This window comes from Micrasema longulum, unplaced genomic scaffold (assembly GCF_059751315.1).
Source record: "Micrasema longulum isolate JH-2025_06_02 unplaced genomic scaffold, ASM5975131v1 h1tg003340l, whole genome shotgun sequence".
NCBI lineage: Eukaryota > Metazoa > Arthropoda > Insecta > Trichoptera > Brachycentridae > Micrasema > Micrasema longulum.
In genome coordinates, this window is record NW_028280416.1 from 813 (window position 1) to 72,901 (window position 72,089).

Here is a 72,089-nt window from a genome sequence, read left to right on the forward strand (position 1 = left end):
TGTAAAATGACATCGTGTTATGGTGACCAAATAAGTAAATGCAACTCGTGTTTTGGTTATTAAAAGAGTCAGTAAGCATCGTCCTTTGGTGAATAAATGCGTTAATAATAACCGTCTTTAGGTGATTAAAAGCGTATATAAACACCGTCTTTTGGTGATTAAAGTTGTCCATAAAAAGCTTCTTTCGGTGAGTTAATGCGTAAATTAACAACGTCTTTCGGTAGGAAAATGCGTAAATAAACACTGTTGTAGGGAGATTAAATGCGTAAATAAACACCGATTTTTGGTGATTAAAGTCGTAATAAACACCGTCTTTCGGTAAATTAATGCATAAACCAACACCGTCTTTTGGTGTATTAACTCGTAAAAAAACGTCAACTTAGGGTGATTAAATTTGTTAAATTACATCGTGTTATGGTGACCAATTAAGTAAATGCAACTCGTGTTTTGGTTATTAAAAGAGTCAGTTTGCATCGTCCTTTGGTGAATAAATGCGTTAATAATAACCGTCTTAAGGTGATTAAATGCGTAAATAAACTCCGTCTTTTGGTGATTAAGGTTGTCAATAAAAACCGACTTCCGGTGAGTTAAAGCGTAAAAATAAACAACGTCTTTCGGTAGCTTAATTCGTAAATAAACACTGTCGTAGGGAGATTAAATGCGTAAATAAACACCAACTTTTGGTGATAAGAGTCGTTATAAAACACCGTTTTTCAGTAAATTAATGCATAAACAAACACCGTCTTTTGGTGTATAAACTCGTAAAAAAACGTCGTCTTAGTGTGATTATATTTGTAAAATAACTTCGTGTTATGGTGACCAAATAAGTAACTGCAACTCGTGTTTTGGTTATTAAAAGATTCAGTAAGCATCGTCCTTTGGTAAATAAATGCGTTAATAATAACCGTCTTTAGGTGATTAGATGCGTAAATAAACACCGTCTTTTGGTGATTAAACTTGTCAATAAAAACCGTCTTTCGGTGAGTTAATGCGTAAATAAACAACGTCTTTCTGAAGGTAAATGCGTAAATTAACACTGTCGTAGGGAGATTAAATGCGTAAATAAACACCGACTTTTGGTGATTAGAGTCGTAATAAAACACCGTCTTTCAGTAAATTAATGCATAAACCAACACCGTCTTTTGGTGTATTAACTCGTAAAAAAACGTCAACTTAGGGTGATTAAATTTGTTAAATTACATCGTGTTATGGTGACCAATTAAGTAAATGCAACTCGTGTTTTGGTTATTAAAAGAGTCAGTTTGCATCGTCCTTTGGTGAATAAATGCGTTAATAATAACCGTCTTAAGGTGATTAAATGCGTAAATAAACACCGTCTTTTGGTGATTAAGGTTGTCAATAAAAACCGTCTTCCGGTGAGTTAAAGCGTAAAAATAAACAACGTCTTTCGGTAGCTTAATTCGTAAATAAACACTGTCGTAGGGAGATTAAATGCGTAAATAAACACCGACTTTTGGTGATAAGAGTCGTTATAAAACACCGTTTTTCAGTAAATTAATGCATAAACAAACACCGTCTTTTGGTGTATAAACTCGTAAAAAAACGTCGTCTTAGTGTGATTATATTTGTAAAATAACTTCGTGTTATGGTGACCAAATAAGTAACTGCAACTCGTGTTTTGGTTATTAAAAGATTCAGTAAGCATCGTCCTTTGGTAAATAAATGCGTTAATAATAACCGTCTTTAGGTGATTAGATGCGTAAATAAACACCGTCTTTTGGTGATTAAACTTGTCAATAAAAACCGTCTTTCGGTGAGTTAATGCGTAAATAAACAACGTCTTTCTGAAGGTAAATGCGTAAATTAACACTGTCGTAGGGAGATTAAATGCGTAAATAAACACCGACTTTTGGTGATTAGAGTCGTAATAAAACACCGTCTTTCAGTAAATTAATGCATAAACAAACACCGTCTTTTGGTGAATAAACTCGTAAAAAACCTCTTCTTAGGGCGATTAAATTTGTTAAATAACATCGTGTTATGGTGATTTAATAAGGAAATGAAACTCCTGTTTTGGTGAGTAAGAGAGATAAAAACATCGTTTTCCCGTGATTTAATGTGTTAAAAAAACGTCGTCTTTGGGTAATTAAATATGTAAAATGACATCGTGTTATGGTGACCAAATAAGTAAATGTAACTCGTGTTTTGGTTATTAAAAGAGTCAGTAAGCATATCGTCCTTTGGTGAATAAATGCGTAAATAATAACCGTCTTTAGGTGATTAAAAGCGTATATAAACACCGTCTTTTGGTGATTAAAGTTGTCAATAAAAAGCTTCTTTCGGTGAGTTAATGCGTAAATTAACAACGTCTTTCGGTTGGTAAATGCGTAAAAAAACACTGTCGTAGGGAGATTTAATGCGTTATAAACAACGACTTTTGGTGATTAAAGTCGTAATAAAACACCGTCTTTCGGTAAATTAATGCATAAACAAACCGTCTTTTGGGGAAAAAACTCGTAAAAAAACGTTGTCTTAAGGCGATTAAATTTGTCAACTAACATCGTGTTATGGTGATTAAAAAAGGAAATGAAACTCCTGTTTTGGTGATTAAGAGAGAAAAAAAACATCGTCTTTCGGTGATTTAGACAGAAAAATAACATCATCTTTAGATGATTAAATGCGGTAAAAAAAGGTCATCATTAGGTGTTAAAATATGTTAAATAACATCGTGTTATGGTGATTAAAAAAGGAAATCAAACTCCTGTTTTGGTGATTAAGAGAGAAAAAAACATCGTCTTCCGGTGATTTAATGTGTTAAAAAAACATCGTCTTTGGGTGATTATATATGTAAAATGACATCGTGTTATGGTGACCAAATAAGTAAATGCAACTCGTGTTTTGGTTATTAAAAGAGTCAGTAAGCATCGTCCTTTGGTGAATAAATGCGTTAATAATAACCGTCTTTAGGTGATTAAATGCGTTAATAAACACCGTCTTTTAGTGATTAAACATGTCAATAAAAACAGTCTTTCGGTGAGTTAATGCGTAAATAAACAACGTCTTTCGGTAGGTAAATGCGTAAAAAAACACTGTCGTAGGGAGATGAAATGCGTAAATAAACACCGACTTTTGGTGATTAAAGTCGTAATACAACACCGTCTTTCGGTAAATTAATGCATTAACAAACACCGTCTTTTGGTGAACAAACTCGTAAGAAAACGTCGTCTAAGGGCGAATAAATTTGTAAAATAACATCGTGTTTTGGTGATTAAATAAGGAAATGAAACCCCTGCTTTGGTGATTAAGAGAGAAAAAAACATCGTTTTTCGGTGATTTAGACGGAAAAATCACATCATCTTTCGATGATTAAATGCGGTTTAAAAAGGTCATCATAAAGTGATTAAAGATGTTAAATAACATCGTGTTATGGTGATTAAATAGGAAATAAAACTCCTGTTTTTGTGATTAAGAGAGAAAAAAACGTCGTCTTTCAGTGATTTAGACAGAATAATTACATCATCTTTCGATGATTAAATGCGGTTAAAAAAGGTCATCATAAGGTGATTAAAGATGTTAAATAACATCGTGTTATGGTGATTAAATAAGGAAATAAAACTCCTGTTTTGGTGATTAAGAGAGAAAAAAACGTCGTCTTTGGGTGATTAAATATGTAAAACAACATCGTTTTATGGTGACTGAATAAGTAAATGCAACTCGTGTTTTGGTTATTAAAAGAGTCAGTCAGCATCGTCCATTGGTGAATAAATGCGTAAATAATAACCGTCTTTAGGTGATTAAATGCGTAAATAATAACCGTCTTCAGGTGATTAGGTGCGTAAATAAACAACGTCTTTTGGTAGATAATTGCCTTAAAAAAACACTGCCGTAGGGAGATTAAATGCGTAAATAAACACCGACTTTTGGTGATTAGAGTCGTAATAAAACACCGTCTTTCAGTAAATTAATGCATAAACAAACACCGTCTTTTGGTGAATAAACTCGTAAAAAACCTCTTCTTAGGGCGATTAAATTTGTTAAATAACATCGTGTTATGGTGATTTAATAAGGAAATGAAACTCCTGTTTTGGTGAGTAAGAGAGATAAAAACATCGTTTTCCCGTGATTTAATGTGTTAAAAAAACGTCGTCTTTGGGTAATTAAATATGTAAAATGACATCGTGTTATGGTGACCAAATAACTAAATGTAACTCGTGTTTTCGTTATTAAAAGAGTCAGTAAGCATATCGTCCTTTGGTGAATAAATGCGTAAATAATAACCGTCTTTAGGTGATTTAAAGCGTATATAAACACCGTCTTTTGGTGATTAAAGTTGTCAATAAAAAGCTTCTTTCGGTGAGTTAATGCGTAAAAAAACACTGTCGTAGGGAGATTTAATGCGTTATAAACAACGTCTTTTGGTGATTAAAGTCGTAATAAAACACCGTCTTTCGGTAAATTAATGCATAAACAAACACCGTCTTTTGGCGAAAAAACTCGTAAAAAAACGTTGTCTTAAGGCGATTAAATTTGTCAACTAACATCGTGTTATGGTGATTAAAAAAGGAAATGAAACTCCTGTTTTGGTGATTAAGAGAGAAAAAAAACATCATCTTTCGATGATTAAATGCGGTTAAAAAAGGTCATCATAAGGTGATTAAAGATGTTAAATAACATCGTGTTATGGTGATTAAATAAGGAAATAAAACTCCTGTTTTGGTGATTAAGAGAGAAAAAAACATCGTCTTTCAGTGATTTAGACAGAAAAATTACATCATCTTTCGATGATTAAATGCGGTTAAAAAAGGTCATCATAAGGTGATTAAAGATGTTAAATAACATCGTGTTATGGTGATTAAAAAAGGAAATAAAACTCCTGTTTTGGTGATTAAGAGAGAAAAAAACGTCGTCTTTGGGTGATTAAATATGTAAAATGACATCGTGTTATGGTGACCAAATAAGTAAATGCAACTCGTGTTTTGGTTATTAAAAGAGTCAGTAAGCATATCGTCCTTTGGTGAATGCATGCGTAAATAATAACCGTTTTTAGGTGATTAAAGTCATAATAAAACACCGTCTTTCGGTAATTTAATGCATAAACAAACACCGTCTGTCTTTTGGCGAAAAAACTCTTAAAAAAAACGTCGTCTAAGGGCGATTAAATTTGTAAAATAACATCGTGGTATGGTGATTAAATAAGGAAATGAATCTCCTGCTTTGGTGATTAAGAGAGAAAATAACATCGTCTTTCGGTGATTTAATGTGTTAAAAAAACGTCGTCTTCGGGTGATTAAATATGTAAAATGACATCGTGTTATGGTGACCAAATAAGTAAATGCAACTCGTGTTTTGGTTATTAAAAGAGTCAGTAAGCATCGTCCTTTGGTGAATTAATGCGTAAATAATAACCGTCTTTAGGTGATTAAATGCGTTAATAAACACCGTCTTTTAGTTATTAAACTTGTCAATAAAAACAGTCTTTCGGTGAGTTAATGCGTAAATAAACAACGTCTTTCGGTAGGTAAATGCGTAAAAAAACACTGTCGTTGGAGATGAAATGCGTAAATAAACACCGACTTTGGGTGATTAACGTCGTAATAAAACACCGTCTTTCGATTAATTAATGCATAAACAAACACCGTCTTTTGGTGAATAAACTCGTAAAAAAACGTCTTCTTAGGGCGATTAAATTTGTTAAATCACATCGTGTTATGGTGATTTAATAAGGAAATGAAACTCCTGTTTTGGTGATTAAGAGAGGAAAAAACGTCGTCTTTGGGTGATTAAAAATGTTAAATAAAATCGTGTTATAGTGACCAAATAAGTAAATGCAACTCGTGTTTTGGTTATTAAAAGAGTCAGTAAGTATCGTCCTTTAGTGAATGAATGCGTCAATAATAACTGTCTTAAGGTGATTAAATGCGTAAATCAACACCGTCTTTTGGTGATTAAAGTTGTCAATAAAAACCGTCTTTTGGTGTGTTTATGCGTAAATGAACACCGACTTTTGGTGATTAAAGTCGTAATGAAACACCGTCTTTCGGTTAATTAATGCATAAACCAACACCCTCTTTTGGTGTATTAACTCGTAAAAAAACGTCAACTTAGGGTGATTAAATTTGTTAAATTACATCGTGTTATGGTGACCAATAAAGTAAATGCAACTCGTGTTTTGGTTATTCAAAGAGTCAGTTAGCATCGTCCTTTGGTGAATAAATGCGTTAATAATAACCGTCTAAAGGTGATTAAATGCGTAAATAAACACCGTCTTTTGGTGATTTAAGTTGTCAATAAAAACCGTCTTTTGGTGTGTTTATGCGTAAATAAACAACGTCTTTCGGAAGGTAAATGCGTTAATAAACACTGTCGTAGGAAGATTAAATGCGTAAACAAACACCGTCTGTTGGTGAATAAACTCGTAAAAAACGTCATCTTTAAGCGATTACATTTGTAAAATAACATCGTGTTATGGTGACCAATTAAGTAAATGTAACTCGTGTTTTGGTTATTGAAAGAGTCAGTCAGCATCGTCCTTTGGTGAATAAATGCGTTAGTAATAACCGTCTAAAGGTGATTAAATGCGTAAATAAACACCTTTTTTTGGTGATTAAAGTTGTCAATAAAACCGTTTTTCGGTGAGTTAAAGCGTAAAAATAAACAACGTCTTTCGGTAGCTTAATTCGTAAATAAACACTGTCGTAGGGAGATTAAATGCGTAAATCAACACCGACTTTTGGTGATTAGAGTCGTTATAAAACACCGTCTTTCAGTTAATTAATGCATAAACAAACACCGTCTTTTGGTGAATATTCTCGTAAAAAAACGTCGTCTTAGGGCGATTAAAATCGTAAAGTATCATCGTGTTATGGTGATTAAATAAGGAAATTAAACTCCTGTTTTGGTGATTAAGAGAGAAAAAAACGTCGTCTTAGGGCGATTAAATTTGTAAAATATCATCGTGTTATGCTGATTAAATAAGGAAATGAAACTCCTGTTTTGGTGATTAAGAGAGGAAAAAACGTCGTCTTTGGGTGATTCAAAATGTAAAATAACATCGTGTTATAGTGACCAAATAAGTAAATGCAACTCGTGTTTTGGTTATTAAAAGAGTCAGTAAGCATATCGTCCTTTGGTGAATGCATGCGTAAATAAAAACCGTTTTTAGGTGATTAAATGCGTAAATAAACACCGTCTTTTGGTGATTAATGTCGTAATAAAACACCGTCTTTCGGTTAATTAATGCATAAACAATCACCGTCTTTTGGCGAAAAAACTCGTAAAAAAAACGTCGTCTTAGGGCGATTAAATTTGAAAAATAACATCGTGGTATGGTGATTAAATAAGGAAATAAATCTCCTGCTTTGGTGATTAAGAGAGAAAATAACATCGTCTTTCGGTGACTTAATGTGTTAAAAAATCGTCGTCTTCGGGTGATTAAAGTTGTAAAATAACATCGTGTTATGGTGATTAAATAAGGAAATGAATCTCCTGCTTTGGTGATTAAGAGAAAAAATAACATCGTCTTTCGGTGATTTAATGTGTTAAAAAAACGTCGTCTTTGGGTGATTAAAAATATAAAATGACATCGTGTTATGGTGACCAAATAAGTAAATGCAACTCGTGTTTTGGTTTTTAAAAGAGTCAGTAAGCATCGTCCTTCGGTGGATAAATATGTAAATAATCACCGTCTTTTGGTGATAAAACTTGTCGATAAAAACCGTCTTTCGGTGAGTTAATGCGTAAATAAACAACGTCTTTCGGTAAGTAAATGCGTAAAAAAACACTGTTGTAGGGAGATGAATTGCGTAAATAAACACCGAATTTTGGTGATTAAAGTCGTAATACAACACCGTCTTTCGATAAATTAATGCATAAACAAACACCGTCTTTTGGTGAATAAACTCGTAAAAAAACGTCGTCTAAGGGCGATTAAATTTGTTAAATAACATCGTGTTATGATGATTAAATAAGGAAATGAAACTCCTGTTTTGGTGATTAAGAGAGAAAAAAACGTCGTCTTTGGGTTATTAAATATGTAAAATAACATCGTTTTATGGTGACCAAATAAGTAAATGCAACTCGTGTTTTGGTTATTAAAAGAGTCAGTAAGCATCGTCCTTCGGCGAATAAATGCGTAAAAAATCACCGTCTTTTGGTGAATTAAGTTGTTAATTAAAACCGTCTTTCGGTGAGTAAATGCGTAAATAAACACTGACGTACGGAGATAAAATGCGCAAATAAACACCGACTTTGGGTGATTAACGTCGTAATATATCACCGTCTTTCGGTTAATTAATGCATAAACAAACACCGTCTTGTGGTGAATAAACTCGTAAAAAGACGTCGTCTTAGGGCGATAATATTTGTAAAATAACATCGTGTTATGGTGATTAAAAAAGGAAATGAGACTCCTGTTTTGGTGATTAAGAGAGAAAAAAACATCGTCTTTCGGTGATTTAATGTGTTGAAAAACTTCGTCTTTGGGTGATTAAATATGTAAAATAACTTCGTCTTATGGTGACCAAAGAAGTAAATGCAACTCGTGTTTTTGTTATTAAAATAGTCTGTAAGCATCGTTTTTCGGCGAATAAATGCGTAATAAATCACCGTCTTTTGGTGAATTAAGTTGTTAATTAAAACCGTCTTTCGGTCAGTAAATGCGTAAATAAACAACGTCTTTCGGTAGGAAAATGCATTTATAAACACTGTCGTTGGGAGATTAAATGCGTTAATAGACTACGACTTTTGGTGATTAAAGTCGTAATACAACACCGTCTTTCGGTGAATAAACTCGTCAAAAAACGTTGTCTTAGGCCGATTAAATTTGAAAAATAACATCGTGTTATGGTGATTAAATAAGGAAATAAAACTCCTGTTTTGGTGATTAAGAGAGAAAAAAACGTCGTCTTTGGGTGATTAAATATGTAAAATGACATCGTGTTATGGTGACCAAATAAGTAAATGCAACTCGTGTTTTGGTTATTAAAAGAGTCAGTAAGCATCGTCCTTTGGTGAATAAATGCGTAAATAATAACCGTCATTAGGTGATTAAATGCGTATATAAACACTGTCTTTTGGTGATTAAAGTTGTCAATAAAAAGCGTCTTTCGGTGAGTTAATGCGTAAATAAACAACGTCTTTCAGTAGGTTAATGCGTAAATAAACACTGTCGTAGGGAGATTTAATGCGTAATTAAACAACGAATTTTGGTGATTAACGTCGTAATAAAACACCGTCTTTCGGTAAACTAATGCATACACAAACACCGTTTTTTGGTGAATAAACTCGTAAAAAAACGTTGTCTTAGGGCGATTAATTTTTTTGAATTACATCGTGTTATGGTGATTAAATAAGGAAATGAAACTCCTGTTTTGGTGATTAAGAGAGAAAAAAACGTCGTCTTTGGGTGATTAAATATGTAAAATACCATCGTGTTATGGTGACCGAATAAGTAAATGCAACTCGTGTTTTGGTTATTAAAAGAGTCAGTTTGCATCGTCCTTTGGTGAATAAATGCGTAAATAATATCCCTCTTTAGGTGAATAAATGCGTATATAAACACCGTCTTTTAGTGATTAAAGTTGTCAATAAAAAGCGTCTTTCGGTGAGTTAATGCGTAAATAAACAACGTCTCTCGGTAGGTTAATGCGTAAATAAACACTGTCGTAGGGAGAACTAAATGCGTTAATAAACACTGACTTTCGGTGATAAAAGTCGTGATCCAACACCTTCTTTCGGTAAATTAATGCATTAACAAACACCCTCTTTTGGTGAATAAACTCGTAAAAAAACGTCGTCTTAGGGCGATTATATTTGTAAAATAACATCGTGTTATGGTGATTAAAATAGGAAATAAAACTCCTGTTTTGGTGATTAAGAGAGAAAAAAACACCGTCTTTCGGTGATTTAATGTGTTAAAAAAACTTCGTCATTGGCTAATTAAATATGTAAAATGACATCGTGTTATGGTGACCAAATAAGTAAATGCCACTCGTGTTTTGGTTATTAAAAGAGTCAGTAAGCATCGTCCTTTGGTGAATAAATGCGTAAATAATAACCGTCATTAGGTGATTAAATGCGTATACAAACACTGTCTTTTGGTGATTAAAGTTGTCAATAAAAAGCGTCTTTCGGTGAGTTAATGCGTAAATAAACAACGTCTTTCAGTAGGTTAATGCGTAAATAAACACTGTCGTAGGGAGAACTAAATGCGTTAATAAACACTGACTTTCGGTGATAAAAGTCGTGATCCAACACCTTCTTTCGGTAAATTAATGCATTAACAAACACCCTCTTTTGGTGAATAAACTCGTAAAAAAACGTCGTCTTAGGGCGATTATATTTGTAAAATAACATCGTGTTATGGTGATTAAAATAGGAAATAAAACTCCTGTTTTGGTGATTAAGAGAGAAAAAAACACCGTCTTTCGGTGATTTAATGTGTTAAAAAAACTTCGTCATTGGCTAATTAAATATGTAAAATGACATCGTGTTATGGTGACCAAATAAGTAAATGCAACTCGTGTTTTGGTTATTAAAAGAGTCAGTAAGCATCATCCTTTGGTGAATAAATGCGTAAATAATAACCGTCTTTTGGTGATTAAAGTTGTTAATTAAAACCGTCTTTCGGTGAGTAAATGCGTAAATAGACAACGTCTTTCGGTAGGAAAATGCATAAATAAACACTGTCGTAGAGAGATTAAATGCGTAAATAGACACCGACTTTTGGTGATTAAAGTCGTAATACAACACCGTCTTCCGGTAGATTAATGCATAAACAAACACCGTCGTTTGGTGAATAAACTCGTAAAAAAACGTCGTCTTAGGCCGATTAAATTTGTAAAATAACATCGTGTTATGGTGATTAAATAAGGAAATGAAACTCCTGTTTTGGTTATTAAATGAGTCAGTTAGCATCGTTCTTTGGTGAATAAATGCGTAAATAATAACCGTCTTTAGGTGATTAGATGCGTAAATAAACACGAACATAAAAATGTATACGGTCTTAGCCTATTATAACTGTTATTTCGACGGTAAAAAGGCTTAATGATTGGTTCGCCGCAAAGGGAATTTTACAGGAGAGTCCAAGTGTTTTTCGTTTTAAAACAATTTCAAAACTACATAGTTTTGAAATTAAGTACATAGATATATAGTTAATATATAACATAACTACATAGTTAAGAATATCATTATTTTATTTTTTATGTACCTTAATGTTTTTTCATTATATGTTCTTTTATTTGTTGAACTAATTGACCTAATAGATGCTGCTAGTTCAGACCTAAGACCCTCAATGAATATGAGCAAAACTAAGCTTGTGATCATTGATCGAGCTAATAAAGTAGCGCCATTATCCTTACTGCGCAACTTAGAAAGAGTCTACATTTTCATTTATCTAGGTTCTCTCATCAGCGATGGTGGTGGGTGTGAAGGTGAAATACGGCGACGTGTTGGTATTGCCAAAAGTGCTATGAGTCGGCTGGTGAAAATTTGGAAGAATCGCAGTATAACCATTAACACCAAAAAAGAGACTGGTGAAGGCCTTGGTTTTCTCAGCGTTCATGTACGGTGTGGAGTGTTGAACACGAAAAAGGAAGATTTTTTTAATATGTAGATTACTTGTTGATACTTTAGTTTCTAATTAGGTGATTCAGCAAATTCACCTCAAAATATTACATGGATTAATTGCTGATACGCCACTAACAATTTCATCTCAATGTGATGAAAACTTCTTAAGCACCATGGTTATTGTTACGGTGTGTGAAACAAAAAGATTTCATTCTTCGGAATGAATTCGTTTCATTTCTTTTAATTTCATTCTTCACTGTTGGCAGTGCTTTGTACAATTTGAAGATAATTTGGTTGAAGCCAAATGGTGCGTTCAATATTTTCGAGGATAATTGCCTCAAAATCCAGTCGGTATATTCACCTAGCCGGACCGAAGGGGGAATTCGAATCGCCCGCAGACCGATTTGTTCAATTTCACTTAATGTACATAAGCATTCAGCAAACTAACAAAACTGAATAAAATACGCGAATAAATAAAATATGTGAACGCGAAAACTGTTAATAAAACTGAAAAAATGAATAAATTATTGCTCGGTCTTATGAGGTCTGTTTATACACTTCCAACGTTTTATTCTCCTGACGCCATATACAAGTAGGCGCTGGGGTCGTTTGGTACCCCAGTTCGGATCATGTGTAATTATTGTATGCTTTGTGAGGGAAAGGTTAAAAAAATATATTTTGGAACATTTTTATTTAATGTATTCATGTTTTCAAAATAATCATTATTTTTTATATTATTAATATTTTAAGCATAAACTTTACGGTCAAACATTTTACTCAATGTTATTAAATATTTGTATGTAACCAATTACAAATAATACCGCAAAACCGTCCAATTTCGCCCACTTTTTTGTAATTATGTTAATTTCCTCCAAAAAAATGTAAATTATGCTTTACTTTTTAATTACGAAGAATGACCTTGGTAATCATTGAATTGGGTTACAATTGTAAATTCAGTCATATTTAAATGCGATTTCGAGCAATTAAATTTTTTTATGCCGGGCGAAATTCCCTGCATGTTCCTCCATATTTGCCCGCAACCATTATTTGTTGAACTGTAGCTCATATGGCGTTCTTCTCTAAGAACTACTTTATTGAATTATTTATTCAAGGGCAAAATTGTCGTTTGAGCATATTTTCAATGGCTAACTAATAAAATATTCGTCTAAAAACATTTGGGCAAATTTACCCGCCAAACCTTATTTGTTTTTATACAAGCAATTTATAGGCCTTAGGGTTGTCAAAATCTGGTTGATAACTTAAGAAAAATTAATAAATCTTGTTTATTTAAAGAAATGTTTTATTTTAGTACACATACCATAATCCTAGTCTTAATTACCTAAATGTCAATTTTCAATATCAGGTAGGTACACACATTTTTCGAAATGGCAGATAGTTATACCTATGTTGTGAGAAATAATAACTGTTTTAGGAATATAGTTAACGAAAAACTAAGAAGGTTAAAACTAGACGACATCAATTTTAAAAATTAATATAAATTAATTCGGATTCTACGCTACTATGTTTTATAGTTCCTGGACTGGAACCTGAAGCGTAAAAACTGCCCATCTTGCCTTCATATGTATTATAATTAATCGCTGGTACGTTTCGACTAGAGCACCGGTGCGGTGCCTTATGTGCCACAAGCGCGGATTAGAAAATGGTGGCGGAAAAGTTAAATAGAGTTTACGAATATATGTCAAAAGTTTAAATAACAGGAGCGCGCACGAAAGAAGATGTATGAATTTCGAAAAAGCGAAGTTTGTATGTAATTAAAAAAAAAGGAATTAATTTTTGGTTTTCATTTAGTTATTTTTATTTATATCGGTAAGTTCTTAAAATACAAACATTATTTATTGGCCATTAGTTTACTAATTATTATTAAAAGGGTTATTTTTTCCCCAGCGGAAAACATGGAATATTTTATTATTAAAGTTATTATTTTCAATAGAAAGGGTTTTGAAATTCTAAATTATTTGCCCCTCGGTCATTTGAATTCAACCCAAGGTATCGAATCCTAAATGACATTAACAACAGACGGAATATTATTTTAAGTATTTAGTAACGGCTCAGCTAAATATGATTAAAATTGATTTATTTTTAGGCGGTAATTAAAATGGCGTTCATTTCAGAATTGGCCAGCATGAACTAAAAGGTCATTATTGTCAAAGTGCATTATTGTTTGAGAAACCCTAGAATAGAAAACAAAAGAATATACTTGAAGTTTATATAAATTTGTAAAGAAATATTTTTAAATATCGCCACGTATGTTCCCCACATAAACAAATGTTGATTTTATGGTGAATCATGAATACTTGCTTATTTGATGGAAAAAAAAGTTATAATGCATAAACATTATAGACAGGTACCTACCTATGTAAAGCTCGTATACTTTTGACATAATCCTACCACCAACAATAATGCAATATACTTTAAAATTTTATCGCCGTTGAATGCTTATACTTTTAGGTAGGTACTGTTTTAATTTTATACTCTATGGTGTATCATTTTATTGACCACACTAAATGGAAAGGAATAATAATTTTTCATAGAAAATTCCGATAGACATCAATCTATATTAGCAGCGCGGTCCGTATATCGAGGATACCAAATTCATACATTACAATATAATTTGACGATTGAACTAAGTGCTTGCATACAAAAGTAAGTAAAAATGCCACTATGTAAAGCAGAACAACACATATCGCTTTCCTTTCACGCGTGGGCCCCGCTCGGTATGACGGGTGACAGCTAATCCGACTTATTGGGTTTCTTTCTTGTTCGATGGCTTCCTAAAGCAGCCGCGATGGTTGGCCAATAACAAATTATATGATTTGGCTTTCCGGACACATCTCTTGGGCAAAGGTGTATCCGACCGTCATTATTTTATCGGCAGGCGTATTTTGCGGCTATACTGTTGCGTGGAGGTAATGCTGAATATGACAGATGACGGTTGCCTTAACCGTATACAACCATTACAGTTGCATTTTTATTTATCTCCCTTTTTATTCAGGAGTAAAGCTATTGAATAAAGCAATGTGATGGTTGACATAATAATATGTATAGAATAAAAAAAGTATATCAATGACAAAATACATCGTTTTATATTACCCGTTTAATTACGTATTACATTTCATTACATATTTCATTCATACAAAATATTCCCTATCAGCAAAAGTGCTGGTATGAGGGGATAACGGTGGGCCAATTTAAAAAAAATATGAAATACAGTGGTGCCTCACACAACGAACTTAATTCGTTCCAGGAGCAAGTTCGTTATGCGAAAAGTTCGTTATGTGAAACGCGTTTTCCATAACAATACATGTTAAAAAAAATAATTCGTTCTGTAGCATAAAATATGGTAAGATGACATAAAAAAAAGATAAATTTTTTGTTATTATTTTTATTTAGATACATCTAAAAACATAATGAAAAAAACACACATTTTTTAATTTTAAGAAATAATCGAATCTTGCACATCTTCATCCATTTTCCGCTTTTTGGCCGATGGTGCAGTGAAAAACCTGTCCAAAGTCGTTTGTTTCTCTCTTTTCTTCAACATCTGCCGGAAATAACGGACAAGAGTATCGGAGTACAGGTCGTTGATCCTGTTTGCTTCAGCGGAATCCGGATAGTGGGCATTGGTAAACTCCTGAACTGCTTTCCATTTGACCAGGATGTTCTTGATGTCAGCAGTTGGAATTGGTTGATTGTTTGATTGTTGCTCCTCGTTATCAGATGACGCTTCCCTTTGAGCATTGTCCTGTTGTTGGGCCAGAAGTGTTTGGAGCTCTTCAGTTGTCAGCTCTTCTTTGTGTTCCTCAATAAGCTCCTCTACATCCTCTTCCTCTACCTCTAATTCCAACCTTTGGGCCACTGTGATGATGTCCTTCACCACTTCTGTGTCATCAACTACTGCTTCTTCCTGAATCCACGAAGGCACAAGCATCTTCCAAGGAGAAATGAGGGTCCTTTGTGACACTTCTTCCCAGGCCTTCTGTATAAGTCGTATTGCCAAAAGGCTAGGCGGCCTCCGTGGTGTAGTGGTCAAGACGCTTGACTCACACACGGAAGGTTCCGGGTTCGATTCCCGGTGAGAACACAAAAATTAAAAATTGTGGTTTTTCTTAAGCCTGGGTGTTCTGTGATGTAATTCACCACTGTAATTGGGCTTCCTGGCCTGTTGTGGTGCAAAAAAAAAAAATACAAATATCAAATTTCTCCTTCCAAAACATTCGGATAGTCATATTGTCTCCACCAAACTCGCATTCTTCAAACACTTTATTAAAGAGGGCTCTAGTGTAGAGTTTTTTGGCTACTTTGGCTGATTTTATTGCATCCTTGTTTGTCAAAATGGTGAAAATGGTGGTCTTGTTGAGGCCAAACTCTTTGACGAGGTCACACTGTTTTACCCCACATTCACTCCTTCTAATTATTTCCTGTTTCATTTCAAGAGAAATCACCTTCCTGCTTTTTTTAGAACCCATCATATAAAAAAAAATTTGAGTTTATCTTAAAAGGACGACTGCCGTGATACGTGTGCGATTTAATTCGTAATGAAGAACGATTGCTGCGATACGTGCGTAAGTTAAGCGTACTACGCAGTGACTAACGAGTCTAACGACTGCCTGCGGGAGGATGCAATTAATCGGCAGTGATCGTAGAAGATCGGGCGACTTCGTTGTAATGATGAACGATTGCTGCGACACGTGCGTAAGTTAAGCGTACTGCTCAGTGACTAACGACTGCCTGCGCGGAAGGATGCAATAAATCGGCAGTGATCGTGTGAAGTGGGCGACTTCGTTGTGTGAAGCGAAGTTCGTTGTGTGAAGCGAAGTTCGTTGTATGAATCGTGAAATGAACGAAAAGGAAGTTCGTTGTGTGCAGCGTTCGCTGTGCGAGGCGTTCGTTATGCGAGGCACCACTGTAATAGTTTATGTTTGTAAGTGAAAATTTTTGATCGAAGTTCATTGTTATTTATTATATAAATTTCAATTTATAAAATACATTTTTTTACTATTTTTGTCATTTTTTGACTTTTTGATTTTGAATAAAATACATAGTTTTGTATAAATACATTGAACTTCTTAATTAAGATACCAGTCTCGAAGATGTCGCGAAAGCGATGAAACCGGTCACTAGATATTCCAAATTTGTGGATTAAAGTATCACTCGTCTTTTATTTATTTATAAAAATAAATAATAGTTTAGTAATTGAGTAAAATTTTACAGTTTCATATTATTCTGAGGCTTATCAATAGAAAGCCAGCCGGGTAACAAATAAGACTACCCTGGCAATACTTACAAAATGTCCGCTTGTTTATTCAACTGTCTGACAGTCGGTAAAATAATCGAATTCTTAAATAATATTCTTTGTGAATTCGCTACTTACACATGAAATTTGATTCCATCCTATTCCCATTTAATCCCAGCGGTAATTTGACTCCTAAAAACGATACGGCGTAGTTGAATTTAAATCGACAGTTGCGTACTAAGCGACGTCTGATTGCAGAAAATAGTAGGCAATACACGATTTCTTTTCATTTGACGTACCGCCGAAAAACCTCGATATCGATTGACTACATCGAATTTATATTGAATATTTTATTACATTGTGCGTGTTCATTTTAAGGAGTTTGCAATACGATTAATAAAATTTAATCGACAATAATATTAAAGCTGGCATTTAGTGTTAATGGGTAAGAATTTTTGCAACCTTCTAAGTATGCGTAGTCTGAAAAATATATCGCGGCTTAATTTATTAGTACGTGCTCCCCAGCATAGATGTTCATCCATAAGTACTCCTAGACTTTTTATGGATTTCCTGTATTGGATATCGGCACCACTGACATTAAGAGGATTAAGAGAAGATGCGTCTAACTTACTAAGCAATCTTTGACGCCCGCTAACATTATTTGTGTTTTAGATGGGTTTATAAGTAAACCATACTCCTTTGTCCACGATGACACGCTATTTAGTGTAGACATCGATTTTATTGCTTCACTGGTGCATTCAGGTCTGCAATGAAGATAACGTTCTAAATCACCTTCATAGATATGATATGAACGATTGAGGCATTCTGCTAGCGAATTGATGAACAGGGAAAATAGTAATTGTGATAAAACTCCGGTTGATGACCATTGCGTTGTTGTCTAGCTCGTTTTTATAACCGGTTGTGTCATATTAGTGTTTTGAGCCTACTAACAAATATCAAAATTGACAAGAGTTGAAAGCGCTGCTGAATTCATGTAATTTTATGAAGGTTAGAATTTTGTTCTTCATTGAAGACCTGAATGCGTGAAGCAAAAATCTATGTCATCTGTAACTTTTTGCGTAAATATTTGCTATATTTCCATATTATGGATAGTTTTGGTAGCATTTTTGAGTGACAGATTCTTCTTAATTACAAATAGATTGCTTCGAAATAAAATGAGGCCCAAAGGGTCGATATTTGTAGATGCTCGAAATCCTACTAGTTTTTTTATCAATTAATTTTCATGATATTTACTTTGAGATTATACAAATATTTACTTGTTATTTCTCTTAGGATAAACAATGGAAATAGCTTCGGTGAATATCAAGGCTGAACCGGGGACTGGCGATGCAGAAGGAGATATTCTCCGTACTGGGGAAGGTGTGCCATATCCCCACAGAAACCAGAAGCCAGGTATTGCTACCGTGAAGGTTGAGCCGGAGACTAACGATGTAAAAGGAGATATTCTTTATGCTGAGGAAGGGGCACCTTGTTCCCACAGAAGTGAGGAGCCAGGTGTTGCTACAGTAAAAGCTGAGCCACAGACTTGTGATGTAAAAGGAGATAATCTTTATCCTGAGGAAGGGGCGCCATGTTCTCACGGAAGCGAGGAGCCAGGTGTCGCTACCGTGAAGGCTGACTTGGGGACCAGTACTGACCAGCCTAGGATAACCAGTGATATAATTATCTTTACGGAGATGGATATAGATTATCCTGACATCAAACAAGAATGTTTGGAATCTTCTCGCAGAAAAGAAATCACCTCAAGTAAGTAAAAATGCGGTGGTTCGGCTTCGTAATAAGTGAACAAACACAGCACGCTCCGATGACTACTGTCATCGAGCGGAGGCGATACCGATGACTGGAGCATATACTGCGGATGCCTCCAGAGAGCCTTAACCACGTTTGCCTACTTTACAGGGCATTAGTTTTTCGACGTTCTTGAGAGACGCACAGGAGCTGGCAGCCGAGGCTCTTAGTAGATACCATATGCTCCAACTAGGGAGCGGACATGGAATGATGATGATTTCAGTTTTAGTGCTCCAGAACAGCGTTTATTTTATATTTTAAAATACATGTTACAATATGTTACCCACTAAGTCTGAAGACTTTTCGGTGGGACTCACTTTTTTTATGGCAGGTTTATTTTACATAATTTTATTTATACTATACAAATTTATTTATTAACAGGCACTATAAAGTATTGATTAGATTTTCCTTCAGTCCTTTTTTCTCGTTCGAAAACCCTTCCTGTTTATAATGGTTTGTCGGAGATCATTGAACAACCTCGGAATAACGCAATGTAATGTTCGTTCTCCGAAGTATTTTGTAATTCGCGGAACGACAAGGGAGCCCTTAGTTTTTAATCTAGTGTTGTTTGTGTGCAAAACTCTTTTTTTATATTCCGGATCAACAAAGTGATCTACAGCCAATGTGTAGTCACAAAGTTGTTTTACCGGCAGGACATTACAGAATTAAAAAAAAAAAAAAAAATTAAAAAAATTACACCTTCGCCCATATGTTCCGCCTCACGGATGACGCTATCTGGTACAATCCCCTTTAACAGTCTCACCTGAATATCATAAATTTTACCCAGATGAGACTGGAAGGTGAGACCCCAGACACGAACTCCGTAAGATATAATCGATTCAATAAGCGAGGCATTATTATATCTTAACGTTTTGAAAAGTAGTATGCTTTTGATTCCATAAATGACTTTAAGCCACTATCTTAATCTGTCCCAGATTCCATCAATATGAACACCCCTACTAAATTTATGATTAATAATTAATCCTAAATATTTTTGATAATTTACAAAATCTATAATAGGACATTAACAATTATCTGATTCTATATTTGAATTTGAATGAAGACAAAAAATTATGTGAGTTCGTATTTTTCTTTCGAATTCACATTTAGCAATATATGGTGAGGATACATAAACAATTTTAGTTTTTTTAGAATTTATTACCAAGCCAACTTTAACTTAAAATTTATTTCTTGGTCTAGTTCTTCCATCGTGAATGGTATACAATTTTTATCTAGTTGCATTTTGGTGGAATTTCTGAAGAATTATGGTTTTAACATATTTATAATGTTTTCTGATTGGATTCGAAATATGTTTTTGTCATTTTCATTTTTTCTGGCGAGTATTTTACCTCCACGAAACCATACAAATTTAAAGGTAGGTAGTTTATTTTTCTTCTTTTAGAGTAAATCCTCAAAGAATGGAGTCATATGTTCCTTTATGAAGATAGGATCTGCGTTTTTATTTAATATCTCATTTGCGGTTTTCTTCTGATTTATGAGCTTATCTTGCACTTTGTTATGTTTATATTTCACACTTCAGATTTCATAAGAATTATTATTCAAATCTTCCCGCAATTGACCAACAGCGCCACTTACGACAATTTCTATAACTAAAAATCAGTCATACCAAAACAAAATAACTTAATTTCCAGAACAGTAAACTTAACAAATACCTCTTTAAGGACTCAAAGATCCTGAAACCATTTTGGGGACAGTTCCGGGACAGTCTTGATAGGAGAAAGACGTTCTCCCACTGCCCGTGAACTCCGCGGCCTCCGAAACCATACTAGCGGAACCGCGTTAAACGATAACATCGCGCCATCTCCATTCTTCAACGTGCGTTATAAAGTAACAAAGTTTGATATATACCGCGTCGTGTATCACGAGTCGAGCATAGCCTTTTCTAACTAGAACACCGGCCGGAAGATGTAGCCATATTCCACGCCCACTTGATCGCGCGACGACGCACGGGCCGCGCTGGTCAGCATCTTTCCTAATCCGCCCCATCCGTGTCCCCAAGGGCTGCTCGGCAAATTCTGGCTTCATCACGGGATTTCTAGCACCTTATGGGCTGTTTTCCCTTGTCCGCGCGACGCGTGGCCATCATACCCGTCCATCGCACGTTATCGGACCCATCCGGGGCCAGGGAAGGCGTATCAGCAACCCCAATAGCTCCTGGGGGACCTCGATGAGCTCCAGGAAGGGATATTTTCCGAACCAGCCACTTCCCACCTGTTGCAGTCTCGATAACATCTCTTGCAACCCACGTGCTTAGCACGAGGCCGCTCTCCAGCTTCCCTACAAGCAGGCGAGGTCGCCTTGGTCATCAGGATTCCTCGGGCATCATATCACGGTGAAATCGTTCCATAATTCCGAGCTAGCTGATCCTTCTAGATCCGAAATACGCGTGTATGTGGTACCCCCTCCATTTCCCTCCCCCCTCACATGTAATCAACGGAGAGAATTGTAGATCCGTATTTATGTTATTTTACAATATTAAATTGGCTCACGGGCCTTAAACATCAAAGCTGTTTTTACTTATTGTGGTTCCTCGTGGCTTCGGGAGTTGATGAAGGAAGGTTCAAAGTCATCGAACCCTTACGTTATATCCCGAGACGGAATCTCATGTTCTCCACCGACTGGCCGGGCAAAAGGTAATTACTGAATCTCCGTCTTAGGGTAGAAAGCATTATCTCTCTTTCATTGCCTAGATTACATGTATTTCTCCCCGCGTAACAACGTTTCTATCACTAAATTGATTCATTATTTATTATTCCTTTTTTGGATTTTCGGATTTGTTACGGTAAATATAATTACTAACGTTAATATCAAGACTATTGCAGACTTTTTCTAGGATTTTCTGAGCTGGTAGCTCAGATTCCGAAACTTTAACGCCATAAATTTCCACATTTTTAGAACGGTTATCTTGCTGGATTGTCGCGATTTTAAGGTTCAATTTGTCGATCACCTCATCTTTTTCGTTGCACTTTTTTTTCAGGTCAGTGATAATCTTTTGATTTTCTTTCAACACTTTGGTATGTTCTTCAAGTTTCGCACACATACTGATCACTTATAAGGTGAGACAGCCTTACTTTCGGAAGCTTGAAATGGTCTCATTTTCGTGTTTGCTGGTCGGAAAAGTCTTATTGTATTAATTCAGTACGTTTTTGTTCATTCACTTGGAAAAAGTCTTATTTATATGGTCTTGTTGTTGTTTCAGGTTTACAGGTGAAGCGGAAAGATGTTCATTCTTCAACAACTAGCAAGTTGAGTCATACTGGTGAGAAACCATTCTCATGCTCAGAGTGCCAGTATAAATGTTCACAAATACGTAATTTAAATAGACACATGTTGACTCATACTGGTGATAAACCATTCTCTTGCTCAGAGTGCCAGTATAAATGTTCACAAATAAGTCATTTAAATAAACACTTGCTGACTCACACTCGTGAGAAACCATTCTCATGCTTAGAGTGCCAGTATAAATGTTCACAAATAAGTAATTTAAATCGACACATGTTGACTCATACTGGTGAGAAACCATTCTCTTGCTCAGAGTGCCAGTATAAATGTTCACAAATAAGTCATTTAAATAGACACTTGCTGACTCACACTGGTGAAAATCGTGAGAAACCATTCTTATGTTCAAAGTGCCAATATAAATGTTCACAAAGAAGAAGTTTGAAATTACACATGTTAACTCATACTGGTGAGAAACCATTCTCGTGCACAGAGTGTCAGTATAAATTTTCACAAATGAGTCATTTAAATAGACACTTGTTGACTCATACTGGTGAAAAACCATTATTTTGCTCAGAGTGCCAATATAAATGTTCACAAAGAAGCAGTTTGAAATCACACATGTTGACTCATACCGGTGAGAAACCATTCTCATGCTCAGAGTGCCAGTATAAGTTTTCACAAAGAAGTAGTTTGAAAATACACATGTTGATTCATTCTGGTGAGAAACCATTGTCATGCTCAGAGTGCCAGTATAAATGTTCACATATAAGTGATTTAAATAGACACTCGTTGACTCATACCGGTGAGAAACCATTCTCATGTTCAGAGTGCCAGTACAAATGTTCACGAATAAGTAATTTAAATCAACACATGTTGATTCATACCGGAGAAAAACCATTTTCGTGTTCAGAATGTCAATACAAATGTTCACGTAAAGATTTATTAAAACTGCACATCTTGTCTCATACTGGTGAGAAACCGTTCTCGTGCTCAGAGTGCCAGTATAAATGTTCACAAATAAGTAATTTGAAAAGACACTCGTTGACTCATACTGGTAAGAAACCATTCTCATGCTGCGATTGTGAATACAGCTTTTCCAAAAGACGTGATTTAATTCACCATTCATTAAATCACATTGGTGAGAAAGTGGTAACTGTTAAATTGCTAAAAATCATGCACAATAGTCAGTAAAAAAAATTGCGTAGCTTCATTTTTTAAAAAGACCAATTAAGTTTTCATAAATTATGCAAAACATTAAATGTGACAAAAAAATAAATTAATAAGAATTTCAAGTGAGAAAAGAATAATTGTTAACATTTGCGTTTTCCATGGAGGTAATAAATTAAAATAAATAAAGATACTAATGTACACTTCGAGCCATCCACGCACACACATGAACGCACATATAAAACATACATAGACATATACATTACACGCGGCACATATACACAGCATAAACCACTCAAGATGCACATTCAGCAACTATTCCAAATAATCGACCCATGAAGAAATTTTCTGTTCAAATGCAACGTGCAGTTAAAAATGTCCACATCAATACTGAGTCCATTATGATTTCTACAGCTACGTCCAATGAATGAATTCGAGGTATAATTGTTTTTACAAGTCGGAACATAAAAATGTATACGGTCTTAGCCTATAACAACTGTTATTTCGACGGTAAAAAGGCTTAATGATTGGTTCGCCGCAAAGGGAATTATACAGGAGAGTCCAAGTGTTTTTTTTAGGAAATGTGAGCATAACTTTTTCGTTTTAAAACAATTTCAAAACTACATTGTTTTGAAATTAAGTACATAGATATATAGTTAATATATAACATAACTACATAGTTAAGAATATCATTATTTTATTTTTTATGTACCTTAATGTTTTTTCATTATATGTTATTTTATTTGTTGAACTGATTGACCGAATAGATGCTGCTAGTTCAGACCTAAGACTCTCAATGAATATGAGCAAAACTAAGCTTGTGATCATTGATCGAGCTTATAAAGTAGCGCCATTATCCTTACTGCGCAACTTAGAAAGAGTCTACATTTTAATTTATCTAGGTTCTCTAATCAGCGATGGTGGTGGGTGTGAAGGTGAAATACGGCGACGTGTTGGTATTGCCAAAAGTGCTATGAGTCGGCTGGTGAAAATTTGGAAGAATCGCAGTATAACCATTAACACCAAAAAAGAGACTGGTGAAGGCCTTGGTTTTCTCAGCGTTCATGTACGGTGTGGAGTGTTGAACACGAAAAAGGAAGATTTTTTTAATATGTAGATTACTTGTTGATACTTTAGTTTCTAATTAGGTGATTCAGCAAATTCACCTCAAAATATTACATGGATTAATTGCTGATACGCCACTAACAATTTCATCTCAATGTGATGAAAACTTCTTAAGCACCATGGTTATTGTTACGGTGTGTGAAACAAAAAGATTTCATTCTTCGGAATGAATTCGTTTCATTTCTTTTAATTTCATTCTTCACTGTTGACAGTGCTTTGTACAATTTGAAGATAATTTGGTTGAAGCCAAATGGTGCGTTCAATATTTTCGAGGATAATTGCCTCAAAATTCAGTCGGTATATTCACCTAGCCGGACCGAAGGGGGGATTCGAATCGCCCGCAGACCGATTTGTTCAATTTCACTTTATGTACACAAGCATTCGGCAAACTAACAAAACTGAATAAAATACGCGAATAAATAAAATATGTGTACGCGAAAAATGTTAATGAAACTGAAAAAAATGAATAAATTATTGCACTGTCTTATGAGGTCTGTTTATACACTTCCAACGTTTTATTCTCCTGACGCCATATACAAGTAGGCGCTGGGGTCGTTTGGTACCCCAGTTCGGATCATGTGTAATTATTGTATGCTTTGTGAGGGAAAGGTTAAAAAAATATATTTTGGAACATTTTTATTTAATGTATTCATGTTTTCAAAATAATCATTATTTTTTATATTATTAATATTTTAAGCATAAACTTTACGGTCAAACATTTTACTCAATGTTATTAAATATTTGTATGTAACCAATTACAAATAATACCGCGAAACCGTCCAATTTCGCCCACTTTTTTGTAATTATGTTAATTTCCTCCAAAAAAATGTAAATTATGCTTTACTTTTTAATTACGAAGAATGACCTTGGTAATCATTGAATTGGGTTACAATTGTAAATTCAGTCATATTTAAATGCGATTTCGAGCAATTAAATTTTTTTATGCCGGGCGAAATTCCCTGCATGTTCCTCCATATTTGCCCGCAACCATTATTTGTTGAACTGTAGCTCATATGGCGTTCTTCTCTAAGAACTACTTTATTGAATTATTTATTCAAGGGCAAAATTGTCGTTTGAGCATATTTTCAATGGCTAACTAATAAAATATTCGTCTAAAAACATTTGGGCAAATTTACCCGCCAAACCTTATTTGTTTTTATACAAGCAATTTATAGGCCTTAGGGTTGTCAAAATCTGGTTGATAACTTAAGAAAAATTAATAAATCTTGTTTATTTAAAGAAATGTTTTATTTTAGTACACATACCATAATCCTAGTCTTAATTACCTAAATGTCAATTTTCAATATCAGGTAGGTACACACATTTTTCGAAATGGCAGATAGTTATACCTATGTTGTGAGAAATAATAACTGTTTTAGGAATATAGTTAACGAAAAACTAAGAAGGTTAAAACTAGACGACATCAATTTTAAAAATTAATATAAATTAATTCGGATTCTACGCTACTATGTTTTATAGTTCCTGGACTGGAACCTGAAGCGTAAAAACTGCCCATCTTGCCTTCATATGTATTATAATTAATCGCTGGTACGTTTCGACTAGAGCACCGGTGCGGTGCCTTATGTGCCACAAGCGCGGATTAGAAAATGGTGGCGGAAAAGTTAAATAGAGTTTATGAATATATGTCAAAAGTTTAAATAACAGGAGCGCGCACGAAAGAAGATGTATGAATTTCGAAAAAGCGAAGTTTGTATGTAATTAAAAAAAAAGGAATTAATTTTTGGTTTTCATTTAGTTATTTTTATTTATATCGGTAAGTTCTTAAAATACAAACATTATTTATTGGCCATTAGTTTACTAATTATTATTAAAAGGGTTATTTTTTCCCCAGCGGAAAACATGGAATATTTTATTATTAAAGTTATTATTTTCAATAGAAAGGGTTTTGAAATTCTAAATTATTTGCCCCTCGGTCATTTGAATTCAACCCAAGGTATCGAATCCTAAATGACATTAACAACAGACGGAATATTATTTTAAGTATTTAGTAACGGCTCAGCTAAATATGATTAAAATTGATTTATTTTTAGGCGGTAATTAAAATGGCGTTCATTTCAGAATTGGCCAGCATGAACTAAAAGGTCATTATTGTCAAAGTGCATTATTGTTTGAGAAACCCTAGAATAGAAAACAAAAGAATATACTTGAAGTTTATATAAATTTGTAAAGAAATATTTTTAAATATCGCCACGTATGTTCCCCACATAAACAAATGTTGATTTTATGGTGAATCATGAATACTTGCTTATTTGATGGAAAAAAAAGTTATAATGCATAAACATTATAGACAGGTACCTACCTATGTAAAGCTCGTATACTTTTGACATAATCCTACCACCAACAATAATGCAATATACTTTAAAATTTTATCGCCGTTGAATGCTTATACTTTTAGGTAGGTACTGTTTTAATTTTATACTCTATGGTGTATCATTTTATTGACCACACTAAATGGAAAGGAATAATAATTTTTCATAGAAAATTCCGATAGACATCAATCTATATTAGCAGCGCGGTCCGTATATCGAGGATACCAAATTCATACATTACAATATAATTTGACGATTGAACTAAGTGCTTGCATACAAAAGTAAGTAAAAATGCCACTATGTAAAGCAGAACAACACATATCGCTTTCCTTTCACGCGTGGGCCCCGCTCGGTATGACGGGTGACAGCTAATCCGACTTATTGGGTTTCTTTCTTGTTCGATGGCTTCCTAAAGCAGCCGCGATGGTTGGCCAATAACAAATTATATGATTTGGCTTTCCGGACACATCTCTTGGGCAAAGGTGTATCCGACCGTCATTATTTTATCGGCAGGCGTATTTTGCGGCTATACTGTTGCGTGGAGGTAATGCTGAATATGACAGATGACGGTTGCCTTAACCGTATACAACCATTACAGTTGCATTTTTATTTATCTCCCTTTTTATTCAGGAGTAAAGCTATTGAATAAAGCAATGTGATGGTTGACATAATAATATGTATAGAATAAAAAAAGTATATCAATGACAAAATACATCGTTTTATATTACCCGTTTAATTACGTATTACATTTCATTACATATTTCATTCATACAAAATATTCCCTATCAGCAAAAGTGCTGGTATGAGGGGATAACGGTGGGCCAATTTAAAAAAAATATGAAATACAGTGGTGCCTCACACAACGAACTTAATTCGTTCCAGGAGCAAGTTCGTTATGCGAAAAGTTCGTTATGTGAAACGCGTTTTCCATAACAATACATGTTAAAAAAAATAATTCGTTCTGTAGCATAAAATATGGTAAGATGACATAAAAAAAAGATAAATTTTTTGTTATTATTTTTATTTAGATACATCTAAAAACATAATGAAAAAAACACACATTTTTTAATTTTAAGAAATAATCGAATCTTGCACATCTTCATCCATTTTCCGCTTTTTGGCCGATGGTGCAGTGAAAAACCTGTCCAAAGTCGTTTGTTTCTCTCTTTTCTTCAACATCTGCCGGAAATAACGGACAAGAGTATCGGAGTACAGGTCGTTGATCCTGTTTGCTTCAGCGGAATCCGGATAGTGGGCATTGGTAAACTCCTGAACTGCTTTCCATTTGACCAGGATGTTCTTGATGTCAGCAGTTGGAATTGGTTGATTGTTTGATTGTTGCTCCTCGTTATCAGATGACGCTTCCCTTTGAGCATTGTCCTGTTGTTGGGCCAGAAGTGTTTGGAGCTCTTCAGTTGTCAGCTCTTCTTTGTGTTCCTCAATAAGCTCCTCTACATCCTCTTCCTCTACCTCTAATTCCAACCTTTGGGCCACTGTGATGATGTCCTTCACCACTTCTGTGTCATCAACTACTGCTTCTTCCTGAATCCACGAAGGCACAAGCATCTTCCAAGCAGAAATGAGGGTCCTTTGTGACACTTCTTCCCAGGCCTTCTGTATAAGTCGTATTGCCAAAAGGCTAGGCGGCCTCCGTGGTGTAGTGGTCAAGACGCTTGACTCACACACGGAAGGTTCCGGGTTCGATTCCCGGTGAGAACACAAAAATTAAAAATTGTGGTTTTTCTTAAGCCTGGGTGTTCTGTGATGTAATTCACCACTGTAATTGGGCTTCCTGGCCTGTTGTGGTGCAAAAAAAAAAATACAAATATCAAATTTCTCCTTCCAAAACATTCGGATAGTCATATTGTCTCCACCAAACTCGCATTCTTCAAACACTTTATTAAAGAGGGCTCTAGTGTAGAGTTTTTTGGCTACTTTGGCTGATTTTATTGCATCCTTGTTTGTCAAAATGGTGAAAATGGTGGTCTTGTTGAGGCCAAACTCTTTGACGAGGTCACACTGTTTTACCCCACATTCACTCCTTCTAATTATTTCCTGTTTCATTTCAAGAGAAATCACCTTCCTGCTTTTTTTAGAACCCATCATATAAAAAAAATTTTGAGTTTATCTTAAAAGGACGACTGCCGTGATACGTGTGCGATTTAATTCGTAATGAAGAACGATTGCTGCGATACGTGCGTAAGTTAAGCGTACTACGCAGTGACTAACGAGTCTAACGACTGCCTGCGGGAGGATGCAATTAATCGGCAGTGATCGTAGAAGATCGGGCGACTTCGTTGTAATGATGAACGATTGCTGCGACACGTGCGTAAGTTAAGCGTACTGCTCAGTGACTAACGACTGCCTGCGCGGAAGGATGCAATAAATCGGCAGTGATCGTGTGAAGTGGGCGACTTCGTTGTGTGAAGCGAAGTTCGTTGTGTGAAGCGAAGTTCGTTGTATGAATCGTGAAATGAACGAAAAGGAAGTTCGTTGTGTGCAGCGTTCGCTGTGCGAGGCGTTCGTTATGCGAGGCACCACTGTAATAGTTTATGTTTGTAAGTGAAAATTTTTGATCGAAGTTCATTGTTATTTATTATATAAATTTCAATTTATAAAACACATTTTTTTACTATTTTTGTCATTTTTTGACTTTTTGATTTTGAATAAAATACATAGTTTTGTATAAATACATTGAACTTCTTAATTAAGATACCAGTCTCGAAGATGTCGCGAAAGCGATGAAACCGGTCACTAGATTTTCCAAATTTGTGGATTAAAGTATCACTCGTCTTTTATTTATTTATAAAAATAAATAATAGTTTAGTAATTGAGTAAAATTTTACAGTTTCATATTATTCTGAGGCTTATCAATAGAAAGCCAGCCGGGTAACAAATAAGACTACCCTGGCAATACTTACAAAATGTCCGCTTGTTTATTCAACTGTCTGACAGTCGGTAAAATAATCGAATTCTTAAATAATATTCTTTGTGAATTCGCTACTTACACATGAAATTTGATTCCATCCTATTCCCATTTAATCCCAGCGGTAATAGGGAAATATCACGTTTTTTTTTTTTACAATTATGAATTAATAAGGATAAATGAAATACTTTAAAGTCAAAAAAAAAAATTTTTTGCACTTATTAGTAGTATAAAAAACATTTTTAAATTCATCATTTTGAATTCCCGCGAAAACACTTCATTTCATAGGCCACGCCCGTCATACGTCACAAGCCGCATTTGAGTTTGACGTTCTGTCATTTTTGTATTCAGAAACTGTTGTGTATTATTTCATCTGAGTTTTTTTTTACATATATTAGTGATTTTACAACTATTTTTTCTGCATTATATCTGGAATAAAGGGTTTTTAATACTGTATAGTACCCAAATGCAGGATTACTTTGAAGACAACGCCAGAAAAAATGTTTTTAAATGTGCCCAAAGATGCATCAATACGAAGAAAATAGTGCTTCGCTATGAAGAGATATAAAGAAAAATAGGATGTTTACTTTCAAATCCGTTATCTATTGTTGTGAAGATCGCTTTAATGTAAGTATTATTTAAAGTATTCGTTTGTTTTTATGCGTATTTAGTTTGTCATTGATCACGGAAATTCTGACATTTCGTATAACCTAAAATTTATTTTGTCGCTACGCTATCGATATATTATACTTTTCCACGTTCATAGCGAGTATTTTTATTTATCCAATGAGTCTCGGATCATATCGGTATTGTAACGATATTTATTAAAGTGTATAAATAATATATTGCTATTCATTTAAGGGTTTCTATTTATTACAGTTGGAAAAGTATTTGGAGAATAACATGAGTTTGCCAAAAGTCCTAGATGATGAAGAAAAAGTGAAGTGTGCAAATTTCCCAGGAAATCCGAAACTGTGTCCAAGAAAACCCAAATTTCCTTGACAATGTGATAACCAGTGACAACCCGGAGACCAAACACCAGAGCACCGAGTGGCACACCAACAACTCCCCGCGTCCAAAGAAAGCCAGAATGAGCAAGTCAAGGGTCAAATCCATGCTAATCTCCTTTTTTGACCGTCGCGGTATTGCTCACAAGGAGTTCGTATCCCCTGGATAGACTGTGAATGCCATTTTTTACATTGACGTGCTTGACAGGTTGCACAAACACGTCTTCCCCATGAGGCCAGACATCGCCGATTCTTGAAAGATTCACCACGATAGCGCGCCATGCCACACCACGCTGTTGGTGAGGGAGTTTCTGACCAAGCACAGGGTTGCCTCACCCTCCCTACAGTCCAGATCTAGCACTGCTGGACTTCTTCCTCGTATGTTTTTTTGTAAATGCCCCTTGGGCGTAAAAAAAAAACAGTACTTAATACATATTATGACCGTATCATATTCTTGAAATAAAAAAATGATATCCAAACTGAATCTTTTACTCCACGTTGACCATTACAGCAAACTTTACTTAGCATTTGTTGCTATGGAGTTCAACTTAATGGACCACGCTCAGATATTTTAAGAGGTAACAACCGTCATCGCAGCCGATTGTGATTGATTGCAAGTAAAAGAGAAATGAAATAAGTAGTTAAAAAATCAATTCACTTTCAATGCTGACAAAACCAGCTTTTATTTGTTATGTAAAAAAGGTACAATATTACAAACAATCAGAATATATAAAAAAGAAGAAACAGGGTACGTTGACAATATTTTTTTAATTAAATTTATTTGGGAAACAGAACAGTTCTACGTAAGTATTTATAGTTCATAACATCATATTATTTATTGCATGGATGACTTTTGACATGTCTATCTTCAAGTATTTGTTGAATTTAATCATGCCATGTCTTTCTCGGTCTTCCTTTATTTCTGCATCCATCAACATTCACATTATAAATATTTTTATCCGTTCTTTCGCTGTCCATTCGCTCTACATATCCAAACCAACGCACATCTCCTTTCTTAATGTTGTCGATAATGCCTACCACAGCATTACATAATGTACGGATATCGACATTCGTGCATCTATCGTACATAGTTTCAGTACACATTCGCCTGAGAGATCACATTTCAGCCTACTCTACACTCCCATACATCAGAGTCGGGGCCAGGACTCCATTGTGAACTGATAATTTTGCCTCTTGTGGCAAACATTTATTTGCCGAGGTTAATTTAAGTTCACAGTTCACTCTGTTCCCGGCACTCACCCTCCTGTTCCTGGTTCCTTACTTCGACGATGAAGCCATGACAAAAGAACAACAGCGTGCTTGCAATCTCCTGAAAATAAATGAGTATTTTTACTGACTTTTATATAACTGGTCAAACCATCTTAATATGATGCTGGAGTTCAATTCTATGGATTTGTTTCATATGGGAGTTGCATTATTTTTTACTTTGCTTATAATATACAAGGTATATATTTCAAAAAGAGGATTTTTCTGATATTATCTTACTTTATTTTAGCTAAACTGTTGAAATTCTATGGATTAAAAATATTTTAACTCCTTTTTAAAAGCTGGTATGCAATTTAAAAACTGTAAAAGGCGTCAAATACTGTTGTTTTCAATATAGAACTATTTGCACCCATTTTACACCTTTCTTTTCTTCATATTATAAAATATTAATCTGGGATATTATATTAAATAAGTTAATATGATGGACAAAATACTTGTTTATACCGAAAAGTTTTAGTTGCCCATTAAAAATATATTAGATATTTCTGAATACTTATTATGACAGGTCAAAAATAATTACAATAAAACAGTTATATTCTTGCTTTCTCAAAACAAAGTACAAGTCAGATGATGAACATTTTGTTACATTGCTACTAACCTTGAGCCGCTGGACAATCTTCACATATACAAGACTCCACTATTTCCTCTCTTTCATTTCATATCAAAGTAACAGAATTTGGCGTACTTTGTGCTCCGGTGTGACATGTGCTTTTACTGATCCAATTCGTTGAACGTGCATGTATCCAATTGCATTATTGCCATAATTTTCCCAGGACGACCTGTGTAAAAAAATATATAATCGTCAGTATCTATCAATCTAGTGATTAAAATAAAATATTATAAACATTCATGTCTTGAATATAACATTTATCTGATGCCAAGTACATTATTGCTAATAATAAGTATGGATTTAAAAAGCAAATCATACATTTTAGGAAGAACACGGATTATAAATGTACACATACAATAGCATAAACTTCGTTCTTAACCATCGGGAACAAAAATTAGGTTATGACTTGTCAAGTAATATTTTAATTAATATTTTACATAATAATTGATACACATCGATATTATTTTATATTAAATATTTACATGCCTTCGTTTTTTTAAGTTTAGGGTGTTTAATATATCAACAATTTATAATGCCAACTGGTTTTCTAACACAAAACGAGGTTAGAATGACACTTGTATTCGGGGAATGTTTAAGATACTATTTAAATGATTCATGTCAAACATCAACACATATAATTGATAAATACATTAAATCTATAAATATTTATAACAATTACTTACTTTGCAGCCTTGATTCCTTGAATTTTCGCACTATTATACTGCATATTTGTAGCAAAAAAGACGCTAAAATAATCGCATCATCATTCGGCAAATTATCCAATTGGGCTTTTGAAATTCCGTCTTCCATTATTTTGAATGATTTCTTTATCACTGTAGAGTAATTATAATTTACATTTATAACTTAATACATAATTCACAACGTCAAAATCCTTTATAAAACGCACGCGACATTGACAACCCGTACAAACAGTATGCAAAAATAACAGGCATTGAAGACGAACGCGGCTTGTGACGTCACGACCAATCATATGGCGTTTTTGTAAAGGCGTATTTTTCAACATTTTTATTTTAAAAATTAAGAATGAAAACATATTTCTACAATATCCATATTGATTATGTAAATATAATTATTTTTTCTAAATCCATTTCACATATTTTTATCGGTATTCGTAGTATGTGATATTTCCCTATTTGACTCCTAAAAACGATACGGCGTAGTTGAATTTAAATCGACAGTTGCGTACTAAGCGACGTCTGATTGCAGAAAATAGTAGGCAATACACGATTTCTTTTCATTTGACGTACCGCCGAAAAACCTCGATATCGATTGACTACATCGAATTTATATTGAATATTTTATTACATTGTGCGTGTTCATTTTAAGGAGTTTGCAATACGATTAATAAAATTTAATCGACAATAATATTAAAGCTGGCATTTAGTGTTAATGGGTAAGAATTTTTGCAACCTTCTAAGTATGTGTAGTCTGAAAAATATATCGCGGCTTAATTTATTAGTACGTGCTCCCCAGCATAGATGTTCATCCATAAGTACTCCTAGACTTTTTATGGATTTCCTGTATTGGATATCGGCACCACTGACATTAAGAGGATTAAGAGAAGATGCGTCTAACTTACTAAGCAATCTTTGACGCCCGCTAACATTATTTGTGTTTTAGATGGGTTTATAAGTAAACCATACTCCTTTGTCCACGATGACACGCTATTTAGTGTAGACATCGATTTTATTGCTTCACTGGTGCATTCAGGTCTGCAATGAAGATAACGTTCTAAATCACCTTCATAGATATGATATGAACGATTGAGGCATTCTGCTAGCGAATTGATGAACGGGGAAAATAGTAATGGTGATAAAACTCCGGTTGATGACCATTGCGTTGTTGTCTAGCTCGTAAATACGATCAAAACCATTTTATAACCGGTTGTGTCATATTTAGTGTTTTGAGCCTAGCTAACAAAATATCAAAATTGACAAGAGTTGAAAGCGCTGCTGAATTCAAGTAATGTTATCAAGGTTAGCATTTTGTTATTCATTGCGTATCTTATGTCATCTGTAACTTTTTGCGTAAATATTTGCTATATTTCCATATTATGGATAGTTTTGGTAGCATTTTTGAGTGACAGATTCTTCTTAATTACAAATAGATTGCTTCGAAATAAAATGAGGCCCAAAGGGTCGATATTTGTAGATGCTCGAAATCCTACTAGTTTTTTTATCAATTAATTTTCATGATATTTACTTTGAGATTATACAAATATTTACTTGTTATTTCTCTTAGGATAAACAATGGAAATAGCTTCGGTGAATATCAAGGCTGAACCGGGGACTGGCGATGCAGAAGGAGATATTCTCCGTACTGGGGAAGGTGTGCCATATCCCCACAGAAACCAGAAGCCAGGTATTGCTACCGTGAAGGTTGAGCCGGAGACTAACGATGTAAAAGGAGATATTCTTTATGCTGAGGAAGGGGCACCTTGTTCCCACAGAAGTGAGGAGCCAGGTGTTGCTACAGTAAAAGCTGAGCCACAGACTTGTGATGTAAAAGGAGATAATCTTTATCCTGAGGAAGGGGCGCCATGTTCTCACGGAAGCGAGGAGCCAGGTGTCGCTACCGTGAAGGCTGACTTGGGGACCAGTACTGACCAGCCTAGGATAACCAGTGATATAATTATCTTTACGGAGATGGATATAGGTTATCCTGACATCAAACAAGAATGTTTGGAATCTTCTCGCAGAAAAGAAATCACCTCAAGTAAGTAAAAATGCGGTGGTTCGGCTTCGTAATAAGTGAACAAACACAGCACGCTCCGATGACTACTGTCATCGAGCGGAGGCGATACCGATGACTGGAGCATATACTGCGGATGCCTCCAGAGAGCCTTAACCACGCTTGCCTACTTTACAGGGCATTAGTTTTTCGACGTTCTTGAGAGACGCACAGGAGCTGGCAGCCGAGGCTCTTAGTAGATACCATATGCTCCAACTAGGGAGCGGACATGGAATGATGATGATTTCAGTTTTAGTGCTACAGAACAGCGTTTATTTTATATTTTAAAATACATGTTACAATATGTTACCCACTAAGTCTGAAGACTTTTCGGTGGGACTCACTTTTTTTATGGCAGGTTTATTTTACATAATTTTATTTATACCATACAAATTTATTTATTAACAGGCACTATAAAGTATTGATTAGATTTTCCTTCAGTCCTTTTTTCTCGTTCGAAAACCCTTCCTGTTTATAATGGTTTGTCGGAGATCATTGAACAACCTCGGAATAACGCAATGTAATGTTCGTTCTCCGAAGTATTTTGTAATTCGCGGAACGACAAGGGAGCCCTTAGTTTTTAATCTAGTGTTGTTTGTGTGCAAAACTCTTTTTTTATATTCCGGATCAACAAAGTGATCTACAGCCAATGTGTAGTCACAAAGTTGTTTTACCGGCAGGACATTACAGAATTTAATAAAAAAAAAAAAAATATATAAATAAAATTAAAATTACACCTTCGCCCATATGTTCCGCCTCACGGATGACGCTATCTGGTACAATCCCCTTTAACAGTCTCACCTGAATATCATAAATTTTACCCAGATGAGACTGGAAGGTGAGACCCCAGACACGAACTCCGTAAGATATAATCGATTCAATAAGCGAGGCATTATTATATCTTAACGTTTTGAAAAGTAGTATGCTTTTGATTCCATAAATGACTTTAAGCCACTATCTTAATCTGTCCCAGATTCCATCAATATGAACACCCCTACTAAATTTATGATTAATAATTAATCCTAAATATTTTTGATAATTTACAAAATCTATAATAGGACATTAACAATTATCTGATTCTATATTTGAATTTGAATGAAGACAAAAAATTATGTGAGTTCGTATTTTTCTTTCGAATTCACATTTAGCAATATATGGTGAGGATACATAAACAATTTTAGTTTTTTTAGAATTTATTACCAAGCCAACTTTAACTTAAAATTTATTTCTTGGTCTAGTTCTTCCATCGTGAATGGTATACAATTTTTATCTAGTTGCATTTTGGTGGAATTTCTGAAGAATTATGGTTTTAACATATTTATAATGTTTTCTGATTGGATTCGAAATATGTTTTTGTCATTTTCATTTTTTCTGGCGAGTATTTTACCTCCACGAAACCATACAAATTTAAAGGTAGGTAGTTTATTTTTCTTCTTTTAGAGTAAATCCTCAAAGAATGGAGTCATATGTTCCTTTATGAAGATAGGATCTGCGTTTTTATTTAATATCTCATTTGCGGTTTTCTTCTGATTTATGAGCTTATCTTGCACTTTGTTATGTTTATATTTCACACTTCAGATTTCATAAGAATTATTATTCAAATCTTCCCGCAATTGACCAACAGCGCCACTTACGACAATTTCTATAACTAAAAATCAGTCATACCAAAACAAAATAACTTAATTTCCACAACAGTAAACTTAACGAATACCTCTTTAAGGACTCAAAGATCCTGAAACCATTTTGGGGACAGTTCCGGGACAGTCTTGATAGGAGAAAGACGTTCTCCCACTGCCCGTGAACTCCCCGGCCTCCGAAACCATACTAGCGGAACCGCGTTAAACGATAACATCGCGCCATCTCCATTCTTCAACGTGCGTTATAAAGTAACAAAGTTTGATATATACCGCGTCGTGTATCACGAGTCGAGCATAGCCTTTTCTAACTAGAGCACCGGCCGGAAGATGTAGCCATATTCCACGCCCACTTGATCGCCCGACGACGCACGGGCCGCGCTGGTCAGCATCTTTCGTAATCCGCCCCATCCGTGTCCCCAAGGGCTCCTCGGCAAATTCTGGCTTCATCACGGGATTTCTAGCACCTTATGGGCTGTTTTCCCTTGTCCGCGCGACGCGTGGCCATCATACCCGTCCATCGCACGTTATCGGACCCATCCGGGGCCCGGTAGGCGTATCAGCAACCCCAATAGCTCCTGGGGGACCTCGATGAGCTCCAGGAAGGGATATTTTCCGAACCAGCCACTTCCCACCTGTTGCAGTCTCGATAACATCTCTTGCAACCCACGTGCTTAGCACGAGGCCGCTCTCCAGCTTCCCTACAAGCAGGCGAGGTCGCCTTGGTCATCAGGATTCCTCGGGCATCATATCACGGTGAAATCGTTCCATAATTCCGAGCTAGCTGATCCTTCTAGATCCGAGATACGCGTGTATTTGGTACCCCCTCCATTTCCCTCCCCCCTCACATGTTATCAACGGAGAGAATTGTAGATCCGTATTTATGTTATTTTACAATATTAAATTGGCTCACGGGCCTTGAACATCAAAGCTGTTTTTACTTATTGTGGTTCCTCGTGGCTTCGGGAGTTGATGAAGGAAGGTTCAAAGTCATCGAACCCTTACGTTATATCCCGAGACGGAATCTCATGTTCTCCACCGACTAGCCGGGCAAAAGGTAATTACTGAATCTTCGTCTTAGTGTAGAAAGCATTATCTCTCTTTCATTGCCTAGATTACATGTATTTCCCCCCGCGTAACAACGTTTCTATCACTAAATTGATTCATTATTTATTATTCCTTTTTTGGATTTTCGGATTTGTTACGGTAAATATAATTACTAACGTTAATATCAAGACTATTGCAGACTTTTTCTAGGATTTTCTGAGCTGGTAGCTCAGATTCCGAAACTTTAACGCCATAAATTTCCACATTTTTAGAACGGTTATCTTGCTGGATTGTCGCGATTTTAAGGTTCAATTTGTCGATCACCTCATCTTTTTCGTTGCACTTTTTTTTCAGGTCAGTGATAATCTTTTGATTTTCTTTCAACACTTTGGTATATTCTTCAAGTTTCGCACACATACTGATCACTTATAAGGTGAGACAGCCTTACTTTCGGAAGCTTGAAATTGTCTCATTTTCGTGTTTGCTGGTCGGAAAAGTCTTATTGCATTAATTCAGTACTTTTTTGTTCATTCACTTGGAAAAAGTCTTATTTATATGGTCTTGTTGTTGTTTCAGGTTTACAGGTGAAGCGGAAAGATGTTCATTCTTCAACAACTAGCAAGTTGAGTCATACTGGTGAGAAACCATTCTCATGCTCAGAGTGCCAGTATAAATGTTCACAAATACGTAATTTAAATAGACACATGTTAACTCATACTGGTGAGAAACCATTCTCTTGCTCAGAGTGCCAGTATAAATGTTCACAAATAAGTCATTTAAATAAACACTTGCTGACTCACACTCGTGAGAAACCATTCTCATGCTCAGAGTGCCAGTATAAATGTTCAAAAATAAGTAATTTAAATCGACACATGTTGACTCATACTGGTGAGAAACCATTCTCTTGCTCAGAGTGCCAGTATAAATGTTCACAAATAAGTCATTTAAATAGACACTTGCTGACTCACACTGGTGAAAATCGTGAGAAACCATTCTTATGTTCAAAGTGCCAATATAAATGTTCACAAAGAAGAAGTTTGAAATTACACATGTTAACTCATACTGGTGAGAAACCATTCTCGTGCACAGAGTGTCAGTATAAATTTTCACAAATGAGTCATTTAAATAGACACTTGTTGACTCATACTGGTGAAAAACCATTCTTTTGCTCAGAGTGCCAATATAAATGTTCACAAAGAAGCAGATTGAAATCACACATGTTGACTCATACCGGTGAGAAACCATTGTCATGCTCAGAGTGCCAGTATAAATGTTCACATATAAGTGATTTAAATAGAAACTTGTTGACTCATACCGGTGAGAAACCATTCTCATGTTCAGAGTGCCAGTACGAATGTTCACGAATAAGTAATTTAAATCAACACATGTTGATTCATACCGGAGAGAAACCATTTTCGTGTTCAGAATGTCAATACAAATGTTCACGTAAAGATTTATTAAAACTGCACATCTTGTCTCATACTGGTGAGAAACCGTTCTCGTGCTCAGAGTGCCAGTATAAATGTTCACAAATAAGTAATTTGAAAAGACACTCGTTGACTCATACTGGTAAGAAACCATTCTCATGCTGCTTTTGTGAATACAGCTTTTCCAAAAGACGTGATTTAATTCACCATTCATTAAATCACATTGGTGAGAAAGTGGTAACTGTTATATTGCTAAAAATCATGCACAATAGTCAGTAAAAAAAATTGCAAAGCTTCATTTTTTAAAAAGACCAATTAAGTTTTCATAAATTATGCAAAACATTAAATGTGACAAAAAAATAAATTAATAAGAATTTCAAGTGAGAAAAGAATAATTGTTAACATTTGCGTTTTCCATGGAGGTAATAAATTAAAATAAATAAAGATACGAATGTACACTTCGAGCCATCCACGCACACACATGAACGCACATATAAAACATACACAGACATATACATTACCCGCGGCACATATACACAGCATAAACCACTCAAGATGCACATTCAGCAACTATTCCAAATAATCGACCCATGAAGAAATTTTCTGTTCAAATGCAACGTGCAGTTAAAAATGTCCACATCAATACTGAGTCCATTATGATTTCTACAGCTACGTCCAATGAATGAATTCGAGGTATAATTGTTTTTACAAGTTGGAACATAAAAATGTATACGGTCTTAGCCTATTACAACTGTTATTTCGACGGTAAAAAGGCTTAATGATTGGTCCGCCGCAAAGGGAATTTTACAGGAGAGTCCAAGTGTTTTTTTTAGGAAATGTGAGCATAACTTTTTCGTTTTAAAACAATTTCAAAACTACATTGTTTTGAAATTAAGTACATAGGTATATAGTTAATATATAACATAACTACATAGTTAAGAATATCATTATTTTATTTTTTATGTACCTTAATGTTTTTTCATTATATGTTCTTTTATTTGTTGAACTAATTGACCGAATAGATGCTGCTAGTTCAGACCTAAGACTCTCAATGAATATGAGCAAAACTAAGCTTGTGATCATTGATCGAGCTTATAAAGTAGCGCCATTATCCTTACTGCGCAACTTAGAAAGAGTCTACATTTTCATTTATCTAGGTTCTCTCATCAGCGATGGTGGTGGGTGTGAAGGTGAAATGCGGCGAAAAAATGTAAGTTATGCTTTACTTTTTAATTACGAAGAATGACCTTGGTAATCATTGAATTGGGTTACAATTGTAAATTCAGTCATATTTAAATGCGATTTCGAGCAATTAAATTTTTTTATGCCGGGCGAAATTCCCTGCATGTTCCTCCATATTTGCCCGCAACCATTATTTGTTGAACTGTAGCTCATATGGCGTTCTTCTCTAAGAACTACTTTATTGAATTATTTATTCAAGGGCAAAATTGTCGTTCGAGCATATTTTCAATGGCTAACTAATAAAATATTCGTCTAAAAACATTTGGGCAAATTTACCCGCCAAACCTTATTTATTTTTATACAAGCAATTTATAGGCCTTAGGGTTGTCAAAATCTGGTTGATAACTTAAGAAAAATTAATAAATCTTGTTTATTTTAAAAAATGTTTTATTTAAGTACACATACCATAATCCTAGTCTTAATTACCTAAATGTCAATTTTCAATATCAGGTAGGTACACACATTTTTCGAAATGGCAAATACTTATATATAACAAACATAAAAATATAACAACGACTTTTGGTGATTTAAGTCGTAATAAAACACCGTCTTTCGGTAAATTAATGCATAAACAAACACCTTTTTTTGGTGAATAAACTCGTAAAAAAACGTCGTCTTAGGGTGATTAAATTTGTAAAATAACATCGTGTTATGGTGATTAAATAAGGAAATGAAACTCCTGTTTTGGTGATTAAGAGAGAAAAAAACGTCGTCTTTGGGTGAATCAATATGTAAAATAACATCGTGTTATGGTGACCAAATAAGTAAATGCAACTCGTGTTTTGGTTATTAAAAGAGTCATTAAGCATCGTCCTTTGGGAAATAAATGCGTAAATAATAACCGTCTTAAGGTGATTAAATGCGTAAATAATCACCGTCTTTTGGTGATTAAAATTGTCAATAAAAACCGTCTTTCGGTGAGTTAATGCGTAAATAAACAACGTCTTTCGGTAGGTAAATGCGTAAATAAACACTGTCGTAGGGAGATTAAATGCGTAAATAAACACCGTCTTTTGGTGATTAAAGTTGTTAATAAAAACCGTCTTTCGGTGAGTTAATGCGTAAATAAACAACGTCTTTCGGTAGGTAAATGCGTAAATAAACACGGTCGTAGGGAGATTTAATGCGTAAATAAACACCGACTTTTGGTGATTAAAGTCGTAATAAAACACCGTCTTTCAGTAAATAAATGCATAAACAACCACCGTCTTTTGGTGAATAAACTCGTCAAAAAACGTCGTCTTAGGGCGATTAAATTTGTAAAATAACATCGTGTTATGGTGACCAAATAAGTAAATGCAACCCGTGTTTTGGTTATTAAAAAAGTCAGTTAGCATCGTCCTTTGGTGAATGAATGCGTTAGTAAACACCGTATTTTGGTGATAAAAATTGTTAATAAAAACCGTCTTTCGGTGAGTAAACGCGTAAATAAACAACGTCTTTCGGAAGGTAAATGCGTTAATAAACACTGTCGTAGGGATATTAAATGCGTAAATAAACACCGTCTTTTGGTGATTAAAGTTGTTAATAAAAACCGTCTTTCGGTGAGTTAATGCGTAAATAAACAACGTCTTTCGGTAGGTAAATGCGTAAATAAACACTGTCGTAGGGAGATTTAATGCGTAAATAAACACCGACTTTTGGTGATTAAAGTCGTAATAAAACACCGTCTTTCAGTAAATAAATGCATAAACAAACACCGTCTTTTAGTGAATAAACTCTTCAAAAAACGTCGTCTTAGGGCGATATAATTTGTTAAATAACATCGTGTTATGGTGATTAAATAAGGAAATGAAACTCCTGTTTTGGTGATTAAGAGAGAAAAAAACGTCGTCTTTGGGTGATTAAATATGTAAAATAACATCGTGTTATGGTGACCAAATAAGTAAATGCAACTCGTGTTTTGGTTATTAAAAGAGTCAGTAAGCATCTTCCTTTTGTGAGTAAATAAGTAAATAATATCCGTCTAAAGGTGATTAAATGCGTAAATAAACACCGACTTTTAATGATTAAAGTCGTAATAAAACACCGTCTTTCGGTATTTTAATGCATTAACAAACTCCGTCTTTTGGTGAATAAACTCATAAAAAAACGTCGTCTAAGGGTGATTAAATTTGTTAAATAACTTCGTATTATGGTGACCAAATAAGTAATTGCAACTCGTATTTTGGTTATTAAAAGAGTCAGTAAGTATCGTCCTTAGGTGAATAAACTCGTAAAAAAACGTCGTCTTAGGGTGATTAAATTTGTAAAATAACATCATGTTATGGTGATTAAATAAGGAAATGAAACTCCTGTTTTGGTGATTAAGAGAGAAAAAAACATCGTCTTTAGGTTAATGAATGCATTAACAAACACCGTCTTTTGGTGTATAAACTCTTAAAAAAACGTCGTCTTAGTGTGATTATATTTGTAAAATAATATCGTGTTATGGTGACCAAATAAGTAAATGCAACTCGTGTTTTAATTATCAAAAGAGTCAGTAAGCATCGTCCTTTGGTGAATAAATAAGTAAATAATAACCGTCTTAAGGTGATTAAATGCGGCAATAAACACCGTCTTTTGGTGATTAAAGTTGTCAATAAAAACCGTCTTTTGGTGAGTAAAGGCGTAAATAAACAACGTCTTTCGGTAGCTTAATTCGTAAACAAACACTGTCGTAGGGAGATTGAATGCGTAAATAAACACCGACTTTTGGTGATTAAAGTCGTAATAAAACACCGTCTTTCGGTAAATTAATGCATAAACCAACACCGTCTTTTGGTGTATAAAGTCGTTAATAAACGTCAACTTTAGGTGATTAAATTTGTAAAATAACATCGTGTTATGGTGACCAAAAAAGTAAATGCGACTCGTGTTTTGGTCATTAAAAGAGTCAGTTAGAATCGTCCTTTGGTGAATGAATGCGTAAATAAACACCGTCTTTTGGTGATTAAAGTTGTCAATGAAAACCGTCTTTCGGTGAGTAAATGCGTAAATAAACAACGTCTTTCGGTAGGTAAATGCGTAAATAAACACTGTCGTAGGGAGATTAAATGCGTAAATAAACACCAACTTTTGGTGATCAAAGTCGTAATAAAACACCGTCTTTTGGTGTATAAACTCGTTAAAAACGTCGTCCAAGGGTGATTTAATTTGTTAAATAACTTCGTGTTATGGTGACCAAATAAGTAATTGCAACTTGTGTTTTGGTTATTAAAAGAGCTAGTAAGTATCGTCCTAAGGTGAATAAATGCGTCAATAATAACCGTCTGAAGGTGATTAAATGCGTAAATAAACACCGTCTTTTGGTGATTAAAGTCGAAATAAAACACCGTCTTTCGGTATTTTAATGCATTAACAAACACCGTCGTAGTGAGATTTAACGCATTAATAAACACCGACTTTTGGTGATTAAAGTCGTAATAAAACACCGTCTTTCAGTAAATAAATGCATAAACAAACACAGTCTTTTGGTGAATAAACTCATCAAAAATCGTCGTCTTAGGGCGATATAATTTGTAAAATAACATCGTGTTATGGTGATTAAATAAGGAAATGAAACTCCTGTTTTGGTGATTAAGAGAGAAAAAAACGTCGTCTTTGGGTGATTAAAAATGTAAAATAACATCGTGTTATAGTGACCAAATAAGTAAATGCAACTCGTGTTTTGGTTATTAAAAGAGTCAGTAAGTATCGTCCTTTAGTGAATGAATGCGTCAATAATAATTGTCTTAAGGTGATTAAATGCGTAAATAAACACCGTCTTTTGGTGATAAAAGTTGTCAATAAAAAGCGTCTTTCGGTGAGTTAATGTGCAAATAAACAACGTCTGTCGGTAGGTAAATGCGTAAATAAACACTGTCGTAGGGAGATTAAATGCGTAATTCAACAACGACTTTCGGTGATTTACGTCGTAATACAACACCGTCTTTCGGTAAATTAATGCATAAACAAACACCGTATTTTTGTGAATAAACTCGTAAAAAAACGTCGTCTTAGGGTGATTAAATTCGTAAAATAACATCATGTTATGGTGATTAAATAAGGAAATGAAACTCCTGTTCTGGTGATTAAGAGAGAAAAAAACATCGTCTTTCGGTAATTTAATGTGTTAAAAAATCGTCGCCTTTGGGTGATTAAATATGTAAAATAACATCGTTTTATGGTGACCAAATAAGTTAATGCAACTCGTGTTTTGGTTATTAAAAGAGTCAGTAAGTATCGTCCTTTAGTGAATAAATGCGTCAATAATAACCGTCTTAAGGTGATTAAATGCGTAAGTAAACACCGTCTTTTGGTGATTAAAGTTGTCAATAAAAACCGTCTTTTGGTTAGTTCATGTTTAAATAAACAACGTCTTTCGGAAGGTTAATGCGTTAATAAACACTGTCGTAGGGAGATTAAATGCGTAAATAAACACCGACTTTTGGTGATTAGAGTCGTTATAAAACACCGTCTTTCAGTAAATTAATGCATAAACAAACACCGTCTGTTGGTGAATAAACTCGTAAAAAACGTCATCTTTAAGCGATTAAATTTGTAAAAATAACATCGTGTTATAGTGACCAATTAAGTAAATGCAACTCGTGTTTTGGTTTTTGAAAGAGTCAATCAGCACTGTCCTTTGGTGAATAAATGCGTTAGTAATAACCGTCTAAAGGTGATTAAAGGCGTAAATAAACACCGTCTTTTAGTGATTAAAGTTGTCAATAAAAACCGTCTTTCGGTGAGTTAATGCGTAAATAAACAACGTCTTTCGGTAGCTTAATTCGTTGATAAACACTGTCGTAGGGAGATTAAATGCGTAAATAAACACCGACTTTTGGTGATTAGAGTCGTTATAAAACACCGTCTTTCAGTAAATTAATGCATAAACAAACACCGCCTTTTGGTGAATAATCTCGTAAAAAAACGTCGTCTAAGGGCGATTAAATTTGTAAAATATCATCGTGTTATGGTGATTAAATAAGGAAATGAAACTCCTGTTTTGGTGATTAAGAGAGAAAAAAACGTCGTCTTAGGGTGATTAAAAATGTAAAATAACATCGTGTTATGGTGACCAAATAAGTAAATGCAACTCGTGTTTTGGTTATTAAAAGAGTTAGTAAGCATCGTCCTTTGGTGAATAAATAAGTAAATAATAACCGTCTAAAGGTGATTAAATGCTTAAATAAACACCGACTTTTAATGATTAAAGTCGTAATAAAACACCGTCTTTCGGTATTTTAATGCATTAACAAACACCGTCTTTTGGTGAATAAACTCGTCAAAAAACGTCGTCTAAGGGTGATTAAATTTGTTAAATAACTTCGTATTATGGTGACCAAATAAGTAATTGCAACTCGTGTTTTGATTATTTAAAGAGTCAGTAAGTATCGTCCTGAGGTGAATAAACTCGTAAAAAACGTCGTCTTAAGGTGATTAAATTCGTAAAATAACATCATGTTATGGTGATTAAATAAGGAAATGAAACTCCTGTTTTGGTGATTAAGAGAGAAAAAAACATCGTCTTTCGGTGATTTAGACAGAAACAAAACATCATCTTTCGATGATTAAATGCGCTAAAAAAAGGTCATCTTGAGGTGTTTAAATATGTAAAATAACACCGTGTTATGGTGATTAAATAAGGAAATGAAACTCCTGTTTTGGTGATTAAGAGAGAAAAAAACATCGTCTTTCGGTAATTTAATGTGTAAAAAAATCGTCGTCTTTAGGTGATTAAATATGTAAAATTACATCGTTTTATGGTGACCAAATAAGTTAATGCAACTCGTGTTTTGGTTATTAAAAGAGTCAGTAAGTATGGTCCTTTAGTGAATAAATGCGTCAATAATAACCGTCTTAAGGTGATTAAATGCGTAAATAAACACCGTCTTTAAGTGATTAAAGTTGTCAATAAAAACCGTCTTTTGGTGAGTTTATGTTAAAATAAACAACGTCTTTTGGAAGGTAAATGCGTTAATAAACACTGTCGTAGGGAGATTAAATGCGTAAGTAAACACCGTCTTTCGGTAAACTTATGCGTAAACAAACACCGTCTTTTGGTGAATAATCTCGTAAAAAAACGTCGTCTTAGGGCGATTAAATTTGTAAAATATCATCGTGTTATGCTGATTAAATAAGGAAATGAAACTCCTGTTTTGGTGATTAAGAGAGGAAAAAACGTCGTCTTTGGGTGATTCAAAATGTAAAATAACATCGTGTTATAGTGACCAAATAAGTAAATGCAACTCGTGTTTTGGTTATTAAAAGAGTCAGTAAGTATCGTCCTTTAGTGAATGAATGCGTCAATAATAACTGTCTTAAGGTGATTAAATGCGTAAATAAACACCGTCTTTTGGTGATTAAAGTTGTCAATAAAAACCGTCTTTTGGTGTGTTTATGCGTAAATGAACACCGACTTTTGGTGATTAAAGTCGTAATGAAACACCGTCTTTCGGTAAATTAATGCATAAACCAACACCCTCTTTTGGTGTATTAACTCGTAAAAACACGTCAACTTAGGGTGATTAAATTTGTTAAATTACATCGTGTTATGGTGACCAATAAAGTAAATGCAACTCGTGTTTTGGTTATTCAAAGAGTCAGTTAGCATCGTCCTTTGGTGAATAAATTCGTTAATAATAACCGTCTAAAGGTGATTAAACGCGTAAATCAACACCGTCTTTCGGTGATTTAAGTTGTCAATAAAAACCGTCTTTCGGTGAGTTAAAGCGTAAAAATAAACAACGTCTTTCGGTAGCTTAATTCGTTAATAAACACTGTCGTAGGGAGATTAAATGCGTAAATCAACACCGACTTTTGGTGATTAGAGTCGTTATAAAACACCGTCTTTCAGTAAATAAATGCATAAACAAACACCGTCTTTTGGTGAATAATCTCGTAAAAAACGTCGTCTAAGGGCGATTAAATTTGTAAAATATCATCGTGTTATGGTGATTAAATAAGGAAATGAAACTACTGTTTTGGTGATTAAGAGAGAAAAAAACGTCGTCTTTGGGTGATTAAAAATGTAAAATAACATCGTGTTATAGTGACCAAATAAATAAATGCAACTCGTGTTTTGGTTATTAAAAGAGTCAGTAAGTATCGTCCTTTAGTGAATGAATGCGTCAATAATAACTGTCTGAAGGTGAATTAATGCGTTAATAAACACCGTCTTTTGGTGATTAAAGTTGTCAATGAAAACCGTCTTTTGGTGTGTTTATGCGTAAATAAACAACGTCTTTCGGAAGGTAAATGCGTTAATAAACACTGTCGTAGGGAGATTAAATGCGTAAAGAAACACCGACTTTTGGTGATTAAAGACGTAATTAAATACCGTCTTTCGGTAAATTAATGCATAAACAAACACCGTCTGTTGGTGAATAAACTCGTAAAAAACGTCATCTTTAAGCGATTAAATTTGTAAAATAACATCGTGTTATGGAGACCAATTAAGTAAATGTAACTCGTGTTTTGGTTTTTGAAAGAGTCAGTCAGCATCGTCCTTTGGTGAATAAATGCGTTAGTAATAACCGTCTCAAGGTGATTAAAGGCGTAAATAAACACCGTCTTTTAGTGATTAAAGTTGTCAATAAAAACCGTCTTTCGGTGAGTTAATGCGTAAATAAACAACGTCTTTCGGTAGGAAAATGCGTAGATAAACACTGCTGTAGGGAGATTAAATGCGTAAATAAACACCGTCTTTTGGTGATTAAAGTTGTCAATAAAAACCGTCTTTTGGTGTGTTTATGCGTAAATAAACAACGTCTTTCGGAAGGTAAATGCGTTAATAAACACTGTCGTAGGGAGATTAAATGCGTAAAGAAACACCGACTTTTGGTGATTAAAGTCGTAATTAAACACCGTCTTTCGGTTAATTAATGCATAAACAAACACCGTCTGTTGGTGAATAAACTCGTAAAAAACGTCATCTTTAAGCGATTACATTTGTAAAATAACATCGTGTTATGGTGACCAATTAAGTAAATGTAACTCGTGTTTTGGTTATTGAAAGAGTCAGTCAGCATCGTCCTTTGGTGAATAAATGCGTTAGTAATAACCGTCTAAAGGTGATTAAAGGCGTAAATAAACACCGTCTTTCGGTAGGAAAATGCGTAAATAAACATTGTTGTAGGGAGATTAAATGCGTAAATGAACACCGACTTTTGGTGATTAAAGTCGTAATGAAACACCGTCTTTCGGTTAATTAATGCATAAACCAACACCCTCTTTTGGTGTATTAACTCGTAATAAAACGTCAACTTAGGGTGAATAAATTTGTTAAATTACATCGTGTTATGGTGACCAATAAAGTAAATGCAACTCGTGTTTTGGTTATTAAAAGAGTCAGTTAGCATCGTCCTTTGGTGAATAAATGCGTTCATAATAACCGTCTAAAGGTGATTAAATGCGTAAATAAACACCTTTTTTTGCTGATTAAAGTTGTCAATAAAAACCGTCTTTCGGTGAGTTAAAGCGTAAAAATAAACAACGTCTTTCGGTAGCTTAATTCGTAAATAAACACTGTCGTAGGGAGATTAAATGCGTAAATCAACACCGACTTTTGGTGATTAGAGTCGTTATAAAACACCGTCTTTCAGTAAATTAATGCATAAACAAACACCGTCTTTTGGTGAATATTCTCGTAAAAAAACGTCGTCTTAGGGCGATTAAAATTGTAAAATATCATCGTGTTATGGTGATTAAATAAGGAAATTAAACTCCTGTTTTGGTGATTAAGAGAGAAAAAAACGTCGTCTTTGGGTGATTAAAAATGTAAAATAACATCGGGTTATGGTGACCAAATAAGTTAATGCAACTCGTGTTTTGGTTATTAAAAGAGTTAGTAAGCATCGTCCTTTGGTGAATAAATAAGTAAATAATAACCGTCTTAAGGTGATTAAATGCGTAAATAAACACCGACTTTTAATGATTAAAGTCGTAATAAAACACCGTCTTTCGGTATTTTAATGCATTAACAAACACCGTCTTTTGGTGAATAAACTCGTCAAAAAACGTCGTCTAAGGGTGATTAAATTTGTTAAATAACTTCGTATTATGGTGACCAAATAAGTAATTGCAACTCGTGTTTTGATTATTTAAAGAGTCAGTAAGTATCGTCCTGAGGTAAATAAACTCGTAAAAAACGTCGTCTTAGGGTGATTAAATTCGTAAAATAACATCATGTTATGGTGATTAAATAAGGAAATGAAACTCCTGTTTTGGTGATTAAGAGAGAAAAAAACATCGTCTTTCGGTGATTTAGACAGAAACAAAATATCATCTTTCGATGATTAAATGCGCTAAAAAAAGGTCATCTTGAGGTGTTTAAATATGTAAAATAACACCGTGTTATGGTGATTAAATAAGGAAATGAAACTCCTGTTTTGGTGATTAAGAGAGGAAAAAACGTCGTCTTTAGGTGATTCAAAATGTAAAATAACATCGTGTTATAGTGACCAAATAAGTAAATGCAACTCGTGTTTTGGTTATTTAAAGAGTCAGTAAGTATCGTCCTTTAGTGAATGAATGCGTCAATAATAACTGTCTTAAGGTGATTAAATGCGTAAATAAACACCGTCTTTTGGTGATTAAAGTTGTCAATAAAAATCGTCTTTTGGTGTGTTTATGCGTAAATGAACACCGACTTTTGGTGATTAAAGTCGTAATGAAACACCGTCTTTCGGTTAATTAATGCATAAACCAACACCCTCTTTTGTTGTATTAACTCGTAAAAACACGTCAACTTAGGGTGATTAAATTTGTTAAATTACATCGTGTTATGGTTACCAATAAAGTAAATGCAACTCGTGTTTTGGTTATTCAAAGAGTCAGTTAGCATCGTCCTTTGGTGAATAAATTCGTTAATAATAACCGTCTAAAGGTGATTAAATGCGTAAATCAACACCGTCTTTCGGTGATTTAAGTTGTCAATAAAAACCGTCTTTCGGTGAGTTAAAGCGTAAAAATAAACAACGTCTTTCGGTAGCTTAATTCGTAAATAAACACTGTCGTAGGGAGATTAAATGCGTAAATCAACACCGACTTTTGGTGATTAAAGTTGTCAATAAAAACCGTCTTTTGGTGTGTTTATGCGTAAATAAACAACGTCTTTCGGAAGGTAAATGTGTTAATAAACACTGTCGTAGGGAGATTAAATGCTTTAAGAAACACCGACTTTTGGTGATTAAAGTCGTAATTAAACACCGTCTTTCGGTTAATTAATGCATAAACCAACACCCTCTTTTGGTGTATTAACTCGTAAAAAAACGTCAACTTAGGGTGATTATATTTGTTAAATTACATCGTGTTATGGTGACCAATAAAGTAAATGCAACTCGTGTTTTGGTTATTAAAAGAGTCAGTTAGCATCGTCCTTTGGTGAATAAATGCGTTCATAATAACCGTCTAAAGGTGATTAAATGCGTAAATAAACACCTTTTTTTGGTGATTAAAGTTGTCAATAAAAACCGTCTTTCGGTGAGTTAAAGCGTAAAAATAAACAACGTCTTTCGGTAGCTTAATTCGTAAATAAACACTGTCGTAGGGAGATTAAATGCGTCAATCAACACCGACTTTTGGTGATTAGAGTCGTTATAAAACACCGTCTTTCAGTAAATTAATGCCTAAACAAACACCGTCTTTTGGTGTATATTCTCGTAAAAAAACGTCGTCTTAGGGCGATTAAAATTGTAAAATATCATCGTGTTATGGTGATTAAATAAAGAAATTAAACTCCTGTTTTGGTGATTAAGAGAGAAAAAAACGTCGTCTTTGGGTGATTAAAAATGTAAAATAACATCGTGTTATGGTGACCAAATAAGTAAATGCAACTCGTGTTTTGGTTATTAAAAGAGTTAGTAAGCATCGTCCTTTGGTGAATAAATAAGTAAATAATAACCGTCTAAAGGTGATTAAATGCGTAAATAAACACCGACTTTTAATGATTAAAGTCGTAATAAAACACCGTCTTTCGGTATTTTAATGCATTAACAAACACCGTCTTTTGGTGAATAAACTCGTCAAAAAACGTCGTCTAAGGGTGATTAAATTTGTTAAATAACTTCGTATTATGGTGACCAAATAAGTAATTGCAACTCGTGTTTTGATTATTTAAAGAGTCAGTAAGTATCGTCCTGAGGTGAATAAACTCGTAAAAAACGTCGTCTTAAGGTGATTAAATTCGTAAAATAACATCATGTTATGGTGATTAAATAAGGAAATGAAACTCCTGTTTTGGTGATTAAGAGAGAAAAAAACATCGTCTTTCGGTAATTTAATGTGTTAAAAAATCGTCGTCTTTAGGTGATTAAATATGTAAAATTACATCGTTTTATGGTGACCAAATAAGTTAATGCAACTCGTGTTTTGGTTATAAAAAGAGTCAGTAAGTATCGTCCTTTAGTGAATAAATGCGTCAATAATAACCGTCTTAAGGTGATTAAATGCGTAAATAAACACCGTCTTTTAGTGATTAAAGTTGTCAATAAAAACCGTCTTTTGGTGAGTTTATGTTAAAATAAACAACGTCTTTTGGAAGGTAAATGCGTTAATAAACACTGTCGTAGGGAGATTAAATGCGTAAATAAACAACGACTTTTGGTGATTAAAGTCGTAATTAAACACCGTCTTTCGGTAAATTTATGCGTAAACAAACACCGTCTTTTGGTGAATAATCTCGTAAAAAAACGTCGTCTTAGGGCGATTAAATTTGTAAAATATCATCGTGTTATGCTGATTAAATAAGGAAATGAAACTCCTGTTTAAGTGATTAAGAGAGAAAAAAACGTCGTCTTTGGGTGATTCAAAATAGAAAATAACATCGTGTTATAGTGACCAAATAAGTAAATGCAACTCGTGTTTTGGTTATTAAAAGAGTCAGTAAGTATCGTCCTTTAGTGAATGAATGCGTCAATAATAACTGTCTTAAGGTGATTAAATGCGTAAATAAACACCGTCTTTTGGTGATTAAAGTTGTCAATAAAAATCGTCTTTTGGTGTGTTTATGCGTAAATGAACACCGACTTTTGGTGATTAAAGTCGTAATGAAACACCGTCTTTCGGTTAATTAATGCATAAACCAACACCCTCTTTTGGTGTATTAACTCGTAAAAACACGTCAACTTAGGGTGATTAAATTTGTTAAATTACATCGTGTTATGGTGACCAATAAAGTAAATGCAACTCGTGTTTTGGTTATTCAAAGAGTCAGTTAGCATCGTCCTTTGGTGAATAAATTCGTTAATAATAACCGTCTAAAGGTGATTAAATGCGTAAATCAACACCGTCTTTCGGTGATTTAAGTTGTCAATAAAAACCGTCTTTCGGTGAGTTAAAGCGTAAAAATAAACAACGTCTTTCGGTAGCTTAATTCGTAAATAAACACTGTCGTAGGGAGATTAAATGCGTAAATCAACACCGACTTTTGGTGATTAGAGTCGTTATAAAACACCGTCTTTCAGTAAATTAATGCATAAACAAACACCGTCTTTTGGTGAATAATCTCGTAAAAAACGTCGTCTTAGGGCGATTAAATTTGTAAAATATCATCGTGTTATGGTGATTAAATAAGGAAATGAAACTACTGTTTTGGTGATTAAGAGAGAAAAAAACGTCGTCTTTGGGTGATTAAAAATGTAAAATAACATCGTGTTATAGTGACCAAATAAGTAAATGCAACTCGTGTTTTGGTTATTAAAAGAGTCAGTAAGTATCGTCCTTTAGTGAATGAATGCGTCAATAATAACTGTCTGAAGGTGAATAAATGCGTAAATAAACACCGTCTTTTGGTGATTAAGTTGTCAATCAAAACCGTCTTTTGGTGTGTTTATGCGTAAATAAACAACGTCTTTCGGAAGGTAAATGCGTTAATAAACACTGTCGTAGGGAGATTAAATCCGTAAAGAAACACCGACTTTTGGTGATTAAAGTCGTAATTAAACACCGTCTTTCGGTTAATTAATGCATAAACAAACACCGTCTGTTGGTGAATAAACTCGTAAAAAACGTCATTTTTAAGCGATTACATTTGTAAAATAACATCGTGTTATGGTGACCAATTAAGTAAATGTAACTCGTGTTTTGGTTATTGAAAGAGTCAGTCAGCATCGTCCTTTGGTGAATAAATGCGTTAGTAATAACCGTCTAAAGGTGATTAAAGGCGTAAATAAACACCGTCTTTGAGTGATTAAAGTTGTCAATAAAAACCGTCTTTCGGTGAGTTCATGCGTAAATAAACAACGTCTTTCGGTAGGAAAATGCGTAAATAAACATTGTTGTAGGGAGATTAAATGCGTAAATGAACACCGACTTTTGGTGATTAAAGTCGTAATGAAACACCGTCTTTCGGTTAATTAATGCATAAACCAACACCCTCTTTTGGTGTATTAACTCGTAATAAAACGTCAACTTAGGGTGAATAAATTTGTTAAATTACATCGTGTTATGGTGACCAATAAAGTAAATGCAACTTGTGTTTTGGTTATTAAAAGAGTCAGTTAGCATCGTCCTTTGGTGAATAAATGCGTTCATAATAACCGTCTAAAGGTGATTAAATGCGTAAATAAACACCTTTTTTTGCTGATTAAACTTCTTAGATTTTCACGGCCGTTAAGATGCACAATAAGTTTTTCTGGGTTATTATGCCGTGTGTCGTTCGTACTCTCTACCGACGTTTCGGATCGCGTTACAGCGTCCATCATCAGGGTTGATGTTATTTGTGTATGAATATGTGTTACGTTAGGTACTTAGAATTTTTACCGTGTCGTAGTCGTTTTTGTGTGATGTTATGTATTTGGGACTTGTACCGTGTCGTAGTCGTTTAGATTAATGTGTACCATTATGTACTTAGGATCTATACCGTATCACAAATCTGAGTTACATTGCAATCTTTATGCGATTTCTTTATGACTGGGTACCAGGATGTTTTTAATCGCATCCCATCATCTCTGTTTATGTTGTCGGGATGTTTGTAAATCTCAATTGCTTCTTTTACTAGTCGTGTTTGGTGGTTCTTTGGCCTCCCTAAGATTATCGGCTCAAAGGAAAACTTATGCCCCGTTTCTATGTGGTGCTCGGCCAAGGCCGATTTTTCGGGGTAGCCGAGCCTGCATGCACTCATGTGCTCCTTTACTCTCTTTGTTATATTTCTGGCAGTCTGCCCGATGTAAACCTTAGGGCAGTTTTTACAATCCAGTTTGTAAATGCCGTCGGTTTCGAGAGGATCCCGGTCCTTTGCTGATTTAGGAAAATCTCTTATTTTTGCCGACGTGCCGAACACAGTTTTAATCTGGTGTTTTTTAAGGATTTTGGAAATTCTATCCGTAATATTCTTTACATATGGCAAACAAGCTATCCCTTTATAGTCATCGTTATTGCTGTCATACGTCTTGTTTGTGTTTGATATAGAAGCTATTCTAGCCAAAATCTCTTTCTTTTTGTATCCGTTTCCTTCCAGCGCGTTTGTTAATATGTTCAATTCAGTTTCTAAACTTGTTTCTTCACAAATACGAGTCGCCCTTCTGGCAAGTGTATTTATGAGACCCAGTTTTTGGGACGGATGATGGTGAGAGGTAGCATGAAGATATCGATTAGTATGAGTCGGCTTTCTATACACTTTATAGCCCAGGCTCCCGTCTTGTTTTCTCATAATTTCGACATCAAGGAATGGAAGGACCCGTTTTTGTTCTTTTTCCATTGTAAACTGTATAGAAGGATGCAGGCTATTCAGGTGTTCTAGGAACGCTTTGAGTTTATCTGATCCATGATCCCATATCACAAAAACATCATCAACGTAACGCCGCCAGACTTTGGGGACGAAGGGAGCAGTATCCAAAGCGGTAATTTCAAAGCTCTCCATGAAAAAATTCGCTATTACGGGTGAAAGTGGATTACCCATAGCTACTCCTTCTATCTGTTTATAAATTTCCTTTTCAAAAGAGAAATATCCATTTGTCAAACAGTATTCAAATAAGGCACACAAGTCCTTATCAAAAATCTCTATTAAAAGGGCCATTGAATCAGTTATTGGGACATTAGTAAACAATGATACTACATCGAAACTGACAAGGATGTCTCCTTCTGAGACATTTAATTCTTTTATTATGCTTACAAAGTGCGGTGAGTCCTTTATAAAGGACGACGTCTTTCCTGTGTGCACTTGTAAAAGGCCCGCTAGATATTGTGAAAGCTTATATGTCGGCGCGCCTATCGCGCTTACTATTGGCCTCAGCGGAGTGCCTTCTTTATGTACTTTAGGTAATCCGTAGAGCGCCGGAGTTTTGGAGGCTTGCATAAACAATTTCCAATGGTCCTCCTTAGGAATGCTTGATTGTTTTACCAATTCTCTCATTTTTCTGTCAATTTTATCTGTTGGATTCTTCTTTAATTTTTCGTAGGTGTCACTTTTCAATAAATCGTGTATTTTATTCGAGTATGCTTGTTGGTCCAATATTACCGTCGCGTTTCCTTTGTCCGCCGGTAGTATGAGAATATCCTTATTCTCTCGTAATTCTCTTAGAGCTGCTCTTTCTGATTTTGTAATATTCGATGGCGGTAATTTCGCTTTTCTTAATATCTGGCACGTGTCTTGTCGGATTTCTTCCGCTATTGCTGTAGGGGTCTTTTTAAGTGCCGTTTCCACTCCACATATAATATCGTCTACTGGGACGGTTTTTGGCGTTATGGCGAAATTAAGTCCTTTGCTGAGTACCGATATTGCGTCTTTGTTAAGAAAAAATTAAAGAAGAATCCAACAGATAAAATTGACAGAAAAATGAGAGAATTGGTAAAACAATCAAGCATTCCTAAGGAGGACCATTGGAAATTGTTTATGCAAGCCTCCAAAACTCCGGCGCTCTACGGATTACCTAAAGTACATAAAGAAGGCACTCCGCTGAGGCCAATAGTAAGCGCGATAGGCGCGCCGACATATAAGCTTTCACAATATCTAGCGGGCCTTTTACAAGTGCACACAGGAAAGACGTCGTCCTTTATAAAGGACTCACCGCACTTTGTAAGCATAATAAAAGAATTAAATGTCTCAGAAGGAGACATCCTTGTCAGTTTCGATGTAGTATCATTGTTTACTAATGTCCCAATAACTGATTCAATGGCCCTTTTAATAGAGATTTTTGATAAGGACTTGTGTGCCTTATTTGAATACTGTTTGACAAATGGATATTTCTCTTTTGAAAAGGAAATTTATAAACAGATAGAAGGAGTAGCTATGGGTAATCCACTTTCACCCGTAATAGCGAATTTTTTCATGGAGAGCTTTGAAATTACCGCTTTGGATACTGCTCCCTTCGTCCCCAAAGTCTGGCGGCGTTACGTTGATGATGTTTTTGTGATATGGGATCATGGATCAGATAAACTCAAAGCGTTCCTAGAACACCTGAATAGCCTGCATCCTTCTATACAGTTTACAATGGAAAAAGAACAAAAACGGGTCCTTCCATTCCTTGATGTCGAAATTATGAGAAAACAAGACGGGAGCCTGGGCTATAAAGTGTATAGAAAGCCGACTCATACTAATCGATATCTTCATGCTACCTCTCACCATCATCCGTCCCAAAAACTGGGTCTCATAAATACACTTGCCAGAAGGGCGACTCGTATTTGTGAAGAAACAAGTTTAGAAACTGAATTGAACATATTAACAAACGCGCTGGAAGGAAACGGATACAAAAAGAAAGAGATTTTGGCTAGAATAGCTTCTATATCAAACACAAACAAGACGTATGACAGCAATAACGATGACTATAAAGGGATAGCTTGTTTGCCATATGTAAAGAATATTACGGATAGAATTTCCAAAATCCTTAAAAAACACCAGATTAAAACTGTGTTCGGCACGTCGGCAAAAATAAGAGATTTTCTTAAATCAGCAAAGGACCGGGATCCTCTCGAAACCGACGGCATTTACAAACTGGATTGTAAAAACTGCCCTAAGGTTTACATCGGGCAGACTGCCAGAAATATAACAAAGAGAGTAAAGGAGCACATGAGTGCATGCAGGCTCGGCTACCCCGAAAAATCGGCCTTGGCCGAGCACCACATAGAAACGGGGCATAAGTTTTCCTTTGAGCCGATAATCTTAGGGAGGCCAAAGAACCACCAAACACGACTAGTAAAAGAAGCAATTGAGATTTACAAACATCCCGACAACATAAACAGAGATGATGGGATGCGATTAAAAACATCCTGGTACCCAGTCATAAAGAAATCGCATAAAGATTGCAATGTAACTCAGATTTGTGATACGGTATAGATCCTAAGTACATAATGGTACACATTAATCTAAACGACTACGACACGGTACAAGTCCCAAATACATAACATCACACAAAAACGACTACGACACGGTAAAAATTCTAAGTACCTAACGTAACACATATTCATACACAAATAACATCAACCCTGATGATGGACGCTGTAACGCGATCCGAAACGTCGGTAGAGAGTACGAACGACACACGGCATAATAACCCAGAAAAACTTATTGTGCACCTTTTTTTGCTGATTAAAGTTGTCAATAAAAACCGTCTTTTGGTGAGTTAAAGCGTAAAAATAAACAACGTCTTTCGGTAGCTTAATTCGTAAATAAACACTGTCGTAGGGAGATTAAATGCGTAAATCAACACCGACTTTTGGTGATTAGAGTCGTTATAAAACACCGTCTTTCAGTAAATTAATGCATAAACAAACACCGTCTTTTGGTGAATATTCTCGTAAAAAAACGTCGTCTTAGGGCGATTAAAATTGTAAAATATCATCGTGTTATGGTGATTAAATAAGGAAATTAAACTCCTGTTTTGGTGATTAAGAGAGAAAAAAACATCGTCTTTCGGTAATTTAATGTGTTAAAAAATCGTCGTCTTTAGGTGATTAAATATGTAAAATTACATCGTTTTATGGTGACCAAATAAGTTAATGCAACTCGTGTTTTGGTTATTAAAAGAGTCAGTAAGTATCGTCCTTTAGTGAATAAATGCGTCAATAATAACCGTCTTAAGGTGATTAAATGCGTAAATAAACACCGTCTTTTAGTGATTAAAGTTGTCAATAAAAACCGTCTTTTGGTGAGTTTATGTTAAAATAAACAACGTCTTTTGGAAGGTTAATGCGTTAATAAACACTGTCGTAGGGAGATTAAATGCGTAAATAAACACCGACTTTTGGTGATTAAAGTCGTAATTAAACACCGTCTTTCGGTAAATTTATGCGTAAACAAACACCGTCTTTTGGTGAATAATCTCGTAAAAAAACGTCGTCTTAGGGCGATTAAATTTGTAAAATATCATCGTGTTATGGTGATTAAATAAGGAAATGAAACTACTGTTTTGGTGATTAAGAGAGAAAAAAACGTCGTCTTTGGGTGATTAAAAATGTAAAATAACATCGTGTTATAGTGACCAAATAAGTAAATGCAACTCGTGTTTTGGTTATTAAAAGAGTCAGTAAGTATCGTCCTTTAGTGAATGAATGCGTCAATAATAACTGTCTGAAGGTGAATAAATGCGTAAATAAACACCGTCTTTTGGTGATTAAAGTTGTCAATCAAAACCGTCTTTTGGTGTGTTTATGCGTAAATAAACAACGTCTTTCGGAAGGTAAATGCGTTAATAAACACTGTCGTAGGGAGATTAAATGCGTAAAGAAACACCGACTTTTGGTGATTAAAGACGTAATTAAATACCGTCTTTCGGTAAATTAATGCATAAACAAACACCGTCTGTTGGTGAATAAACTCGTAAAAAACGTCATCTTTAAGCGATTAAATTTGTAAAATAACATCGTGTTATGGAGACCAATTAAGTAAATGTAACTCGTGTTTTGGTTTTTGAAAGAGTCAGTCAGCATCGTCCTTTGGTGAATAAATGCGTTAGTAATAACCGTCTCAAGGTGATTAAAGGCGTAAATAAACACCGTCTTTTAGTGATTAACGTTGTCAATAAAAACCGTCTTTCGGTGAGTTAATGCGTAAATAAACAACGTCTTTCGGTAGGAAAATGCGTAGATAAACACTGCTGTAGGGAGATTAAATGCGTAAATAAACACCGTCTTTTGGTGATTAAAGTTGTCAATAAAAACCGTCTTTTGGTGTGTTTATGCGTAAATAAACAACGTCTTTCGGAAGGTAAATGCGTTAATAAACACTGTCGTAGGGAGATTAAATGCGTAAAGAAACACCGACTTTTGGTGATTAAAGTCGTAATTAAACACCGTCTTTCGGTTAATTAATGCATAAACAAACACCGTCTGTTGGTGAATAAACTCGTAAAAAACGTCATCTTTAAGCGATTACATTTGTAAAATAACATCGTGTTATGGTGACCAATTAAGTAAATGTAACTCGTGTTTTGGTTATTGAAAGAGTCAGTCAGCATCGTCCTTTGGTGAATAAATGCGTTAGTAATAACCGTCTAAAGGTGATTAAAGGCGTAAATAAACACCGTCTTTCGGTAGGAAAATGCGTAAATAAACATTGTTGTAGGGAGATTAAATGCGTAAATGAACACCGACTTTTGGTGATTAAAGTCGTAATGAAACACCGTCTTTCGGCAAATTAATGCATAAACCAACACCCTCTTTTGGTGTATTAACTCGTAATAAAACGTCAACTTAGGGTGAATAAATTTGTTAAATTACATCGTGTTATGGTGACCAATAAAGTAAATGCAACTCGTGTTTTGGTTATTAAAAGAGTCAGTTAGCATCGTCCTTTGGTGAATAAATGCGTTCATAATAACCGTCTAAAGGTGATTAAATGCGTAAATAAACACCTTTTTTTGCTGATTAAAGTTGTCAATAAAAACCGTCTTTCGGTGAGTTAAAGCGTAAAAATAAACAACGTCTTTCGGTAGCTTAATTCGTAAATAAACACTGTCGTAGGGAGATTAAATGCGTAAATCAACACCGACTTTTGGTGATTAGAGTCGTTATAAAACACCGTCTTTCAGTAAATTAATGCATAAACAAACACCGTCTTTTGGTGAATATTCTCGTAAAAAAACGTCGTCTTAGGGCGATTAAAATTGTAAAATATCATCGTGTTATGGTGATTAAATAAGGAAATTAAACTCCTGTTTTGGTGATTAAGAGAGAAAAAAACGTCGTCTTTGGGTGATTAAAAATGTAAAATAACATCGTGTTATGGTGACCAAATAAGTAAATGCAACTCGTGTTTTGGTTATTAAAAGAGTTAGTAAGCATCGTCCTTTGGTGAATAAATAAGTAAATAATAACCGTCTAAAGGTGATTAAATGCGTAAATAAACACCGACTTTTAATGATTAAATTCGTAATAAAACACCGTCTTTCGGTATTTTAATGCATTAACAAACACCGTCTTTTGGTGAATAAACTCGTCAAAAAACGTCGTCTAAGGGTGATTAAATTTGTTAAATAACTTCGTATTATGGTGACCAAATAAGTAATTGCAACTCGTGTTTTGATTATTTAAAGAGTCAGTAAGTATCGTCCTGAGGTGAATAAACTCGTAAAAAACGTCGTCTTAGGGTGATTAAATTCGTAAAATAACATCATGTTATGGTGATTAAATAAGGAAATGAAACTCCTGTTTTGGTGATTAAGAGAGAAAAAAACATCGTCTTTCGGTGATTTAGACAGAAACAAAATATCATCTTTCGATGATTAAATGCGCTAAAAAAAGGTCATCTTGAGGTGTTAAAATATGTAAAATAACACCGTGTTATGGTGATTAAATAAGGAAATGAAACTCCTGTTTTGGTGATTAAGAGAGAAAAAAACATCGTCTTTCGGTAATTTAATGTGTTAAAAAATCGTCGTCTTTAGGTGATTAAATATGTAAAATTACATCGTTTTATGGTGACCAAATAAGTTAATGCAACTCGTATTTTGGTTATTAAAAGAGTCAGTAAGTATCGTCCTTTAGTGAATAAATGCGTCAATAATAACCGTCTTAAGGTGATTAAATGCGTAAATAAACACCGTCTTTTGGTGATTAAAGTTGTCAATAAAAACCGTCTTTTGGTGAGTTTATGCGTAAACAAACAACGTCTTTCGGAAGGTAAATGCGTTAATAAACACTGTCGCAGGGAGATTAAATGCGTAAATAAACACCGACTTTTGGTGATCAAAGATTTTGGTCATCGATGACATCAGTTAATGTTTTAAATTTGCCAAATTTTTACTTTTTGCAGACGACACGAAAATTTATTCTGAAATCAATTCATATCAAGATTGCTCTAATTTTCAAGAAGATCTTATTAGGCTAAATGAATACTGCAAACTAAATCACCTTAAACTAAATACTAATAAATTTTATGTAATGACCTTCACTAGAAATAAAATAAAAACTAATTTTAACTACACAATTGGTAACAATATCCTCTCTAGAGTAAATGAAATTTGCGATCTTGGAATGATACTTGATTCTAAATTAACTTTTGAAGCTCACATTAATGCAATCGTTAAAAAAGCTTATCAAATGTTGGGTTTCCTAATTCGCATAGGCAATGACTTTAGTAATATACAAACCATTAGACTATTGTACTGTACATATGTAAGAAGTCAGTTAGAATTTGCGTCACCTGCCTGCAACCCTCATTATAAAAAATACATTAATCGAATTGAATCTATTCAATCAAAATTTATATCATACTGCAGATTTAAATTAAGGGTTTCAGAAAATGAAACCAATGAATTTCTCACTCATTTTAACTTAAAACCACTGAAAACCCGTAGAAACGTAGCTGACCTTGTATATCTGTACAAAATTATGAATAATCAGGTTGACTGTCCACAGCTCCTATTCCTAATTGGTTTTAGGATGCCTGTAGCGCAGACCAGAAACAAAAACCAATTTCATATTTTTAAATATAAAACTAATGCTTGCCAAAATTCTTATATATGTAGAACTTGCAATCTGTATAACAATAAATTTAACCATAGTGATATTAATAATATAACATGCAACAATTTTAGAAAAGTAATTGAAAATCAATTTATGTTTCACTATTTTTTTTATTTTTTTTAAATATGTTTTTTAATATTCTCTTATATAATATCTTATTTAACCGAAATACCTACCTGTGCAGAAACATAGTGTATGGATATGTACATGTGTATGTGAGTTTGATATTTGGTTAATTATTATAAACACTTTATTTTATTTTAGTTTTTGAGTTTTTTTTTGAATTTTTATAATTATTATTTTCTTCAATTAAGTTGTTCTTCTTATAAGGCTCAATAATTATCGCAAATGTTATACTTGCTGCATATGTATGTATACTTATTATTATGTTATCCGCACTGTAAAATGTACATACATATCTAAATTTAATATCTATTCCTAACTTCTTATTGGTAATATTTATCTTTTAGCTTACGAGAAGGCCTGTCATTGGATCTTAATATATAATTGAACCTACACTGTAATTAATAAACATTGTAATCTGTTGGCTTTCCAAAATAAAAAAATAAAAAATGAAAAAAAATAAAAAACTAAAAAGTCGTAATTAAACACCGTCTTTCGGTAAATTAATGCATAAACAAAAACCGTCTGTTGGTGAATAAACTCGTAAAAAACGTCATCTTTAAGCGATTAAATTTGTAAAATAACATCGTGTTATGGTGACCAATTAGGTAAATGTAACTCGTGTTTTGGTTATTGAAAGAGTCAGTCAGCATCGTCCTTTGGTGAATAAATGCGTAAGTAATAACCGTCTAAAGGTGATTAAAGGCGTAAATAAACACCGTCTTTTAGTGATTAAAGTTGTCCTTTGGTGTATAAATGCGTTAGTAATAACCGTCTAAAGGTGATTAAAGGCGTAAATAAACACCGTCTTTAAATGATTAAAGTTGTCAATAAAAACCGTCTTTCGGTGAGTTAAAGTGTAAAAATAAAAACCGTCTTTCGGTGAGTTAATGCGTAAATAAACAACGTCTTTCGGTAGGAAAATACGTAAATAAACACTGTTGTAGGGTGATTAAATGCGTAAATAAACACCGACTTTTGGTGATTAAAGTCGTAATAAACACCGTCTTTCGGTAAATTAATGAATAAACCAACACCGTCTTTTGGTGAATAAACTCGTAAAAAAACGTCTTCTTAGGGCGATTAAATTTGTTAAATAACATCGTGTTATGGTGATTTAATAAGGAAATGAAACTCCTGCTTTGGTGATTAAGAGAGAAAAAACATCGTCTTTCGGTGATTTAGACAGAAAAATTACATCATCTTTCGATGATTAAATGCGGTTAAAAAAGGTCATCATAAGGTGTTTAAAGATGTTAAATAACATCGTGTTATGGTGATTTAATAAGGAAATAAAACTCCTGTTTTGGTGATTAAGAGAGAAAAAAACGACGTCTTTGGGTGATTAAATATGTAAAATAACATCGGGTTATGGTGACCAAATAAGTAAATGCAACTCGTGTTTTGGTTATTAAAAGAGTCAGTAAGCATCGTCCATTGGTGCATAAATGCGTAAATAATAACCGTCTTTAGGTGATTAAATGCGTAAATAATAACCGTCTTAAGGTAATTAAATGCGTAAATAAACAACGTCTTTCGGTAGATAATTGCGTAAAAAAACACTGCCGTTGGGAGATGAAATGCGTTAATTAACACCGACTTTTGGTGATTAAAGTCGTAATACAACACCGTCTTTCAATAAATTAATGCATCAACAAACACCGTCTTTTGGTGAATAAACTCGTAAAAAGACGTCGTCTTAGGCCGATTAAATTTGAAAAATAACATCGTGTTATGGTGATTAAATAAGGAAATGAAACTCCTGTTTTGGTGATTAAGAGAGAAAAAAACGTCGTCTTTGGGTGATTAAATATGTCAAATGACATCGTGTTATGGTGACCAAATAAGTAAATGCAACTCGTGTTTTGGTTATTAAAAGAGTCAGTAAGCATATCGTCCTTTGGTGAATGCATGCGTAAATAAAAACCGTTTTTAGGTGATTAAATGCGTAAATAAACACCGTCTTTTGGTGATTAATGTCGTAATAAAACACCGTCTTTCGGTTAATTAATGCATAAACAAACACCGTCTTTTGGCGAAAAAACTCGTAAAAAAAACGTCGTCTTAGGGCGATTAAATTTGTAAAATAACATCGTGGTATGGTGATTAAATAAGGAAATGAATCTCCTGCTTTGGTGATTAAGAGAGAAAATAACATCGTCTTTCGGTGATTTAATGTGTTAAAAAATCGTCGTCTTCGGGTGATTAAATATGTAAAATAACATCGTGTTATGGTGACCAATAAAGTAAATGTAACTCGTGTTTTGGTTATTGAAAGAGTGAGTCAGCATCGTCCTTTGGTGAATAAATGCGTTAGTAATAACCGTCTAAAGGTGATTAAAGGCGTAAATAATCACCGTCTTTTAGTGATTAAAGTTGTCAATAAAAACCGTCTTTCGGTGAGTTCATACGTAAATAAACAACGTCTTTCGGTAGGAAAATGCGTAAATAAACACTGTTGTAGGGAGATTAAATGCGTAAATAAACACCGACTTTTGGTGATTTAAGTCGTAATGAAACACCGTCTTTCGGTTAATTAATGCATAAACCAACACCCTCTTTTGGTGTATTAACTCGTAAAAGAACGTCAACTTAGGGTGATTAAATTTGTGAAATTACATCGTGTTATGGTGACCAATAAAGTAATTGCAACTCGTGTTTTGGTTATTAAAAAGGTCAGTTAGCATCGTCCTTTGGTGAATAAATGCGTTAATAATAACCGTCTAAAGGTTATTAAATGCGTAAATAAACACCGTCTTTCGGTGATTTAAGTTGTCAATAAAAACCGTCTTTCGGTGAGTTAAAGCGTAAAAATAAACAACGTCTTTCGGTAGCTTAATTCGTAAATAAACACTGTCGTAGGGAGATTAAATGCGTAAATCAACACCGACTTTTGGTGATTAGAGTCGTTATAAAACACCGTCTTTCAGTAAATTAATGCATAAACAAACACCGTCTTTTGGTGAATATTCTCGTAAAAAAACGTCGTCTTAGGGCGATTAAAATTGTAAAATATCATCGTGTTATGGTGATTAAATAAGGAAATTAAACTCCTGTTTTGGTGATTAAGAGAGAAAAAAACGTCGTCTTTGGGTGATTAAAAATGTAAAATAACATCGTGTTATGGTGACCAAATAAGTAAATGCAACTCGTGTTTTGGTTATTAAAAGAGTCAGTAAGCATCGTCCTTTGGTAAATAAATAATTAAATAATAACCGTCTAAAGGTGATTAAATGCGTAAATAAACGCCGACTTTTAATGATTAAAGTCGTAATAAATCACCGTCTTTCGGTATTTTTATGCATTAACAAACACCGTGTTTTGGTGAATAAACTCGTTCAAAAACGTCGTCTAAGGGTGATTAAATTTGTTAAATAACTTCGTATTATGGTTACTAAATAAGTACAATGTTTGATTATGTCCAAATGCTTGCAGACTGGCTGGATTTCGTCCCTAGGGAGTTGTTCATATTTAAATTTATTTCAACAGAGAGGGAAAATTTTTTGAGAAGGGAATATGGAAGTCAAGGCATTTACAGGGCTTATGACCTGTCATTGGCTGGTTTAAGTGGCCACTTTACACACTGTGTAACATTCACCATTCTGCCCAAGTTTGAACATCCACATTTCCTCAACTCTTCCATCTGTTGACTTTTGTGAAGTAAAAGAGCTGAAAAAAGCTAAAAATGTGGATGTTCAAACTTGGGCAGAATGGTGAATGTTACACAGTGTGTAAAGTGGCAACTTAAACCAGCCAATGACAGGTCATAAGCCCTGTAAATGCCTTGACTTCCATATTCCCTTCTCAAAAATTTTTCCCTCTCTGTTGAAATAAATTTAAAAAACTAAATAAGTAATTGCAACTCGTGTTTTGGTTATTTAAAGAGTCAGTAAGTATCGTCCTGAGGTGAATAAACTCGTAAAAAAACGTCGTCTTAGGGTGATTAAATTCGTAAAATAACATCATGTTATGGTGATTAAATAAGGAAATGAAACTCCTGTTTTAATGTTTAGGAGAGAAAAAAACATCGTCTTTCGGTAATTTTATGTGTTAAAAAATCGTCGCCTTTGGGTGATTAAATATGTAAAATAACATCGTTTTATGGTGACCAAATAAGTTAATGCAACTCGTGTTTTGGTTATTAGAAGAGTCAGTAAGTATCGTCCTTTAGTGAATAAATGCGTCAATAATAACCGTCTTAAGGTAATTAAATGCGTAAATAAACACCGTCTTTTTGTGATTAAAGTTGTCAATAAAAACCGTCTTTCGGTGAATTAATGCGTCAACAAACACTGTCGTAAGGAGATTAAATGCGTAAATAAACACCGACTTTTGGTGATTAAAGTCGTAATTAAACACCGTCTTTCGGTAAATTTATGAGTAAACAAACACCGTCTGTTGGTGAATATACTCGTTAAAAACGTCATCTTTAAGCGATTAAATTTGTAAAATAACATCGTGTTATGGTGACCAATTAAGTAAATGTAACTCGTGTTTTGGTTATTGAAAGAGTCAGTCAGCATCGTCCTTTGGTGAATAAATGCGTTAGTTATATCCGTCTTAAGGTGATTAAAGGCGTAAATAAACAACGTCTTTTAGATTAAAGTTGTCAATAAAAACCGTCTTTCGGTGAATTAATGCGTCAATAAACAACGTCTTTCGGTAGGAAAATGCGTAAATAAACACTGTTGTAGGGATATTAAATGCGTAAATAAACACCGACTTTTGGTGATTAAAGTCGTAATGAAACACCTTCTTTCGGTTAATTAATGCATAAACCAACACCGTCTTTTGGTGTATTAACTCGTTAAAAACGTCATCTTTAAGCGATTAAATTTGTAAAATGACATCGTGTTATGGTGACCAATTAAGTAATCGTAACTCGTGTTTTGGTTATTGAAAGAGTCAGTCAGCATCGTCCTTTGGTGAATAAATGCGTTAGTAATAACCGTCTAAAGGTGATTAAAGGCGTAAATAAACACCGTCTTTTAGTGATTCAAGTTGTCAATAAAAACCGTCTTTCGGTGAGTTAATGCATAAACAAACAACGTCTTTCGGTAGGAAAATGCGTAAATAAACACTGCTGTAGGGAGATTAAATGCGTAAATAAACACCGACTTTTGGTGATTAAAGTTGTCAATAAAAACCGTCTTTTGGTGTGTTTATGCGTAAATAAACAACGTCTTTCGGAAGGTAAATGCGTTAATAAACACTGTCGTAGGGAGATTAAATGCGTAAAGAAACACCGACTTTTGGTGATTTAAGTCGTTATTAAACACCGTCTTTCGGTTAATTAATTCATAAACCAACACCCTCTTTTGGTGTATTAACTCGTAAAAAAACGTCAACTAAGGGGGATTAAATTTGTTAAATTACATCGTGTTATGGTGACCAATAAAGTAAATGCAACTCGTGTTTTGGTTATTAAAAGAGTCAGTTAGCATGGTCCTTTGGTGAATAAATGCGTTAATAATAAACGTCTAAAGGTGATTAAATGCGTAAATAAACACCGCTTCTGGTGATTAAAGTTGTCAATAAAAACCGTCTTTCGGTGAGTTAAAGCGTAAAAATAAACAACGTCTTTCGGTAGCTTTATTCGTAAATTATCACTGTCGTAGGGAGATTAAATGCGTAAATCAACACCGACTTTTGGTGATTAGAGTCGTTATGAAACACCGTCTTTCAGTAAATTAATGCATAAACAAACACCGTCTTTTAGTGAATAATCTCGTAAAATAACGTCGTCTTAGGGCGATTAAATTTGTAAAATAACATCGTGTAATGGTGACCAAATAAGTAAATGCAACTCGTGTTTTGGTTATTAAAAGAATCAGTAAGCATCGTCCTTTGGTGAATAAATAAGTAAATAATAACCGTCTTAAGGTGATTAAATGCGTAAATAAACACCGACTTTTAATGATTGAAGTCGTAATAAAACACCGTCTTTCGGTATTTTAATGCATTAACAAACACCGTCTTTTGGTGAATAATCTCGTAAAAAAACGTCGTCTAAGGGTGATTAAATTTGTTAAATAACTTCGTATTATGGTGACCAAATAAGTAATTGCAACTCGTGTTTTGGTTATTTAAAGAGTCAGTAAGTATCGTCCTTAGGTGAATAAACTCGTAAAAAACGTCGTCTTAGGGTGATTAAATTCGTAAAATAACATCATGTTATGGTGATTAAATAAGGAAATGAAACTCCTGTTTTGGTGATTAAGAGTGAAAAAACCATCGTCTTTCGGTGATTTAGACAGAAACAAAACATCATCTTTCGATGATTAAATGCGCTATGAAAAAGTCATCTTGAGGTGGTTAAATATGTAAAATAACATCGTGTTATGGTGATTAAATAAGGAAATGAAACTCATGTTTTGGTGATTAAGAGAGAAAAAAACGTTGTCTTTGGGTGATTAAAAATGTTAAATAACATCGTGTTATGGTGACCAAATAAGTAAATGCAACTCGTGTTTTGGTTACTAAAAGAGTCAGTAAGCATCGTCCTTTGGTGAATAAATAAGTAAATAATAACCGTCTAAAGGTGATTGAATGCGTAAATAAACACCGACTTTTAATGATTAAAGTCGTAATAAAACACCGTCTTTCGGTATTTTAATGCATTAACAAACACCGTCTGTTGGTGAATAAACTCGTAAAAAACGTCATCTTTAAGCGATTAAATTTGTAAAATAAGATCGTGTTATGGTGACCAATTAAGTAAATGTAACTCGTGTTTTGGTTATTGAAAGAGTCAGTCAGCATAGTACTTTGGTGAATATATGCGTTAGTAATAACCGTCTAAAGGTGATTAAAGGCGTAAATAAACACCGTCTTTAAATGATTAAAGATGTCAATAAAAACCGTCTTTCGGTGAGTTAATGCGTAAATAAACAACGTCTTTCGGTAGGAAAATGCGTTAATAAACACTGTTGTAGGGAGATTAAATGCGTAAATAAACACCGATTTTTGGTGATTAAAGTCGTAATAAACACCGTCTTTCGGTAAATTAATGCATAAACCAACACCGTGTTTTGGTGTATTAACTCGTAAAAAAACGTCAACTTAGGGTGATTAAATTTGTTAAATTAAATCGTGTTATGGTGACCAATTAAGTAAATGCCACTCGTGTTTTGGTTATTAAAAGAGTCAGTTTGCATCGTCCTTTGGTGAATAAATGCGTTAATAATATCCGTCTTAAGGTGATTAAATGCGTAAATAAACACCGTCTTTTGGTGATTAAGGTTGTCAATAAAAACCGTCTTCCGGTGAGTTAAAGCGTAAAAATAAACGACGTCTTTCGGTAGCTTAATTCGTAAATAAACACTGTCGTAGGGAGATTAAATGCGTAAATGAACACCGACTTTTGGTGATAAGAGTCGTTATAAAACACCGTTTTTCAGTAAATTAATGCATAAACAAACACCGTCTTTTGGTGTATAAACTCGTAAAAAAACGTCGTCTTAGTGTGATTATATTTGTAAAATAACTTCGTGTTATGGTGACCAAATAAGTAACTGCAACTCGTGTTTTGGTTATTAAAAGAGTCAGTAAGCATCGTCCTTTGGTAAATAAATGCGTTAATAATAACCGTCTTTAGGTGATTAGATGCGTAAATAAACACCGTCTTTTGGTGATTAAACTTGTCAATAAAAACCGTCTTTCGGTGAGTTAATGCGTAAATAAACAACGTCTTTCTGAAGGTAAATGCGTAAATTAACACTGTCGTAGGGAGATTAAATGCGTAAATAAACACCGACTTTTGGTGATTAGAGTCGTAATAAAACACCGTCTTTCAGTAAATTAATGCATAAACAAACACCGTCTTTTGGTGAATAAACTCGTAAAAACCTCTTCTTAGGGCGATTAAATTTGTTAAATAACATCGTGTTATGGTGATTTAATAAGGAAATGAAACTCCTGTTTTGGTGAGTAAGAGAGATAAAAACATCGTTTTCCGGTGATTTAATGTGTTAAAAAAACGTCGTCTTTGGGTGATTAAATATGTAAAATGACATCGTGGTTTGGTGACCAAATTAGTAAATGCAACTCGTGTTTTGGTTATTAAAAGAGTCAGTAAGCATCGTCCTTTGGTGAATAAATGCGTTAATAATAACCGTCTTTAGGTGATTAAATGCGTTAATAAACACCGTCTTTTAGTGATTAAACATGTCAATAAAAACAGTCTTTCGGTGAGTTAATGCGTAAATAAACAACGTCTTTCGGTAGGTAAATGCGTAAAAAAACACTGTCGTAGGGAGATGAAATGCGTAAATAAACACCGACTTTTGGTGATTAAAGTCGTAATACAACACCGTCTTTCGGTAAATTAATGCAGTAACAAACACCGTCTTTTGGTGAACAAACTCGTAAGAAAACGTCGTCTAAGGGCGAATAAATTTGTAAAATAACATCGTGTTATGGTGATTAAATAAGGAAATAAAACCCCTGCTTTGGTGATAAAGAGAGAAAAAAACATCGTTTTTCGGTGATTTAGACGGAAAAATCACATCATCTTTCGATGATTAAATGCGGTTTAAAAAGGTCATTATAAGGTGATTAAAGATGTTAAATAACATCGTGTTATGGTGATTAAAAAAGGAAATAAAACTCCTGTTTTTGTGATTAAGAGAGAAAAAAACGTCGTCTTTCAGTGATTTAGACAGAAAAATTACATCATCTTTCGATGATTAAATTCGGTTAAAACAGGTCATCATAAGGTGATTAAAGATGTTAAATAACATCGTGTTATGGTGATTAAATAAGGAAAAAAAACTCCTGTTTTGGTGATTAAGAGAGAAAAAAACGTCGTCTTTGGGTGATTAAATATGTAAAATAACATCGTTTTATGGTGACTGAATAAGTAAATGCAACTCGTGTTTTGGTTATTAAAAGAGTCAGTCAGCATCGTCCATTGGTGCATAAATGCGTAAATAATAACCGTCTAAAGGTGATAAATTGCGTAAATAAACACCGTCTTTTGGTGATTTAAGTTGTCAATAAAAACCGTCTTTTGGTCAGTTAAAGCGTAAAAATAAACAACGTCTTTCGGTAGCTTAATTCGTAAATAAACACTGTCGTAGGGAGATTAAATGCGTAAATCAACACCGACTTTTGGTGATTAAAGTTGTCAATAAAAACCGTCTTTTGGTGTGTTTATGCGTAAATAAACAACGTCTTTCGGAAGGTAAATGCGTTAATAAACACTGTCGTAGGGAGATTAAATGCGTAAAGAAACACCGACTTTTGGTGATTAAAGTCGTAATTCAACACCGTCTTTCGGTTAATTAATGCATAAACAAACACCGTCTGTTGGTGAATAAACTCGTAAAAAACGTCATCTTTAAGCGATTACATTTGTAAAATAACATCGTGTTATGGTGACCAATTAAGTAAATGTAACTCGTGTTTTGGTTATTGAAAGAGTCAGTCAGCATCGTCCTTTGGTGAATAAATGCGTTAGTAATAACCGTCTAAAGGTGATTAAAGGCGTAAATAAACACCGTCTTTGAATGATTAAAGTTGTCAATAAAAACCGTCTTTCGGTGAGTTCATGCGTAAATAAACAACGTCTTTCGGTAGGAAAATGCGTAAATAAACATTGTTGTAGGGAGATTAAATGCGTAAATGAACACCGACTTTTGGTGATTAAAGTCGTAATTAAACACCGTCTTTCGGTAAATTTATGCGTAAACAAACACCGTCTGTTGGTGAATATAC

The 72,089-nt window shown here is 34.3% G+C and overlaps 2 protein-coding genes and 1 long non-coding RNA gene across 5 annotated transcripts; 2 read left to right on the plus strand and 1 right to left on the minus strand.

The window, feature by feature from the left end:
• The first annotated feature begins 14,068 nt into the window (after nt 1-14,068).
• LOC148270847 (uncharacterized) lies at nt 14,069-22,379 on the plus strand. Of its 3 annotated transcripts, none has more exons than XR_015825264.1 (3): nt 14,093-14,190; nt 18,074-18,547; nt 21,810-22,379. XR_015825264.1 is itself a non-coding variant. In XM_088242135.1 (2 exons), the coding sequence occupies exon 2, from the start codon at nt 18,082-18,084 to the stop codon at nt 18,553-18,555; it is 474 nt and encodes a 157-aa protein (XP_088098261.1). In that variant the 5' UTR covers nt 14,069-14,190; nt 18,074-18,081; the 3' UTR covers nt 18,556-19,286. The 3 variants fall into 3 exon arrangements, 1 of the variants encoding a protein (XP_088098261.1); XR_015825265.1 differs by lacking the exon at nt 14,093-14,190 and adding an exon at nt 17,136-17,225; XM_088242135.1 differs by lacking the exon at nt 21,810-22,379 and having other exon boundaries at nt 14,069-14,190; nt 18,074-19,286.
• A 4,249-nt stretch (nt 22,380-26,628) lies between these two features.
• On the plus strand, nt 26,629-35,760 carry LOC148270848 (uncharacterized). The gene is made up of 2 exons (XM_088242133.1): nt 26,629-26,735; nt 34,547-35,760. Exon 2 carries the CDS (start codon nt 34,555-34,557, stop codon nt 35,026-35,028), a length of 474 nt encoding a protein of 157 aa, XP_088098259.1. The 5' UTR covers nt 26,629-26,735; nt 34,547-34,554; the 3' UTR covers nt 35,029-35,760.
• LOC148270849 (uncharacterized) lies at nt 31,041-33,238 on the minus strand. Its single transcript, XR_015825261.1, has 3 exons — nt 32,968-33,238; nt 32,273-32,453; nt 31,041-31,717 (listed from the first exon to the last, which is right to left on the minus strand). It is a non-coding gene; the product is annotated as an uncharacterized LOC148270849 (long non-coding RNA).
• Nucleotides 35,761-72,089: the final 36,329 nt, after the last annotated feature.

Excerpts from the sequence above, each read along its gene's own strand:
- LOC148270847 (XM_088242135.1), top strand. The coding sequence starts at position 18,082 with ATGGAAATAGCTTCGGTGAATATCAAGGCTGAACCGGGGACTGGCGAT.
- LOC148270848 (XM_088242133.1), top strand. The coding sequence starts at position 34,555 with ATGGAAATAGCTTCGGTGAATATCAAGGCTGAACCGGGGACTGGCGAT.